Here is a 72089-nt window from a genome sequence, read left to right as displayed (position 1 = left end):
CAGGCCATTCATGATCCCAGCAGAGCTACATAACTGCATCTTTAACATAGCTCCTACTTTTATGTTTTTCCACTCTCATATGGCACTTACCCAAATAAAAATTTGTGCTGGAATCTGAGTTGAAAGGATTACTTTGTACAATAATTCAAGGCCTGGTTGTCAACACATCATCCCAAGAGAGTCCAGGAAAAGTCCATAATTGAGCCAAGGGAGTTTAAATGGTGTGTTCTTCATGTTTGTGTTGTAAGATTTGTGGTAATGAAACATGTAGCTTGTGGTTTATGGCCAACCAGCACACATAGGACTTTTTCTGGTAAACACACCCTTTCACTGATGAGATTCAGGATGTGGCTGGCTCAGAAAAGAAAGACAAACAAAAGTAAAAAAATAAATAAATATTTATAAAACTGCCTTTTGTGAAAATCATATTGCACTGTTTACACCTTGCAATCTGTTTATCAGCTAGTGTAGGAACCGATCTGTTTGACATAAGAGCAATAAAATCCAGAGGCATCTGGCTTCTCACACGGTTTGGTTCTTTGAATTCAATAAAAAAATTTAAACAAAATTTATGGTTGTTCCAACACTGATGTGAGGTTTTCAAACAAGCTTGAAAGTCAGTGTGAGAACAGCACTGCCTCCTTACTGGTTGTTTTGGCTTATTGGTGCCTTATCTATCAAGTTTTTATGTGCAGAATAGTGCAATATAAAACCTTTAGATTTATAAATTACAACAACAACCAAATTTCCTTTATGGACAGCACAAGAATGTAACGAATGAAAAAGCCGAAAATCTTAATGTTCTAATATCACCTTTGCAGTAATGTGTTAATCTTTAATATTTTATTGTTTTAGGGCTGTGAAAGTTGATCAACAAACATATAAATAATAAAAATAAACATGAATTAACTCAAGCAATTCAGCTTTAATAAGAAAAAATAGGTGAGCGATACCAATTTTTTTTGCACTATTAGCAGCTTATATGTAAAAAAAACTCTTGTGGAAAGCTATGAACCCCATTGGTTATCCATTCTGATCTTTATTTTAATTGAAAACAACTTGATAAACAATATGGAATGTGAAGACAGACTGTGGCGTCGTTGTGCTAGTACCAGCTAAGGACTAACACATGACATTAGACAGTGGTGTGCAGTCAGGGTAGCAGTGCCTACGCAGGACAGAAAACAATAAATGCAATCATTCTGTTTTCATAATTAGTGTATATATTTTAAAAATCTTTAATATAATCTTTCACAGGATAATTTCCAATAGCCTGTAGTTGCTATCAATTTGACACTGATGGCATATACAGCGCCTCCTTCTGGCCAGGCAGAGAAGCCACACAGCTCACCCTTACGCTGTACGGTCAAGGCTGTAGGCACGGTCCTGCTCTGCCTTGTCCTCTCATATCACCTCAACGATGTGTTTGTGCATGCACAGTCCATTCCCCCATATAAAATCATTTACGTAAAAAAGCAGAACTTTTACGCTACTGCACTATGCCAGTGGACTGTGTACATTCATAGTAAGTTATTGAAGTGATGCTATGCACTCAACGTTGGTTGACGCTCTCACTGGAGGAATGAGCCTGCAAGAGAGGTCTAAATAATTTCCAATGTCCTTCATTAGAGGAAAACATACGCTACTGGCTGACAAACAGTCTGGGAACTGCTACTGATTAATTTAGCTAGCTTAGCAAGTTTTCAATGGTGTCTTACAATCTTGATTATGTTACATTAAGTAGGAACTTATCTGCCTCCACATTTAAATGAACATTTGTGTGTTTGGCACACAAATGTTAACTGTCTACCTTACCCTAAAGGTCACGCACGTGCCTGACATTAAGTGCTTACCGAAGCAAATGTAGCTTGAACATAAATTTTTTGAGTCGGCAACATATGATATGATTCTTGAATCATACAACTAGCATGTTAAAAAGTTAGTTTGACTTAAATCTTGAAGTGACCAAGAGGAAAACACCACGTCTATCTGAAGACATTTGTCAGCATCAAAAGTTAAACAGCTGGCTGATCTGAAACGCAGAAGCGATACTGCACACAGTGAATTTTCTATTTAGTGAAGTTTTGTACCTTTTTAAAGCAATTTCCTAATGTACACTGTGTTTAATAAGTAAAAAAGAACAAAATTATCCTTTGACAAGTCGACTTTGAACTGATGGCAACGCTGCCAAGTGTTCTTGATGTCTGCATGTGCCTCACAGGGTCAGAAGACCACTGAGCTGGCAACACTGATGGCAAATGTGGAGATGGTAGCCCTGCTGGGATGACGATTTTAATTATCATTTAATGATATTATAATTACATTTTCATGTCAGTGAGTCTCAGTGATTCTCCCACTGACTTATAAAGTACATGGCCAGAGGAGAACCCATTAAGAAGGGAGATGAAAGAAATGGATCTTTGTGAAGACACAGGTCTACATGTTTGTGAAAAAATAAATACTGAACACATGCAAAGTTCTTAAAGAGAGTGATTCAAGTTAGCAACTTTGGCATAGCTTGTACTGGTTAAGTGGGAATTTAAGGTGTCAATATGATGGCTGTTACTGCTGACAGAGATTAATGGGCAGGTTACTTTTCACATGTGGAGAATTATGTGTGAATAGAGAGGTTACTGACCTTTCGACACTAAATCCATGAGTGAGATTACTGCTTTCCATTTTCGGGCCCTGCTGAGCCATAGAGGAAAATTGGACATAAATCTTTTCAAGAAAATAATAAAGGGCTTGTACTTCTCTCCCCATAGCTTTTAATCTCAACCCTAAAAAGCCACCCACACACAGTCACAATTCTGTACTCACATGCATACCCACACATGTAGATTGTTGCAAAACAAAAGAAAAGAAAAGACAATCAAGTAAAATGTAATTACAGACATAAAAGATATCTGATTCTTTAAGTTGCATCAGGAAAATTGTATACTTTTGCTTCTTAAGCCCGCCCGTAGGTGTCATTCTTATGTAGTGCTGAATGAGCACATCACAGATAAGTGGCTCTGAAGATGAGCTAGTTATTAGAGTACATTCTTACAAATGACATTTATCATCCGACTTTGGGAGTAATGTATGAATGGTCTGAGTTGAATGTCATACCAACTGCATTGCCGCATCACAGCTGTGCTCACCGTTGCAAACTTCACAGGAAAATCTACCCAATATATGCCACCTGCACCCACATGAATAGCACAAGATAATAAATACCATTACTAAGACACACTTGCACACATGTGCAACAGTCACACATGTACAAAGTGAACACTTACGTAAGTAGCAGTGGGCTGTTAGGTGGTAGCCAGTGCTCTCGTTGTGTCTCAACAGAGGTTAGTTATTATGCATGACAAGGGTATACAAAGCCTTAAAAGGCTTAGAATCATATCTTGCTGAGGCATATCTTGCGCATATTTTTACATAATACATGTTTCTGTGCATAAATTTTGTGTGTTTGTTTTTCTGGGAGCAGATTACCTGAATTTGATGAACGTTTACTGAATGATACACAAAAACAGCTGCCTATGCATCATTACAAGTCTGATTGCAATCAAATAAGACAGGAATTAAGGAATGGATATATCAGATTTTACATAAACATGTGCAATTCAGAACATAAGCTTAAACATATCTATTGTATTCTGAGTAATTTTGCTTGTTATTTTGACGTATGCAATTCTGCATCTTGAGGTTAGAACACATACAGTCCTGGTTTCTACAGCGCTTGTAGGTCGGAGTCGATCTGCTTCTCTGAAGCTTTGACTCCAATCCTTCTAATATTGGGCCAAGCAATAAAAATGTGACATTGCGCTCCTTCTAAAATTAAAGTAGTCTATTCTGTCAGCTGCTAAAATGTGCATGCAGTCTTAACGCAAGTATGTGCTAATATTTATCTGTTTTCAAAAGTGTGTAGGCTTATGTATATATTTTAAAGCATCAATCACCACCTCGTCTCTACCCTCTGGCCCCCATACAAGTGTACACAGAGTCTGTTGGGATCCCACAGAGTCAACAGAGTCAGACAGACCTCTTTGCTGTGTGTGTGCTGCCTGTTAATCCTCACACTACCCATCCGTCTATCTGAGTTAGATATAAAGCAAATGAAATGAACAGATATCCCCAGTCGATGGGCTTCCATTTGAAAGCAGGAAGCATTAATGCAAGGTTCTTCTGCTCTCCTCCCACTCTCTGAGACTGAGGAGAGAGAAGGGGGGAGAAATGACAAGACGGATTTCCCTTGGGCTCCTGGTGAAATGATAGATTTGTGGGAGAGTACTGCAAGTGCTTCATTCCAGACAGAAGCATAAGGACACATTTTGCACCAAAGAAATGTGTCAGTGTTTTATATCTTAAATATGTTCCCTGATGCTACTTTAATGACAGAAGACCCCCATAAGCCTTGAATCCTGTCTTGATAATGAAGCTTGAATGAACAGTTAAATACAGCTGCGTAAAGAAGAGCATTAAACACACACCTTTTAACATAGTGAGAGACAGCCAAGTTGTATTCAGCTTTTTACCTCGTATGGCTTGTAGTCATGTTGTGTTTAATTTAACTAAAGATTGTATTGTCTGTGTTTACATTATTGAAAGCAAATGTTTTATTTTTTTTAAATCAATCAGTCAGTCAGTCTGTCCGCCAATCAATCAATCAATCAATCAATCAATCAATCAATCAATCAATCATGTCTTATACAAAAGCAGCTCAAACATCATCCATCAAAACAGAGTTCAATACATCTGCTCATGCTCGCTTTGACACACAAACACACACACACACACACACACACACACACACACACATATTAATTCACACATACCTACGTAGTAAAGTAAAATGAGTACTCAAGTGGCCTCAATCCAAGAAAACAATGGTTCCCAACCTGGGCTCCCGGGTCTCCCAAGGTGGTGTTTCAAGGTGCACAGGTGACCAGCTCAATACTTTGACTGTTTGGGACCATTGTCATTTAAGTCAAAGTAATGTCGACACTGTGTATTCATTTAACTTTTGCGTATTTTTTTTTTTATTATCATTTGAATGGTTTGTTCACTCAAACAAGGGTTCACACTGAGCACATGGGACAGACATGACAGAGTCTGGAGATGCCGTGGAGAAAGTTCTGCTGCCTGCAAGCAGAACGAACCAGTATTTGAAGCCCCAAAACACCAGCTTTTGCACCGTTGCACCAACCAAGGAGTCGACCAGAATGCAACATACGTGGTGAGGGGCAGTCTCTTTTCTTAGCTTTTGGCTAGTTGCAGGAAGGGGGTCGTGGTGAAAAATAGGTTGGGAACCACTGAAACAGAGCACCTTTGGGATATGGTGGAATATAAGACTTGCATCATAAATCTGCAGGATCCATCTACAGTAATGCTTTCATTTCAATATGGGCCAAAATCTGGGAGCAATGTCTACGACATTCTCAAAAAAAACAAAGGGAACACTAAAGTAATACGGTGCAGAGCTGACTGAATGAAATATTTTTATTAAATACTTTGTTCTTTCCATGGCTGAATGTGCTGACAACAAATTCACAAAAAAATTATCAATGAAAATCAAATATGTCAACCCATGGAGGTCTGGATTTGGAGTTATACTCAAAATTAAGGTGGAAAAACACACTACAGGCTGATCCAACTTTTATGTAATGTCCTTTAAAAACAAGTCAAAATAAGGTTCAGTAGTGTGTGTGGCCTCTGCATGCCTGTATGACCTCCTTACAATTCCTGGGCATGCTCCTGATGAGGCGGCAGATGTTCTCCTGAGGGATCTCCTCCCAGACCTGGACTAAAGCATCCGCCAACTCGTGAACAGTCTGTGGTGCAACTTGGCGTTGGTGGATGGAGCGAGACATGATGTCCCAGATGTGCTCAATTGGATTCAGGTCTGAGGAACAGGCGGGCCAGTCCATAACATCAATACCTTCGTGTTGCAGGAACTTCTGACACACTCCAGCCACATGAGGTCTAGCATTGTCTTGCATTAGGAGGAACCCAGGGCCAACCGCACCAGCATATGGTCCCACAAAGGATTTGAGGATCTCATCTCGGTACCTAATGGCAGTCAGGCTACCTCTGGCAAATACATGGAGGGCTGTGCGGCCCTACAAAGAAATGCCACCCCACAACATTACTGACCTACTGCTGAACCGGTCATGCTGGAGGATGTTGCAGGCAGCAGAACATTCTCCACGGTGTCTCCAGACTCTGTCACGTCTGTCACATGTGCTCAGTGTGAATCTGTTTTCATCTGTGAAAGTGGCGAATTTGCCAATCTTGGTGTTCTCTGGTAAATGCCAAACGTCCTGCACACATGCACATTTGTGGCCTGCTGGAGCTCATTTTGCAGGGCTCTGGCAGTGCTCCTCCTGTTCCTCCTTGCACAAAGAAGGAGGTAGCGGTCCTGCTGCTGGGTTGTTGCCCTCCCACGGCCTCCTCCACGTCTCCTGATGTACTGGCCTGTCTCCTGGTAGCGCCTCCATACTCTGGACACTATGCTGACAGATGCAGCAAATCTCGCATTGATGTGCCATCCTGGATGAGCTGCACTACCTGAGCCACTTGTGTGGGTTGTAGACTCCGTCTCATGCTACCACTAGAGTGAAAGCACCACCAGCATTCAAAAGGGACCAAACCATCAGCTAGAAAGCATCGGAACTGAGAAGTGATCCGTGGTCAACACCTGCAGAACCACTCCTTTATTGGGTGTGTCTTGCCAATTGCCTATAATTTCCACCTGTTGTCTATTCCATTTGCACAACAGCATGTGGAATTGATTGTCAATCAGTGTTCCTGTTTAATTCCAAATAAAAGTTCATTCCACTTTAAAATGGTGTTCTGGAGCTCTGAGCTCGTAGGGAAACACTAGTAATTGGCTTGTGTTTGTCCTGGCTTTATCAGTGTATTGCTTTCAAGGATAACTCGGAACTAATTAATCAGGGTGTGTGGGGGGAGGGATGGGATTTGGCTTCCCATCTCGCTCGCTTTCATTTTCTTTTCTTTACATTTCAAACAACAACTCTTCTAATAACATCTAGTTAGCCCTATTGCATCATTTGGAATATACTGTAGATACAGACTTGGAAAATACCATGGCGATAAACACCCAGAGTATTTCTAATGTTTAGACGGCTTTGTTTGACCATGTAAACACTTAATTCCTAATTCAAATTTTTATTTGGAATTAATTTTAATTCTGATGTAAGTGGCTGGTTTATTCACATTTTGATTCTAAACTATTTAATTCCTCTGCTGTGTAAACCTTAATTCCACTCAAAGTTAATTCTGGTCGTTCTGCGCTTGCTCGTTACCTTGTACTATCCCGATGATGTGCGTTGTTTTGCCTCTCGTGTTTGGTTGTCTATCTTTCTTCTTCTTCTCAGTTGCTGCAAAAAGTGAGGCATGCTCGTGTTGAGCTGGTACTTCAAAATTATAATAAAAATAGTGGCAAAACTGGTACTTATTAAGTAGTTTTAACAAGTTACAACTGAAAAGATGAGAAGCAGAGAGCCAACTTTGTTTTTTTTCGGTATACGTCATGCTTCACGTGCACCATCTGTCCAATCAGAACGCTTCCCAACCCGCCTCTCTAAAGAGAAATTAAGTGAGAACGTGTTTCATGTAAACCTTCATTCAGATTCTTATCTTCATGTGAACTTGTAGGAGAATACGTTAATTCCAAATGATTTAATTTCAAATTATTAATTCTTAATTAAAAAAACACCATGTAACCGGACCCATTGTGTTGTTTAAGTGTTCCCTTTTTTTTTTTGAGCAGTATATAATGTGAAAAATTAAACAGTTCTAAAGGCAAAAAGGTATCCAACCTGGTATCAACAGGGTGCACCATGTGAAGTGGTGTAATATGCAAGAAAAAGCTACCTTGTCTGACTACATGTTACTCAGAAAGTCACTGGAATAAACCAAGGAGTCATGCTTAGGTTCTGTATGAGCTCTTTATGATGACTGCCCAGTTATTTTATTCACCATAAGTGGGTTCTTGGCTTGCAGGAAGACAGATTAAGGGTGCATTCACATCAGGATGGTCCGCTAGACTCTGTCCGATTGGGGACTCAGATGAGTTAGAAGGGGATGTATTCATACAGGCCAGAATCATGTTAATGTTGCACTTTGGTCAAATGAACCAAACCATTGGAATAATATATCTCCATTCTCACAAAAAGGTGGTGCTACACTAGTATCTAGCAAAAGAGAGGACAAGACCCGCGTGAAGAAGAAAACTCCACTTGCGAGATAAACAAGGAGACAAAACTATCAATTTGGGTATTTTTTATTTTGTCTTATTCAAGTCTACTGCAGAAATACACTGCAACAATGGGGGCAGTATGAACACCAGATGAGGCAGCGGACTCTTCGAACAACGCGATCGTTGTGTTTTTACCCACAATGCAATACTTCTACAAATGCAAGAAGTGTATTTTGTAGTCCGCTTCTTGTATTTGGTCCACTTGAAAGGGACCCAGACCTGTGTTTGTAGGCTGGGTCCACTTCTTTAAAACTGAATCAGAATTACTTCAAGTTTCTTCAAACGAAGCAGAGTTTCCAATCAAACGGACTAGAATTCGAATCAAAAAGGCTGATGTGAATGTGGCCAAAAGGCATAGTTTAAGTTGACATTGAACAAACTGAATCAAAATAGAAATTTATCTTCAGTTTTAGAGCTAAATTCTAAAAACACACCACAGTTAGTTGATAACATCTAGAGGACATTACAGTAGACTGCGGGGTCTCACTGTGAGAACCATCCGTTAGGGATGAATACACATACAGTTACGCCCAGTGCTCAGAGAATGTGCAGCTCATTGCCTCTTTTTTTCCCAACTCATGCTGGAAAATTCATCTCTTGCCTTGTGTATACTGCCATGATATGTGAAGCGTACAGTCTCCCTGAGAGGCTCACACCAGCTCTTCGTCTTTTAAGGTGAGGCAGCTTGTAAGCAAGACACTACACAAACAGCTCACATGCTGGTATTCTGAAGCCTTTATACACCCACAAGGGGAGACATCCTGGCAAGAGTATTGCAACTTTAGAAAATAGTAAACATCTGTGTAGCTGCTGACTTGTCCTGTAAACTGTCTGTTGGAATTTAATATAACTTTCTGAGCTGCAAACATTAAGCTTCATTCAGGTACACTGAGCCTGCAATCACAAGACTAATGTTAAAATCGTCTGGATCAGTGATTCTCAAACTTTCTGAGCTACGACCACTTAGATAACATATGCTGGGGTTTGTGAAGCCCACACCCATGCAACAAGTGATTAATTAATTGTTTTATATAGCTAATGAGTCATCCTGCAGCCATCCTATACAAGACTGGAAAACTGTCAGAATCTTCATAAATAAGAAGAAATACACTGTTTTTGGTGGTTTGTTTCTGTGACATGTCCACACGCTCAACATCAACTTTTCTTGCAGAGATGATGTCAAATTCATATATTTAATGTGGTGTGTGAAGAAACTTTGGTACTTATGTGTCAATGTGGTGGAAAAAAAAAGGTGCTAATTTCACAGATTTGTCTGCATTAATGGTTTAACTTAGATATGACTTGTAGCTTTGAGAGTATGAGATGACTGAGCAAAATCACTCAAATTAATCGCTTTCCATAAATGAATATTCAATTAATTATAAGGAGCGAGATTTACATCTTCTCTGTGAGATTTGTGTGATGATCCAATCCGCCATCTTTTGAGGATCAGCCTTGTAAATCGATGTTTTATTGCAGCTCTTTATTACAGATTTGTAACAAAGGGACTCTGAGAGAACGTATCCAGCACCATTGCTCACCAGCATTCCGTTAAGTAATGTCTGGGGGCATTAATAGATGAAATGCTTGAAAACCGTTTGACTTCTTTAAAATGAAATCTCACTGTTTTGCATTCAAACGGGTGAGAGATGCTGTAGGGCAGCTGTCACAAACAGATTGCAAATATTAAAAGAAACAAAAGTGGCAGCGCCCGACACAAACACAGGATTAAGCGTGTATAAACAAAGCCGTCTAAACATTAGAAATACTCTGGGTGTTTATCGCCACGGTATTTTCCAAGTCTGTATCTACAGTATATTCCAAATGATGCAATAGGGCTAACTAGATGTTATTAGAAGAGTTGTTGTTTGAAATGTAAAGAAAAGAAAATGAAAGCGAGCGAGATGGGAAGCCAAATCCCATCCCTCCCCCCACACACCCTGATTAATTAGTTCCGAGTTATCCTTGAAAGCAATACACTGATAAAGCCAGGACAAACACAAGCCAATTACTAGTGTTTCCCTACGAGCTCAGAGCTCCAGAACACCAGTAGCAATGATGGAAAACATTTAAGGCTTAGACTTGGGGGCTGATTGGACAGGTGTTGCTGGGCTCTTGCAGCCACTTCTTTTGCCCGGAGCACGTCTTTTCATTACTGAGCCAAGCACACACCCTTATCTCACTGCTCCCATCGATCATGGGAAATAAGACCTTCCATAAGAAAAACCATCTACAACAACATCTGTGAAAGAAACCTTGGAAGCTGAATGTGCCTGGGGGACCACGTAAGACCCCATATCACATAGGAAACACACACATTCGCGCACACACACACTTTGACTGTTGCTCAACATTTCCAAGACTCTCTGACATCCACTTGTACTTCTGTGATCGTGCTGCTGCAGAAACGTCAATATATTGATTCGGCTGCCACCACACACAGCCACCCTTTGACCTGGAATAATAGTTTCTCTACCGTAGACCTCACAGCTGGATTCCTTTGCTCAAAGCATAATTAAGCAATTGATTGGCAGTTGATTGGTCTGATGGTTTCAACCAGATCTCTGCGTGTGTGTCTCATCCATCTCAGACTATTGGAAGGCGTGTACACTTCATTTAGAAACCCTACGGCTTTATGCACTTCTACAATATCCTTAATATCCAACGAAGGTTCTCACTTGTCATGTGATCATCATTAACCATTCTCCCAAGACATGATAATCAAATGAAAGCACTTAGCACGCAATCAGCTTCTTTTATTCCTTTGTAAGAGCTCTTTCTTCTCCCCCTGCAGGGTGGGCTTGTCCTTCTCGACAACTCACTCACACAATGGGACTCCTTCCTTCATTCTCGGAGGAGAAAGGAAGGATGTTGACAAGTTTGATTGTTTCGTCACCGCAATCGAGCCATGTAAACTTGGCCATCCCCTCGGGAAGTCAGCGGAGCCTTCACGCAGCTTGGCTCGTCGTTGGATGGGGCTGTCATCCAGAGATAATTGACTGTCAATTAGCAACGAAGACAACAACATGAGAGTCAGCAGGAAGGCAGTAAATCACTACCTGTCTGTCTGGCGGCTTTGGCTGTCCTGGCCTTCATTCTCTCCTTATTCTGGCTCCGTGTCTCTCCTCTACATGGTAAAACAGGACTCCTGTTTTTTCACTTATCTTATATAGCTTAATGCTATTCTCTCTGATGGCATGCAAAATATATACTGCTTTCTCATCTTGAAGCCTCGGTGCAGAATGATTCATTTTGCAGACTCGGGTTGTTTCCTCTCAGGTCTTGCTTTGATTAAAAGCTGGATTATCCCAGCAACGATCTCCACAGCAGAGACGTTCTGCAGAGCTTCTGGCCTTTACGTGTTCTTGCATGCATAAACAAAGGGTTCAATAAGTTTAATTGGCTTTTCAATTGATGAGTTGTGTGTTTGAGCTGTGACAAGCCACTTGCAGGGCTACAGTGGAGTGTGTCTCTCAGAAAGTTTAAGCTTTCTCAAACAATTCAGCAAAATGTTTAATTCCTTGTGTAATCTAAATCTTAATGTGTTTTGAGAAAGAAGGAGGCTGTGGGTGCTGCAGCTGAATCTTAACTAGACTGTTGATTATCCCTCGAAATTAGGTGCAAAGTTAAAGCATCTTGTAAGCAAACTCTTGCTTCTTGAGTGATATAATCCAGGCAACTGACAAGTGCACTTCTATTTTAATAAAAGAGGGAAATCTGAGAGCTGAAACCAGCGGCGAGGTGAGAGCGCTATGACGGAGTTCTGAAACTTGCCAGCAGTGCAAGAAGACTTAAGTTTGAAAGAAGAAACGATGACTTTAATGCTCAGGAATGGGAGAAGTTGCGAATGACAGCTGCGGGGAATGAGCCAGGTGTATTGTTAAAGATAATGACAGTAGCTAGTGTGTGTGGGTGACAGGGGCATTATTCACGGTGTTAGTGTTCTCATTTCATGTTGCTGGCATCCCACTGCAGTTTTCATCCTGTCTGCAGAAAGGCTGCAATAAAAGTCTGACTGAGATGCCGTTAAGTCAGCCAAGCATGGTTCAGATGTCATTTGTCTGTAATGGTGTAGTCTTTTAAGAATCAATAATGTGTCCATTATCCAGCAGGGGTCATAAGTAGTGCATAGATGGATAATATTAAAGTTTTATAAATGATCAGCTTTAAGACTCAGGAAAACTTTATGACTTTGGTTTTGCAGAATGGAGGGGTTCTGTCTTGTCCATTACATTTAAAATGACTTTAAATTTTTTATGTCTTCATTTAAATATGTAGAAGCAGTTCAAAGTAATAATTAAATTACATTAAATGATTTATATATATATATATATATATATATATATATATATGTATATATATATATATATATATAATATATATATATATATATATATATATATATATATATATATATATATATATATATATATATATATATATATATATATATAAACTAAACAAATGCCTTTAAAGCTGTGTATATATATATATATATATATATATATATATATATATATATATATATATATATATATATATATATATATATATAGCTTTAAAGGCATTTGTTTAGGTAACTTGCATATATTAACAACATTTACACATAGTACAAATACTACAATAATGTAACATGGTAATAACATATTATACATGTTAAACTTTGAATCTTGTCGCTCTCCATCATCATCTTACACTATCACAGGCTGATACTAATCCTCTCCATCCTTTTCCTCACTTGAAAACTCCAAATCTAAATTTCCTCTATTATGTGGTCTAGAATCCTCTCTGCTTCAAGTTTTTCTCCTACAACAATGTGCCATCATCAAAGACACGAAAATAGTCCCAGTGTCCACTACAGTTGACATTAAATGGCTTTTATTTTAAAACAGAAATAATTCAATTGTTCTCAGATGTAAAATAAATGTTATTTACATGTTAATGAACAAGAATATTTACAATTATCATCGTAAAATTAGCAATAAATAACAAATATATGACTTACCTCTCCTCCCTCCACAAAATTTGGTTGTGGGTATGGTGGCCATCTTAATAGAAAAAAAAGTAAAGTTCCCAAGATGCAAATGCATCACATGACACATCACTGGAAAGCCCAGGATGTCTTCTTCAGAATGCTATAGGGCTTGATAGGGTAACTGCAAATACTTTAGGAAGATACAAGTAAACATAATGTCTATTATAAAGGACATTAATGAACGGGCCTGGTCCTCTTAAATATATTATAAGAGTGTCTTCCCTCAGTCTACACTATATTGTCCAAAAAAATGTTCAGACTGTATAAAGATTCAAATGAATTAACATGTGCAAAATGGTATTTATTCACTCATAAAAGCAATGGATAGCATATTTCCCCCGCTGCATATCAGTGCTTCCGGAATAGTGCTGGTTTTGATTAGCCTCTACTCTAGCTTACCTCTGCTGCTGTAGCAAGTCAAATCCCATTTAACTTGACTAAAGATCCCTTTTTAATGTTACAGCAGATTAAATCGCTTTTTAATCCTGTTACAAGCCAGGTCTGGTTCCTCTCATACCATGGCATAAAAAGGTTTGGTTTTTGTCAACACAATTAGAAGTCTAAATTAAATTTTTTTCCCCCTGTAATCACTATGCGGAAGTAAACAGGCTTTCGAAGGGAGTTCTTAGGAACTAGCATGTCGCCAGACACCCACAGCAAGTTGCTTTGAGTCATCCATTTTATTACATTTTATCTGCAACCCTTAGCCTTTTGTCCTAAGGATGATGGTGTTTGAATTTCATAGACAGCCATGTCTCTGCCTGCAGCAAAGTGTTTATTAGGCAGACAACCTTGAACACACACAACAGCTGGTACAGAGCGAGAGAGAGATTAGTTTTCACTTCGACTAAAACACGAAGATGTGCTTTTGCCACTGGCAAAAGATTTAAATGGCTTTGTGTGTTTTTTCTCACTTGTGTGTCTGAGAATGTTCATCAGTTTTGTTTGAGACATGAATTACATAACAATGTTTAAGTCTCTATGTCTCCCTTATGGCATCTGTAGAGTCTTACAAAGGAAAACAATGTGTTGAATATAACTGGAAGCAGAGTCCAGAAATCCAGTTCTCATCCCCAGTCCACCCATTTTGGCAACACTTACCTGTTTATAATTATTTCTGTGGTAATTCAAAATTAAGAGCTTAGTAATATAATGACGATCGGATTTAGAAATGGCTGGAAAATACTACAATAAAAAAGCATTGAGGTAGTATTTTGTTCATCATTATCTACAAATTAGATGTACCGTCACTTCTATGAGATAAAATGAAAGTTATTCATCTTATTGCAGTTTTTTTTGTCATTGGTGCACCTTTAATCGTTATATGCTTTGCTAACATATTAACTGGCCATCACTCCATTCCCATAGATTATTTTACAGGTATCAGGGTGTTTATAAATCCATCATTGATAATAACTTCTTAAAAATTTTTGCTCACAAATCCACATTTCCAGCAACTAATGCTCTAGCGAATTTATTACCACTATTATTACAAAACTCTGCATCTTTTTTTAAATCTTTATACGTTTATAGGTTTGCTGCCTCTCCAAACTATATGTTACAAAAAGGCAGAAACTGTAACGACAGCTCATTATTTTGTTTCATCAGTAATTTATTACAAGTATTATTTTCCGATCAGTGTACCCATTTCTCATTTGTCTTTGGATTCCCTGTTGAATGTATATGTGAATAGCTGTTTTTTACTTGTTTGCTTTTCTCTTTTTTTTTTTTTTTTTTATGAGAAAGCAGATTTATCCCTTCTCCCTTCTTCTGCTGCCTCTTTGCTAAGTCGATGCCGCAGAAGAAATTTTCTTAAATTTTCTTAAACCTGTAAATCAGAGGTAATACTCTGTTACTTTAGTAACCAGTTTTTGGTAGTATATTTATTCAAATTTATACTCAGGTCACTCTCTGCAACACAACAGAAGCAGATGTCGTAAGTCTTTCTGCCACAATTTTACAACTGTGTCACAACCCAGGAAAATTAGCATTTTGACTAAAAAGGCTGCAGAGGGGGTCGGGTTCCCGCAGCTAGAAAAGGAAGCTGTTGCAAATGTCAAACAATCTAAAGGTGATACTATTGTACATGCACATATTAAGTGGCTATGCTGTTACCATAAATATCAGTTTTCTGTTTGCAAAATAGGCCAACAATTTAGATGGATCACGCTTACAAAATAGCTTTTAGTAACACTAAAGATGTTATTTTTTCATTAGTTGCAATTATAAATTTTACTTTAAGGGAGTAAAAGGCTAAAAATCCATTTTTAACTGGCTTATGTGAAGAGTGTCTGGTATGTTAAATCTTACCTGGACTCCAGTAAACCTTTATGGCGAAGTTAACAGTTTTTCTGCAGTCATGAATAACCTTTATAAGTCCACGACTCAGTATGATAAAGCTTAACCACAAATGGTGAAGGTAGAAGATGAAAAAAAAAAAAGTTCTCTGTACACTGTAAAGTCAGAGCAATAGAACAATTTAATTAGGTAAAAACTATTTAAACGGTGAAACAAACTACTCAGAGTCTTTCGAGTGCTTTGACACTTTTAGTGTCTGTAATTAAAAATTGTAGAGTAGCCTAAAGAGAAATTAAACACTCTCTGAAGTCATTTCTAAACATGAATGTGGAATTTAATGTGTCCGAAAGTGGATAAAAACATGTATTAAAAAGACAGCAGCGTTCTCAGTATTAGGTCAGTGGGTCAATACAAATGCAGCAAGTAAGGTGGTGTTAATGGCATTTGTGATAACACTTTGCCCTTGAGGTTCAGCATCAATAGACTTTTGAAATATGATTTCTTTCCCCCCACTAAATTAAATCTAGTCTTTCTCTTTAATAATTGTAAGTTAATGAAATGTGCTGTACTTGAATTGTATGAATTCCAATTTCAGACTTTGCTCTTTCCATTTAAACTATCCCACCACGTGTTTGAGAAAGTGAAACCATTTATATCGATTGGATGCTACTTTACTGTAGAATTGCAGATATTGTATGTTAAAACTGGGGTAGGTAATCTTACTCAGAGAATTTTTCTTTTACACAGGTAAAGTGGTTCCTCGTTCTGATAGTAGTCTACATTTTGTAATCATGAACAATAAGAACTATAGACCCCTCAGTTTACTGTAAGTCTGTAAAAACTCTGACCAGTCCAAACATTGCGACCGAAATGGAGTTGATCATATATTTTGTAAGCTTTTTATCCTGGCTCCGCTTCTCCCCTCTTCTGCAGCGCATAGCTGACAGCCACACCCTGCATATAAATAGCATGTTAGGATAAAAATACAAAGTAGTGAAGAAGAAACTCGGAAGGCAAACATGGCTGAGAAAATGCAGGAAGGATTTCCCCGACTTGGCTCGGTTTATTTGCCTCCTCCTGCTAAACAGCCAAGAAAGAGAAAATTGTTGGTGGAAAAAGTCTTCTGCTGCAATATGCGAGTTAGATCGGGTGGGGGGTGGTGTGTGGGGCAGGCGGCTGGGCATGTCTCAAACAGATTATTGATTGGAATAATCTAAATAATTTGAATTTTTTTTTCTATTCGGGTTGTACTTTTGTTGTTCTTCCTGTCATCTTGAGCATTTACAACTGTTATAATGATAAGGAACATTTACTCACATTTCAAGTGAAGCCTTCTATCCACAGTTCTCCTTTATGTCCATAAAGCTCCTTCTTGGAGAAGCAACTTAATTCATCTCAATACACCTGCCACACCATCATTCTTTACAGGACAAGGTTAAAAATAAGTAAATAAAATTAATAGTTTAGAAATTACTCGCAAAATTTTTTTCAGTGTCTGTTTGACAGGTAGCTTGTTAGCCTCTAGGCTACTTCATGCATGCAGCGTGTAGGCAGAGAGCACAGCCTCTTTTTCATCATTTTTCCCTGCAAAACCTAGTTTGTCATAATATCTGGCAAATTCTGGAAAAAGAAAAAAAGAGACAATCAACTCCCCCAAAACCCTGAAAGATAAGTATCACACTCTACTTGAGCTTACTGTGTTGTTATGACGGTAGCGGCACTTCATTTGCATAGAAATACATGTGGAGGCAATCGGCAGGCAACAGCATATGAAGTTGTTTAATTGTTTCATGTGATATCATGTCTGTAATGTTGCTGACTGGCTTTTAGCTGTAATAGATAATCCGCTGTTTGGTTTCAGGCTGAGCTTAGCTGCTGTTGTGTACATGTTCTTTAATCACACATTGGGTAAGGTTACATGATGTTTTTAAATTTGGAATTAACAATTCTGATCTAAATCATTTGGAATGAATGTATTACGACTTTTCTATGACTACGAGTTTACATGAAAATAATAATTCCGAATGAAGGTTTACATGAACGACGTCCTCACTTAATTCCTGTTTCGAGTAGTGGGTTGGGAAGGGTTCTGATTGGACAAAGGGTGGACATGACGTATGAGTATACTGGAAATAAACAAAGTTGGCTCCCTGCTTCTCGTCTTTTCAGTTGTAACTTGAAAAAACTACATAATAAGTACCAGTTTCGCCGCTGATTTCATTATAAATTTGAAGTACCAGCTCAACACGCGCATACGATTTCACTTACTTCATTTACGACCGCCGAACACACACACAAAACAACACGCGTCATCGGGACAGGACAAGGTAACGAGCATGCGCAGAACGACCAGAATTAACTTAGAGCAGAATTAAGGTTTACATGACAAAGGAATTAAATAGATTGGAATTAAAATGTGAATAAACCAGCCACTTAGATTGGAATTAACTTTAATTCCCAATATAAATTTGCATTAGGAATTAAGTGTTTACATGGTCATTTTTCATCATTTTAAAGCAGAAGTAACTTTTAATCTTAATTAAACAGGAATTAAAACTCCCATGTAAAAGTGCTGAATTTTTTCCAACTTATTTAAAGCTGAGAACAAAAGAATCTGCCCAGCAGCACCTCTACGGCACCCTCAACAGCTCATTACATCGATTTGTGTATGTAAAATTAGGTCAGTGTTTAAGCTAAATTTAGCGCCTTGCCCTTTTATATCATAGTACAACGCATGTCTTCATAAGCATGTATTATCCTAAGATAATATATGCTTGTAAAACCACAAAGTTGAGCAAATCAGTCCTGATAAATGATCAACAGTTTCCATAAAATGACTTTTTTTTTCTGTAACTGGTTACATGTATACTTCATCTTAGCAGCTGCTGCTTCAGACTTGGTTCACCATTTCTTCCCTACAATCTAATGTTTTTCAATCTCTGACATTGCTTCCCCCTTGCTTGTGTTTGAGTTCATAAATAAATCTCTTCAGGGGTATCTGACTGTCTCCGGAGGGCTTTAAAATCCGTAAGATTAGTTTCATCTAGCCCCCTTTCTTTCCTTTGCCTGCAGACATACTGACAAGTCCAGTTGCAAGATAAAAGGCAGAGTTATATGGAAACATGAAATCTTTTGCTTTCATTCCATTTTAAAGGACTTTGGAGGAAATGCACCGTCTATATTTGTGGAGAGGTAGGCAAAGTCATGGATTGGTCCCAGCGGTGCGGCAGCATGGCTGCTCCATGGTTTGGAGCTCTTTAAAAAGAAAGATTTGCCTGTATGACAGTGGGATATTATTCTCTCACTGCTCATTCCTCGGCCCGATATCTGCCGGCATAATGAAGCTGCTGCTGCTGCTGTACGGTAAACAATGATCCTGAGGTTTTATTGAGTAGCGCTGTCTAAACGTGAGCAAATAATTACACAACTTAAGACTGTTGTTTGCATTTCCTCTTGGCTGGGTATGCCGTAGGTTTCTCATTTTATTTGCTAGATGTAATGGATTCAATCTAAAAATGCTCTCTAAAAAGACTACTTCCTTCATAATTTGCCCATTTCATTAAAATCTAAGCACAGCAGACATTATTACACCATCACAGGCAAAAGTTGGTGTTTACTAAAGCAAAGTATAGCAGAGTCACTACTTTCCTAGACTGCTAGATACAATCTGATGTCTATTTGGAACCACAGGAGTCCCCCATTCCCCCCCCCCCCCCCCACTGGTCATTATATGTAATGCAGTTTTTGTATTGCTTTATGCTTTTCGGCAACTAACCACAGCCATTTGTTGTAAAGTTTGTGATAAAAGAAACCAGTAGGACGCTACCAGACACAACTGTCACATGACCGCATTCATTTTTGTATTTAATTAAATCAGTTCTTCTACAAAAAGCTGCAAAGAAAGTCGTGCTGTTGTGATTAAAATGCAGGAGTTTTGATGCACATCTTTCCTCCAATAAATATTTCTCAGAAATTACAGGCAAACACAGCGTTGTCTTCTCATCAGTTATTCAGGGGGAGCATGTTTTCTCCTCTGTGGTGAAAGAGATAAGCAAAAGCAAATGTAGTTACAGAAAACCATTCTAAATATAGAGAATGGCAATGGAGACATACAGCTCAATTTGGTAATGTGTTTATGCAGAGATCTCTTTCTTTTCAACCATGAGGCTTTTGTGATCCTGAGCTGTAGACTTGGGGACTTTGATAGATATTAAGCCAAAGCAGAGCCTTGGGCTTTGCACTGATGTCTTCTAAGATGGGAACGTTTACAGCACATAAAATCTGCATGCCCTTTTGTTTCAAACCATTTGAGCATTTTCTTAGTAGAGGAAGCATTTCCTATCTTGGATTATGAATTAATGACATCAAAAAACAAATCTGGACCTGCTATTTTTATATAAAAATGGATTAATTTGTTGAGATTTCAGTCTTGAAACAAACAAACAAAAAAAACTCCTTTATATCCTAGTGGTGGCAATGAGAGCATTAAAAAAAAAAAAAGATTTTTCTCTTCTTTCTTTTTTTTGTTTTTTTATTTTTTTATTTTTTTACGCAGATCACAAACCACTCCAAATAAAATATGTTAATTAAAAGTCTTTTCCAATTTCCAAGCTGTGGGCATGAAATGACCTCAGTGCCAGGTGGCGACTCACATGCTTTTCATTTTATTTCTCCTCAGCTTCTTCACCGCTTCCTTGGAGGCATTTCATAACCCCAAAGCAAACCTCAGAATCATTTGAGAGAACTTGGAAATCCTTTGGTTATTATGTACCACACCCCCAAATCCAATCATTCATTTGGCAGATTGAAAAAACAATTAATTTTTCCATAGAAAAAAAAAAAAGAACTTAAATTAAATTCTGTCTCAGTCTGCTTTCTGGTTTTAGAGGCCTGCCAGTGTGACTTCTGTCAATAAAAATATGTGCATGTTTGCTGCAGTTCACACCAGTTAAACATGCATTATGCTGAACACATCTTAAAAAAAAAAAAAAAGGACTCGGACTCAGTTAGTAAAAGATGTGCTGCATGCTTGTAACCAAAACACAAATGTCACAACAGTATAAAAGTAAAAGGAAATGAGTTTCCAAGTGTTGCACCATCCTTCAGGAAAACACAACCAATTTTAAGAAATACACTTCCAGAAAGACTGTTGTGTTGTATTTTAGCTGCCAGATGGAAACAAAACAAGGAAAAACAAAAATATAACAGTTCTTTTCTCCCCCACACTGATCTTTGGCATGATCCACAAAGCAGACAAGAAATGGTGATGGACTGATGAAAACTGACTCATCCAAAACAGACTGCTGGAGTCAAATGGCCAGCAGGGTTTTCTGAGTTAGGAGAAAGAAGCAAAAATGAAAAAAGAAACAGCAACGACTGGGAGCTGGTAATGATTCCAATTGAAATCTACCAAGTGAACCCTCCCATACCCAAATCAGATACAACATCACCACGTACAAATCATGCACACCAGAGAGAAATGAGCGAAATCTTTCCCTTCTCACTGCCTTGTCTTCTCAGGCATACTTATTACACACTAGAAAAAAAACAAAAAAACAACCACTCTCCTTTGATCCATGCATACTTATTAATTCAACCTGCATGTGTGCTTGCTCTTGAGAAGTGGATGTTTAGCATATCCTGGTAGCAACAACAACAACAACACAAACAGTGAATAAATAAAAAAAAAAATGGAGCGTGCGCTTTGTTTTATTGTATATGAGCATCTCAACATCTCCTCTGGTGCGGCAGCGCGTTCAGAGACAAAGACATCATTTTGTGACTCACTCCTACTCTCCTGTAATGAAGCTCTCTCCCAGCTTGTGTTGTATTTGCAGTCACTGCTGCTGCACACTCTGGCACAGCTGACCTTTATATATGGATTCAGCCATGCAGGAGTTGAGCCCCTGCATGGAATGACTGGCAATTCACAGCTGTACAATGAGGAAGTACAAATTTATATCCAAGTATCATACATACCTCCATGATTTCTCCTTGCAGATGCTGTTGATTGTAATCCATAAACTGCAGGATGCTAAGCAAGATAAGGGCTCTGTCACTGATAAATTTGGAAAGTGGTGTTAAGTGGAGTAATTTCCAAAGAATTATCTATTGATTTTCTGAAGGAAGCTTTTCCTCCTGCCTTGCCACCATGTGGCGATTAAGTGTGAGCCAGCGGTGCTGCAACAAAACTTTTATGAACTATGTCTATGACCAAAAGCTAAATTTTCATGCAAACAGATGCTATCTCGGTGAAAATAACAACTCGGCAGCTGACATGAGACTGATAAAAGTCGCATACTGATCTTCAAGCCTGCTGCTGCCATAAACTAGAAACAAGTATCATAATCTGCTGTGTTTTTGGTAGAATCCTTATAACGGTATGCAGAGAAGATTGTCATATTCCTAACATGATGAAGTTCATCAGGGAAGAAATTTAGTATCTAGAATGAAAAACTAACATGCCAAAATTGTTCCTTATATATTCCGTGTGTCTCCACCATGTACACAACGAAATTGTACTCTAACGAATAAGAGTTGTCATATTTATGGCAAAGAATGTATTAAACTTGAGAGCAAGCAAAATCCAGACCATGCTTTGATGGAAAGGCACATTCATGGGAATATTACACAATAAAAAGTCTTCAATAATATTAAATTTGACTGTTTTATATGATTCAGGTCTTATTATTACAGCTATAATTCAGTACCAGTTATACTGTATTTGCTGGAACTATTTGCCTAAAAATATGTGCATCTCTCAGCTCTCCATGCGGGGATATGAATCAGTATTGGTCTCAGCATCTTAAATTCAAATCATAATACAACTAAACACATTTTTCTTTATTAAAAAAACACAATTAAAGGCAATGTTTTTAAAAAATTACCATCTGTGGCACTGTGATGAATCTCTTTGTGCCACTCAGGCTTGGCCTGAACGGAAAAACAAGAAGTAGCTTCTTTCACTTCTTGTATGCAGATTTTGCATCATCAGTGTCTGGGCTCCTGGGAGGGATACATTTTCCCCAGCATGATGATATGCTGTCATCTAGTTCTTTTCAGTATTCAAGTTGTGAACTTCAGACCATGCTACCTTAAAACTTCTGCTTCAGTCTCCACAATTTTTTTCCGTTTTTGCTTCACTAGCAGGTCAGCGCCGGTCTGGTCACTGGCGAAACTGTTAATCAGTAAAAAACAGAAACTGATTATTGGTTTTCTTATGGCTACACAAATCAAATTCAGCCTATTATTGATAAACACTACAAATATTAATTGGGTGAGAGTGAGTGTGGGGAAGTTAAACAGCAATAAGAAATCGATAACCTGGTTCAATTGGGGGTTGCAGCATTCAACCAGTCCCAGTTTGATTTCACACAGCACTTTGTCAAATGGACCTTTCGAAGATTATCTTCCCGTCTTTATTAATAAAACTTGTTTGTTGATTGATTATAGATGAATAAAAAATGATAATTTTCACTGTGGGAAAATAAAGAAGTTTTCCACTTTAAGAATCACATTTTTTAATGTAAAATGAGGAAGAATTTGGTTATTTTAACATGTCATCACATCTACTCCTCATTTGATTATTTTATTAAACCTACTTCCTGACTTGTAATTGGTAAGGTAAAATCCAGGAGAGAAGAAGGGAAGTAGTCTTAATTTTTGGTCTTTTAAACAGGTGCCACTGAGCACTGACAGATTTTCATGACAGTGCAAGCTAACACAGGCTAATTTAGCATCCATCTTGCATTCTGTCTCTTCTCTGGGGTCTCTCCAGCCAGTAAAAGTCAATGTAATGCTGATTCTTGCCTAATCTCTTGCTTTCTCTATCTTTTCCTTTTTTCATTCAAAATTGTCCTCTTGAGTTTATGTGCAAAATTAGCCATGGTGTGTGCCAAAAACGGCCCGTGTGTTGAAATCCAGTTTTTGGGGTGTGAAGCAAACCACAGCTCTCAGGTAATGTGATGGAATGGAGCAAGAAGTTGTAAAGCGTGACGTTTGGGTCCAGGTTGCAACAGGACAATGAGGGTCCATGTGTATAGCTAATGTAAGTGTGTCTTCGAAATGAGTCAGAAGCACAGAAATTTGAGAGTTATGTAGTGTTTCTTTAAAATCACACTTAGTTGTCAAAAATAACAATTTAGTTCCTCAAGTTTAAAGCCTCCTTATTATAGTTTTAACAAATATTTTAACACCTGATGGCCATTTGTAGACTACCAGAGTCTACCCAGAGTGATGCATAACCTCTGTCGTCATGTTTAAGAATATGACAATGACGGTGGATGTTTACGGATCCCAACCTCATGACATCATAGATGCTCATTTGTAAATAGTATATATAAACGTGTGTGATAATTTTGTTTTTGGCAAACTTCATAATTAACCAAAGAATTTAGATTTTTTTAGACCACAAGATAGTTTTCCAGTTTGTTCCATCCATCCATCCATCCATCCATGTGTTGCCTTGTGCAACTTTAAGCTAAAATGAATGAGAGGTAAAAACATTATCAACTGTCATGACACAATGATCACGCTCAGTGTTTAACCAGTTGAGTCTCTGCTGTCTTGTTTTATAGCAACTGTGGTTCTTCCTGCATGAAACAAAGATACAAATTCCCATCTACTCGTCATGACTCAGTCAAGCCTTGGTATTGCTTTGATTACAACTCAGTCCCTCAGCCAATTCTTTCAGGCTGTGAGGGACTTTCAGAAAACTATTTACCTTTATGGTATGTAACTCCCAGACACAAACATTTCACTTCTCAAAAGGGCCACCCTCCCTTTCAACTTTATTTGTCATTACATTTGAACATGTCCGTATTTGCACTATGTACATGTTGCCTTCACACAAAATGGGAAAAAAGATCCCCAAACATATACAAAAAAAAAGAATACAAAAAGAAAAACAAACAAACAAAAGCAGAAATAAAACACAAAAAACATCACTGTCACCCTTGTGCTGAGATCTGACTTTAACAAACGCCTTTGTGAATGGATGTGTAGCTCATCACAATGAGAAGAGAAAAACAGCAGCATCATAATTCACATAGTGTTCAGAATACACTGCACAATACCAGGTTGCTGAAAAGGCCGAATAAAAACACATCGTTTGAATGACACGCTACATAACTCAAAGCATGTTCATCATTAGCTGCAATAACACTTTCTCCAAGGTATGAAAGTGCCTTCCACTATACTTACAATGATGGTCATGATGTGTGCATTCATTGAAACCAATGGATCATGAGTCGCTGAAGTACATGAACGATGGACTGTAATCAGAGGCTATGAGTGCTTAAATACCCAATATAGATCCAGCTAATCAGATGAGAGAAAGTCCAACACACGCCCAGACTTAGTTTGCATTTAGCTCCAAAGGGTTTGTTTCTGACTGCCTTCATTCCAAACATGACTGGATGTTTATGTCGGCAGTCAAAACTAACATTCAAAGTAAAGCTGCAGGTTTAGTTTAAGCTAAGCAAACTCAAAACTTCTTCTTGGAGAATGTTCCTTCTTCATTAGCATAACAGAGCTGCATTTAAACTTCCCCAAACAGCGTTGTGTAAATGGAATGTTTTCTTCCAGGGTTTGACAGCAAGCAGCAACACCAAAAGTGGCTTATTAGTGAAATTAATGTGGTTGTGCTATTTTAGGGTTATGCTCCAGAGAATAAACAATCCCTCAGAAAAAGTCATTGCGTGGGAGCTAATTTTGCACCATAACTGTCAGGAATGAAGAATGCAGGACTTGTGCAGGGAAGTGTGCAGTGTCACCTCTCGAGGCTTTGTCATTTCCGTGATCTCCCTGGCTTGTAATCCGCAACACAGCCACGCAAACTGAAATACCAATGATTTCCACACCCTTTATAGAAAATTCTTTGAAGTCAAAAGTGTCTGCATGAGTTCTTCAAAGCAGGAGGGAACAAATTGAGATCTCTCAGTCCTTTGTCTTTTATTTGCAAGCTGGAATGAGGGGTGCGGGATAAAGCATTGTGCAAAAATACGAGCCCCTTCAAAGTCTGATCAATTTTAATTTAAGCTGTTTTATGATCTGATGAAAACAAGGTTTAAATCCAATCAATCATGCATCACTGCTGGTATAGCTAGACTCATGCACACGAATAACTGATTAGAGCAAAATTCAAAGCTGTCAGACAGCAACACTTTTGTTTATTTGTGCAGCCCTGGAGGATATGGAAGGCCTGCTTTTTAATGATGCCATCAGCCTGATTTATTACCTCCTGATTCATTGAGAATAGTTGATACTTCATTTCCTTTCATGGATGCAGAATTTTGCATCTGTCTTTTAACGAAACTGGACACCATTTGCACTGACTTTCTGACCATCTCGCCAACTCACATCTGTGCTTTTACATTCCTTAAATTGAAGTTAGTGAAGATTTTCAGACAGCAAGGATCACATGAAAACATTTGGATTAAAAAGGCATTTACACATTTGTATGCAAACCCTGTGTGATGAGCAGTTTTTCTTTTTTTTTTTTTTTTCGGTTTCCCGGCATTCATCAGGCATGTTTTGTTGGATGGACACCTGTGAAAAGAACACAGGTCTATGGCTCCATTGAAATTCTTGCAATTCATGCCAGTGCAATATTTTTTTTTTTTTCATAGAGAACATCACATCCTATATTCTTAATAACATTTGAGCTTTTTCCACCTTGCAGTAATTTAGTACGAAAAGTTCTTTATGTTTCAAACCCTATGTTTCTCCGGATTTAAATCACGACTGATCCCTCCTTCATCACAATTCAGCATTGAATGTTAATGAAAACTTTTTTAACCTCCACTGTGAAGGAGCCAGTCTGAGACATACAGTTCTGGTGTTCTGAGTTGATGAAGGCAGATCCTGATGGCAAATTAAGATGACAGGAAGCAAGACACAGTAGAGATGCTCCCTTTTTAACAGCAGCTCAAAATACAACAAAGTGACTTTAAGTTGATTTTAAACCTTTCTTAACCTCATTACTAATAATCAGATTTGTTTAGTACATTACAAAGTCTCTTTAAAGTTACTGTAGGGGTCTTGGAAGCTACAATCCCCCCCAAAAAATGACAAAGCCAACATGGTTTAAGTCAATGGAATGCAAATCCAACGTGGAATCCTTTCATTACTCACATCCTCTGTGTCAAACAAACAAAAATAAAAAAAGAAGAAAAAGAAAAATAATACTCCAAAGTCCCCCTTTTCATGCCCTGTAGCTTGACCCCTCTCCAGTTACTGTGGCTAAACGTGGCTGACAGATGGTCTGTAGAGAGAGAGAACGAACGCAGGAAACAAAAGAGGGTGGAGGGAAAAAAAAAAAAAAACTGTACATCCCCATAAAACTTTCCTCAGAGTCTGCAGGTGCAGTGATGCCCAGAGGGGCTTGTTCTCCTCCCGGACTCCCTGGAGATGAATGGAAGGAGGGTGCTTCTGCTATATGTGTCCTGGTTTTGAAAGGTAGGCAATGAGAGCTACCACCACCCCTACATACACACCGGTGCCTATAGTGATGGAGAGGGCAGCAAGGAACAAAGCCCTCCGGGAGGCGATGTTGGCCAGTGGGAAGTCACCTTTGTTCACTGCCTTGGTGGTCTGTGAAAGGGGAAAAAATGTAAGAAAAGAGAAAGTCAGGAACCAAATACTGCTTTCAGCAATTTCTAGAGAAAGAGGGAGCAATTTAGAAAAAAAGAGAGAAATCAAAACAAAAGCCTAATTGCTATTTATTATTTCTGTGGCAGTGCAGAAAAAAAAAAAGGAAAAAGCAAATGGATTTGAAAGATGGGCTATTTACTGAAGCAAAGAGAGCTCATCATGCATGGCAGGACAAAAATGTCAATTAGTGTGAAAATGTCAAGGACGGGGGGTCATGGGCATCTCAGCCTCTAGCGTGAATGATAAATGACATATGAGAAAAGTAGATTCATTATCATCTGTCATCGAATAAAAAAGATATATGGATGTATATCCTAATGCAATTATGCTTCTAATAAACATTTAAAAACAAAAGCTTCCTTTTTGTACATCCATATATATATATATATATATATATATATATATATATATATATATATATATATATATATATATATATATATATATATATATATATATATACTGGCATATATATATATATGCATGTGTTAACATGAGTGTATATGTGTGCATGATTGTGGAAGAAGGAGCCGTCCTATTTGCACCATACTTCCCGACTGTGGTGTACACTGCCACCAGTTTGCATTCATGCTACACTATATTTAAATGTGTGCTAAATTCAGATAATAACAAATATATCCATGTGCAAAGGCGTGTACAGATGCTGAACATTTTAGGACTTAATGACTTGTATTCTAAAACAGTTTTTTGGCTCACTGCCTCGGGGCAACACTGTGCAGTTTGGACAGTTTTGTTCAGATATCATTCTACGGTGTGCATATCCACACAGCTGCAAACTGAAAACCAAAGTTGATTTTTTTATCTTTACTATTTACAAACAAGTCCAGGAGATGGACTCAACGACGTTTTATGAGCAGAAGGTTCATGATCGAGGAGTTGGGTAGAGAATATGCTTGCTTTTAATTATGTGTCCACATGTCTATAATGACTGTTTCGTGTATTTTGCCTTTTTTCCCCTTTGTGTTTGTTCCTATAAATAACACTAATTTTACAAGCTGCAATATGTGAGTAATCAATAGAGGCAGCATGAGGACCAGTTTGAGCAGATATAAGGCCACACAATGGATTGATCAAGATAATTTTGAAGATAAGATACAACATACTTGGCTTAGGAGCCATGCACGTAATCTTCCAAACTGCTGTAATAGTTTTCTTTTATCTGTTGTTATCGCAAAATCCACCAAACGCTAACTTCCTCTACTGTCATTATGTTTATCATTTAGTTTACATGCAAAATATTCAGCCACTATCTGTTCTGACTTTTTGCATTTGCTCCCTGGTGGAATCCACTGGTAACAGACGAAGCTCTCCACAGCAAGTATGAAAACAATACGCTCAGAATGGGGTCAGTTCCCTACATGGACAAGAGGTTAAAAAGCAGAAAAACAAACCTTGGCATAAGAGATATTCCCTCAAACAGTGAGAACAAGTCATGCAAAGTATTTTCACTGGAATTGTACACGCAGAAGTACTGCTATTGTACTAGTATTGAACCTCGAGGGGCATCTTGGACCCTGATTTAGTTATACTGGTGTTTATAAAGTACAAATATGCAAAGGCACAAAAAAATGATCAACTGTTAAGGGTACAACAGTCGTACCTTTGAGGGTATGACCCCAGTGACAATCCTTTGTTCCTCTGAAGGTAGAATTAGGTGCTTTACTGTCTCAGTGTGGCAGTAGAGAAAGTAAGGAGTTGATTTTTCCATTAGGTTTGAGACACAGTTAAGAGACAGAGAATCAGCCAAGCGTTAGCACAATAATGTGTGTGCAGTGTGTGTTTATGCACATAACGAAACTGCTTTCTCTTCTCTTTTTTTTTAAAGGCAAATGTCCATTTGATGATAAGGAAACTACTTTTCCTTATTTTGGACAGGTTAGAACCACAGGCTTTCTAATGAACATATATGGGATTGACACATGAACCACTTGTAATAATTCCTGTAGAAATTAGAATGACTATACCAAGGACCACCAAAAGGTTGCAAAAATAGGGTCAAATGTGTGTTTGTCTCTAAAAAATTAAATTCATGCCACACATTTATGTTGATTTATAAACTACACTGATATGGAATAATGATGAGGTCATTGATCATTACTTTTGAGATTGGTAAAAAATAGTGAAAATCCTTTATTTTCCCCCTTGATACAATCCTTTGCTAATTCATTCTCTAATACGATTGTTTTATGCTGATAACAGTCAAGAAAATCAGTGAAACAGTGTATGGATGGAGCTCTAATGCAGACACAGTCACAACACACACTGTTGTGTAGCACCGAGCTGTTACGCTCCTCTGTGCTTTTCTGTCTTTCAGCTGAACCACGTACCACATAAACTGTCAACCAGCAAGGGAAAGGCCTGGTTAATATCAAACTTCTTGTACATCTGAGATTACAGTGAACAATAATAGCACAGATGAGCTTAAAAATGAAAAATAAAATCCTTGCTATTATTTTCAGCATTAATATAGGTGTTTACAGCAACCCTGCAGGTCTCTGCTGAAGAGAAACGAGGGTAAGTTGAGTTATATTAGCAAACAGCAGACAGGAATATAACTGAGGCTGAAAGCATGTCTTTGGTTTTGAATAATTCCATACCATTTTGACAATTGCTATGAATTTTAAAACTGCAACAAAGAATGGAGTTTAAATAGTGCTTCCAGTTTGGGTACTGCTGGATGAGCCCTTTTTTTTTTTTTTTTTTTTTAAATTTTCATTCACATTGTTAAATTGGAATTCAGTACTAAAGCAGGAATTACTCAGTAAAACGCTTTTCAGTGACAGTTTGGGTTTTATTATCTTCAACTACATGAATTCTGATCTTTTTTATGATACAGTCACATATTTATATGTTTATTGGTTTTAGTTAATGAGATTTAGGAGTGTGTGTAGCTGCAGCATGTCGCTAGAACATACATAATTTATTGTCACGTTCAGACTATCATGATGAATAAAACCAGTTATAACTTTTATGTTAAAGTGTGAAATTACCTTTTTATGACATTTTTTTGCTTCCACTTTAACAACAATGTGCAGATGTACAAGGTTGGACTCCGGTTTAGTCCTAGTCTGTTATATTCAAGTCTTTGCTCATGTAAAAGTGTATACGTTTCTTATTTCAGACTGATGTTTCCAGGGATGGGGCATGCTAGCTGTGTGCAGCTTCCACAGCTCTGTGAATTTTACACCTGACACTGGCAGTGAGCAGAAAACTAAACACCAAAGCAAGTTTCCTTGCTTCTATACAGCCTCCATATGAGATCTGACCTTCAACTTTACTCTGAAACTCTAAGACTGAGGATTAAAGTCTTCCAGGGTTCCATTTGCCGAATTCATAGCATTGTTCATAACGATAGAAATCTGGGAGAACCAAGGAGTCAACCCACATTTTCTTGTTGAGAAAAGGTGTTTTAAGATTTCTCACCCTGTGGCCTCTTTGGAGTGCTCTGAATGGCTAACTAAAGTCAGAGCCTACACCAGAACAACATCAGTTTACTTTTAAGGGTCTTCAAGTTAGTTTTTTATGACTGTTGCGTCTTATAATTTCTAATGGAAAGAATTCTAATCAAAAGAATTTCTACTTGCGATTAATAATGTGTTTGTTATATTTGTTTCTACTCATCACATTATTTTTTGTTTCCACTATGTGAGAATTATTTTATTTCATCTCAAGAAGGTTCTTTGAAAATAATTTCCCATTGATCCAAGCTAAGACAGTAAGACTAGAATGAGAGGGAAGCACTCTTTAAACACATGCCTTCAAAGGTCATGAAGCAAAGACACACAAAGGAGGTGTATTCAAAGAAGGATCTTTGGCCTCCAAGTCAAAACAGTAATTACTGAAACGAAAGCCCTGTTATTAAGGCTTTCTCTGTGAAAGGGTCAAAACAGATGCAGTTTTCGCCACATGGCAAGGTTAAAGAGAACTTTCTTGTTCAATTTTTCCTCCATTTTTTTTTAAAAGAAATGTTTTAAAACTATTTCATTCTTAAATAAAACCATGATGGATGTCGAGTTTTTTCCTAGGCGACAGCCAGGTGATCTGACTGTGAAAGACTTTGGATGCATTCACATCAGGATAGTCCGGTGGGCTCGGTCCGATTGGTGACTCGGCTCAGTTGTAGGTGGTGTGTTCATGCGGGCTGAGATTGCATTCGTGATGCACTTTGGTCAAATAAGCCAAACCATTAGAATAATATATCCCCATTCTCAGTGGTGGCGCGGCACGAGCATTTAGCAAAAGAGAGGTCAACATCCGCGTAAAGAAGAAAACTGTTTCCTCCACTTGCTAGTAAAACATGGAGCACGAAATCATCGCTGTTTCAGTGTTTTTATTTTATCTCATGCAAATATACTGCAGAAATCCACTGCAACAATGGGTGGAGTATGAACAGACGAGGCAGAGGACTCTTAGCGTGATTGTTGTGTATTTACATGCGGGAAGTGACTTTTCGTTTGCAGCCCGCTTTCTGTATTTGGTCTGCTTGAAGCGCATGAGACCAGCATTTGTAGACCGAGTCCGCTTCTTTGATCTAAATTAGAATTTGTTTGGTGCATTCCAAAACAAAGCAGATTGTCCAAGCAAATGGATTCGGATTTTAATAAAAGAGGCTGATGTGAATGTACCCTTAGTGTCCAGTACCTGCCAGTGTGAATGTGAGGATACCCTTGAGAGGAAAATGGTTGGAAGCATTTATGGCTTTATCTGAACAACCTTGACAAAGTGACTGAAATAATGTGTCATGAAAAAATGCAGATAACATCTCAGACTTTGCTGCGTGGAGACTCATATTGCTTTTCGTTCTTGAAAGTCATTTCGGTTCATTTAACAGTTTTAACAGTTAATTTAACATTTTTCTACCAGATAACACAGAAAGTCTAATGTCTCCGTCTGTCTTCCCCCCTGGGTCTGTCTCCCAACCCCCATCTCTCACAGTCACACAAATACATTAATGGTTTATCAATAATTACCTCATTCATTTTCATTTATTATGATGACTTGTATGCCATTATATTGCTTCGGAGGGTCATATTTGCATAATCATGAAAAGGAATCAGTGCTGCTCCTCAGCTCTGCCTTTCCAGCAAAGATATGTCAAAGCTGGGAGTAAAATTATCTGCCTTACCAAAGCAAAACACAGACCTTATTAGTGGCAATAATTCAAACTCGATACCACCTCCTATTCAAAAGTTCAGAACAATTTACGTCAGACATGTGTGGTATTTCAGTCATCATTAGTTGGGAAAGTTGCTGAACATAAATCCTGAAACCACTTTTCACTACGCCATGAAGACATCTCTAAAAAAGATGCTATCAGGTAGCAAAGTAAATGTTAATCACATCTGTTTCTATGCCGGTATGTTCCCCAATGCATGGACTAGACTTCCCTCCTGCAGCGATGCAGGACTAGGCCTGACCTTCCAGTGGAACAACACTATTGATCTGCCATCCACAGGCTCTTACACTCGCTAACCGGTTTGCTTGGAAATGTCCTCCAAGTAAATGTTGAGGTTAATGTGCTATCATTCCTAAACTTTCTTCTGTCCTTGGCAAAACTCATAGTTCATCTCCTCATACTGGCCAACAAAGGCAGAGGGCTGGAAAATGTGATAATGGGGGAAATAAAAACATGTTTAGAGTTGAGATTTTTGTAAAACTGCATGACGAAAATGCTTTAAGATAATATTATCTTGTTTTGATTTTGCCCATAGTTGTAAGAGACTATGGGTGATCTTTTGCGTAGGAAAATATGAATGTGTTAAATACAGAATGGCATAGACTTTCATAAAAAAAAAAAAAAACCTAAAACAAACTAACAACAGCAAAAAAAAAAACAAAAACAAAACATGATTAATAAACAACTGCCTTAAGTGGTCCATGGTTGCAAAAATATGCTAGTTGGCATGCAAATCCTTTGAATAATTATGCTGCTTGTCACTTAATTTATTACCTTAGTAATTGTTTTTAATGAGTTAGTTTAATGTCTCATGTAATAGAGTGGAATGTCCATTCTAAATTATGATCTCATTTATAGTTATTAGAGAGTACAGCAGGGAGGACATCAGGGCAGTGCTGTGTTGTGATTGACAGATTGCTGTTGAGGCCTAAGGCAATGTGTAGTTTTAATAGTTTCCACCCAATATGCTGACAGCCACACTAAACTGAGGGATTCATTACCTGAGTCTGCAAACCAGTGGGTGGCATCATGGCTGCTGTCTCTATCTTTAAATTCCATCTCTAAAAATACAATTCTAAGGTAAATTTAATATCTTCATTTGTGTCTGACTGGTCTGGGGTGCTTGAGCAGTCGTGAAATAAAGTTTCTAGCAACACCTTCCTCACATGGAGCTTGGTGACCGTGGGCACTGATTTGTCATGTTTGTATTCCCTGAGATAGCAAGCTAGCATGTACCAAGTCTGAATATAAGGAAGTGTAAAACTGTCATCCTATTAGATGAAAGAAAAAAAAAGACTTCATCACATTATAACGTCATAGATTTGTTGGAAAAAGGGAGAACATAAACCACATTGTTTTGCTCTTTTGAGAACATGTAAGCTCCACCTAGAAAGGCATCAGCTGAGAACAACCAAACATCACTGTCTTGTTGCATCCTCCAGTAATTTATTTAGAAATCTCCAGTTGTTCTGTTGTTTAAATGTACATCTTTTTGCTTATATAAAATTAGGAATAACAAGGAACTGGGAATAGATGCATCCATATCCTTACATCAGAGAAGCTTCTTTCAATAATCCTCCCAACATTGTGTTTTTCTGTTAAATCTAAACTTAGCTGCTTGTGTGTGGCTCCTTTTTCTCCTGTTTCTGTAAACAGCACTAGTTTGGCTTTTTCTTTCTTTGTTTTATACATTTCTGACCACGTTTTGCACGATTGCCTGTGCTCTTGATGCGTTATCTGCAATAGATTAATTCTAACCATCAATATACTATAATCACCTCAGCACCTCAGAGAAGCTATTAACTCAGATGTTCACATACTTTTTCAAGCCCCTGTTCAATACAGACATAAAAAGGCAGCACTGTTTTTCTATTATTAGTTAAGTCATTTTGTGTTTGTCTATAATTGTGATTTAAATTGAGATCAGACTGCATTTTATGTGAAATCAATACCAAAGTTGTCACTATTTTCCTCGCACCAACAAGTAATTCTACACTGTATTCACCTAAAAGCATTCAATGCTGTAGTGTTAAATCCTGCAGAATAAAAATTTTTAGTCTGGTGGACTTCCTGAAATGAAGACCATTGAAGTGGGTTATTGGGCTATAAAATGAAGCAATTCATACTCCCTCAATATCTCTTCCTGCCAGCTCTTCTTGGTGCACCTTATACTGGAGGAAGATTGACATAAAAAAAAGCATCCTTCCCTAAACACAGCCATCACTTCCACATAATTACCTAGGAAGAATCAAATTAGCTCCTGACAAGATAATTCACTGACTGGCTTGGACTCTTTACGCCCACAGATAAGACAGCTAAATACTCCAGCTTTTGATAAGAATTTATGGTCAAATGCCGAGCAATTTACTCAAAAGCCTGTCTGTCAATTGTATATATGTGAGTAGAGTATGGGTGTGTTTAAATGTGCTTTTGTGTGCAAGTATGTGTGCTACTGATGTCTGTAAAATGTGTCATGTCTTTGTTCTACTGATGATGCACAGGATAAAAAGACATAGCAGCAGGAACTTTGTGCTATAGACGAAGGAAGTTCAACTGGAAAACATTGAACACCTACTATATCACTATATGAAGTTTAAAATAAGAAAAAAATACTGCAAAAAAACAGTACTGAAAGCCTGATCATATCTCTACATCCTTTATGATCCAACACCAGAGCATTGGAAGTAGAACATTATAAAGGCATGCTCAAAATTTAAGATCATAATGGCTTTCATTTATGAAAAATACAATAAGTGAAAAAAAATCTTTAAATATCTGCAGATAAAACATACAATGTTTTAGTTTTAATGTCCCCCCCCCTTAAAAAAAACCAAAAAAAAAAAAAGAACAAGTATAAAATGACAGCTCAAACATGTCTGTTTAATGTTTCTGAGAGCCTCTCCTCTTTAACACTTTGACGCTCCTCCATTTGGGATCCATCTTTAATCGTTTAGAAAAAGCCCAGTTCAAAGGCCCAGCCCCATCTAAGCATTCTGAATACCCCTTTTCTTGGCACTTACAGATAGAGCCTTGAAAGTGATTTATATACTCTTCCTCACAGAGATTCTAGTCCTGTTTACAGAGCATCACATTTACAGATTAGCCTTGAGTTATTGATGGGCTACTCAGTAAAAATTGCCCTTGCATTAAGACAGTCAGCTGTAAGTCTTTTATTATGTGTGATGATCCTTAATCTTCAAATAATGAGACACAGAAAAAGCAGGGAGAGTGAATGTGTGAGTGTTCATGGAAATATATATGTGGTGGTGGGGGGCTGGGTGGTGTTGGACCTTGACGAACAGATGCTGTGCTATTCGTGTGCAACGGTTCGCTGCTTAGAAGGCGTGTAAATTCTATATCTTTGTGTGTGTGTGTGTGTGTGTGTGTGTGTGTAGTTACCCCTTGTGAGAAGTAAAAAGCTGCAATACCCAATGGCCAGAAACAGCAGAGCATGGAGAATATGGCCAAGCCAAGGTGGTCTCGTGGAGGGACAACGATGAAGTTATCTTCACTCTCGCTGTCGCTGGAGCAGTCTGTCTGCACAGAGGAAAAAAAAACAACAGTGAAAATCTGCACGTTATGCCTTAAACATTAATAAACTCCGTATTTTGTGGTGTAGCTTAGGACACTGTGTAGAGCTGACAATGTAAAAAAAACAATGCTAACAAATCTGAAAATATACATTCATCCATCCATGGGAATGGGTTGTCAGGGCAACAGTGAAACACAGTCCTCCAGACCTTTCCTTTCCCCCAGCTTACAATGGAGCAGCTTAAGGAGGTGATTGGGGGGTGGCCACTCAGAGCCAGCTGAGAGATATGATCACTCTGGTATGTCATGGAGCCGTCTCTATAAATTGCCAACTCATCATGATGGAGGGGATAGAATGCTCCAAGGATACTAGAAGCTATGCTGTTGACTGCAGTTTGACCCTAGTATGTCTCTGAAGGCTAATTGCTCTTGGGTGAAGTGCCATACAAAGTGAGATTTGTAAATCTCACGACAAGTTGACCTGGGTAATGAGATTTTTGTATAAGTTGAAGTCAGTCCTAGAGTTGAAGCTCATCAGCAAGAGCCTGGTGGTAGAATATTTCCCAATGTAGTCTGGCAAATTGTAGGCATGTGGTACATTGGATCACCATAAGTTAGACCTAATACTTGCAAGATCACTTAATGCTGGGGTAGGTGATGTTGGGGAGCTAGCAAGATTTGAAAGTGGCATCCTGTCTTGGCTTCCCCTCTGGTGTAGCTCCTTGCGTGATCCAAGGTCTTTTTATTCGCAGCTTTTTCCTTCTGAGTTTCTTCTTCACTACTTTGTATTTTCATCCTAACACACTATTTATATGCAGGGTGTGGCTATAAGGTATGTGCTGTGGGAGGGGGATGAGGGGAGCCAGGAGAAGAAGCTACGAAATACATGATCAACTCCATTTTGGTCCGAATGTTTGGATTGGTCAGAGTTTTTACAGATTCACAGTAAACTCAGGGGTCTAACCATATTTCTTATTGTTCATGATTAAAAAATGTATCGACTACTATCTGGATGAGGAACCTCTTCACCCAGAGTAAAAGAAATGTCTCTGAGCAAGATAACCAACTATAGCTTTAAGGGGTCAGTGTTATATGGATTAGGGATTCCAGTCTAAAGCAGAAGCCTTGAGGCTTTGGCAGTCAAGTAACCCACCCATTGAAAGTACCTGTAGGGGTTAGCTTAAGACAAAAAATGAAAACAACGGGACGCAGCTAGGCTACAGGTAGCTTTGAACAACAGTAGCTCGTTTAATTCACTACAATATTTTATTTATTCAGTACACTTTTAGATGTAGAACATAAAAGTTTAAATATGACCATAACAAGAAACTACTGAGGGGCATCATAGAGCAGCATCAAACAAACAGAACTAAAACTCAAGGCTAAACCTATCTTGGAGACCTTGTAGCTTGTAGGGCTCTCCATCAATCCAGTGTTGTCTGAAGTCACTATGTGGGAGGGTTTTTTTTTGCCTGAGAGCATGGTTTACATAAACTGCATTGCAGTGAGTTAAATGAACTTATATTTATGCATGGTAGGGCAGGCAGCTACAGCACTCAGTGAGGATGATTGGATTACAGCAAACACAGAAGTAAACCAACTTCCTTCTCTGTTAAGGGCCTCACATACTATTACAACTAACACGTAATGTTAGCACTTGTGCCCTATTTACAGCAGTTTGGACGAATCAGAATAATCATGGGCTTCAGGTAGCAGCTTGGGTCAAGACTGTGTCTTGTATTCAGCTTGGAAAGATGGGGAGCACCGCCCAACATACCTATCAAGTTACATAGGTCTGCCAGTGCCTAAACATTTGTCAGTGCACACACTCTACACCGTTGCAAAAAGTTAGCATTTAAGCGCTAGATTTAGCCATTTTTCAGACCCACCTAGCAAGCCTACTTAAAGAAAAAGTGACTATCAACAAGTCTAGCAAGTTTCTCTGGTGTTATTGGAGACTTTTGGTAAGTAATGTCAAAGCACGTATCATCTATTCTTCTCTGTTAGCTGAAATGGTTGCTAGATAGATAGCTAGATAGTTAGGTGGATGGATGAATGGATGGATAGATAGACAGATAGATACATAGATAGATAGATACATAGATAGAGTATATTTTGACATAAATGATTAAAAGATGGACGCATTGCTGATCTTTGGTTGAGCAGATAGACAAACAAACTCAAATTAACTTAGATTTCGCTGTAACGGATAAAATATAGTTTCAGTCTGTGCTGTACAATAGTATGAGCAGGTAGAAGTGATTTTCTGGCTGAATTCCTCTGAAAGGAAAAAAATGCATTTGTATAATAGGAAACAAAACATGTCACCACACAAAGGATCATTTGCTGCCACAAAATATCACAGCTCATATTCATAAATCTTTGGTGATGGCCCATTAGTTTTTCATTAGTTTTGATGTATGCAAATTCCAATATTTTGGCATCTGAACAACAGATGGCATCAAAAAAAGCTACGGTTGGAAGTAACCTCCATTTCAGATGTGAAATAGTTATGAATCAAACACACCTCCGCCCTAAAGCTTTATGAAACTATTTCACGCTCCATGCAATATTCCTCACACTGAGCCTTCAGCAAATGAGAACGGTCACACAGACATTTGCATTCTGTTTTGTGTTTTGAGGGTTCTTTGTTTCTCAGCCCTGATACAGAGCTGAAAATATCAGCATGTGTCACAATCATTTAATGCACACATATATAAGCACAATGATACAGGCAAGAGCAAAAACAGATTTGTTTTCAATGGTTCCGGTAATGAAAAGAAAATTGCAGATTGAGGTCACTGTTTCTATAAGAGACATTAAGCGGCATCCTTCCCACATTATCCTGTTTGAAGGATGATCCTGCAGGAAGATGGAGCACAGAAAATAAAAGAAAAACATCAAGGCTATTGAGTCAAAGAAATGGAGTTCACTATTATGTTGGAATATTTCAATCAGAAAGAAGCAAAGGCAGCAGGAGATTCTGCGAGCAAATAACTCTAATGATGGCAAGCTAATGCCGCAAATTACGTCAAATTCTTACTTGTAAATATTGTCAGTAGGTCAGTCATTCTTAATAAATTAATGTAATTAATCAATATACTGTATATTTATTTCATAATCTGACTACATTAGCTGAACTATATATTACAACATGTTCTTCGCCGTAGTGCATCAACTTTATGTGGCATTTTAAGTGTCTGTATTAGTTTCAGTGTGCAGTAATCTTCTACAAATGCAATACAACATTAAAATCACACGAAGTTACATACAACTCTACACTCCTGACTTGTGTAATGACACACTCACATCTGCTATGGACATTTCTGGAGTTATCAATGTCCAGCAGCATTCTGATGCTGAGAAATCACACTTCACAATATTTGCTTTCAGGACGTTGTTTAAAGATCAGTTTTGCTTTATGTACTGCATCACATGCTAGGAAGTGGATATCAACACAAGGCCTTGTTGAACGTGGATCGTGGCAAACTCAACGATGAAGTGCAACAAGAAATTATCAAAAGAAGAAAAGGAAGAGAGGGAAACAGAACAAGAGATAAGAGTCAACATTAGAATGACTTTTACTGGTTGCAGAGAACTCACAGTAAGGGTAGGATGCAAGCCAGATGCTAAATTAGCTATTGTTAGGGTGCGCATGAGTGAGGAAATCTGCAGAAGTTCCATATTAGCTGTGTTTCCATTACAAATTTTTGCAGAATAAAAGTGATATTTGTAAGTTTAGACAAACAACAACTGCGATTTGCAGGTGTTTCCATGGTGTTTATCCCATAAGTCTCAGTTCTCAAAAAATTGCATCAGCTGGATGAGATTTCACAAGAGTTGTGGCTTATTCAAGGTAGCTACATTTTAGGGTTTTTAGGGTTTTCTACTTGCCAGAGAACTTGCCACGGTTGTTTGAAACCTTTCTCTCTCGCCTCCTTTTATAATTGATTGTGAAACTGAAATTTGCTGTTTTTTTATTTACTAGAAATGAACTGTTCACAAAGACCAACTACCTCACGTCCGGGGACACATAAATGCAAATTGTTTCCATTACTCTTTTGCAATATTCTCCTAAATCGAAACATCTTAAAAAAACACCTTATGAGAGCATAAAATCTTTATTGCGATATTTTAGTTTTTTTCAAACCTCCTTTTGTTGCATTAGAGTTGTTTTATTGAAATATATGTTTTCTTGATAAAATGGAAACACAATTATTGTTTCTTTAATGGTTGATTGTTATGCGATATTACCTAATATTGTTAAATCAAGGGCCACTGTCTTTAGGGACTGTTGAAATTTCTCCTACATACCCAGTAAAGGAGGAATGATTAGTAATAGATCCAATCACAGCAATCACTTAATCACACATTGCTTCTTTAAATGAGAAAACCCCAAGGCATGACACATGTGTCATACATTCATGTGTGTTGAAAGTATACCAGTGGTAGGTGATGAAACAAGATGCACCACTAACGCGCCTCTAAGCACGTAAAAGAGCAGCGATGTGTGTGGAACAATGAGCAGGCATGTTAGAACACACTGCTCTTACCAACACACTGGTCTTTCAGCTAAGCAAGCCGTGCGTTAGCACAAGCTGATGTAGCGCTGAGCTGCCTCTATGTAGTTTGTTATATTACTAAATGTAGTTAGAGCCTGCGATAATCAGGATAACTCTTCTGAGCAAATGTGACTGTAGCACAAGAATTGCTTTATATAACTTAATAAGAATCTAAAATATTTGTATTTTCTATGCAATATAGAAAAAACTTACCAGACCAGAAACAGCTGCTGTTCTGACAATTTGTACACGCCCCCTTTTAGGCAGACATATAATCCTGAGATGGCTCAATCTGATATATTTTATTTGCCTAACCAAAATTGACTGAATGTGTGAAAGCAATGGAAACACGTCTTTCAATGAGTAAAACTGTTGTCATTTAATTTAAAAAACACACACACCATTTCTAGCCATTTTGTGTGACTGATTATAGGAATTAGACACTGGGTGGTTCAACAGTTTGCAGACGGACCAGTGAATGGTGGATGCAAGCTTTCACAAAAAACCCAAACTAAATCTAACATTTAAAACACTGACCATGGAAGTGCAAGCAAAACCTTTCAAAGTCATGAGTGCTTTTAGAAAATATCACAATGTGTTGACAAGCTGTGCTCCCAAACCAGTTAAAAGCTGTAAAAGCACACCCCTGCTGTGGTGATCAATAGACTCTCATTCTCTCTACAATTAAAAGCTCCAGCAAAAAATGGCCATCCCGCTTGAGCATAATAGAGCTTACAATGTGCATAATGTCACTCTGCCTTTATAGCCTTGAGCATGCACTACAGTACAATCTCTGTAGAAGCATGCTGGCCTGGTGCTGTGCCTCAGAGCTCAATAACAGTATCTGTGGAGAGTGAAAGACTTTTTCCAGGGTTACCGCTGGTTTATATTACAAAGGACGGAGAGGTGCGAGAAGCAGAGGAAGTTAGTAAGGTCCAGTACATGAGTTGGCTGACAGTACAAGGTAGTCATTAATCATAAACTTTTCAAAAGAACACAGGCCAACGGAAATCTGACGAAGCAATTAGCACCCTGCAATGACACGATTATCTTTTCTTTTCCTTGAATCAATGTCGGCCGTGAAATGAAATCGATCTCTCTCAGGAAACTGTTGGAAAATAAAGTTATGGGTCACAAACCTTTACTGGATTTGCAGCCAATCACAATTGGATGGAATGTAAAAAGTATTTCCAATTTCCCTTCTAACTTATAATAAGTATTTAAGAGTGCTGGTGCCCTGGCAACCACTCACCTTCACTTGTTTTAGATAACCGTAGTGACTAGATGCTTGTATCTGTTCTTACATATGCCTTGTGGAGTAAAATTCAAGAACATTAGACCACTGGCTGAAAAATGTCAAATAGCTAACTGCAGGATTTGCATATGTATGACAGGATATGAGCTATTGCCTATGTGCATCCAGAGGATAAGTACTTACATGCAGATGAGATGTTATCACATGAATTTTAATGAATCACTTGTGTTTACACATTGTTAGGATTTTTTGTAGACGCTCTCAATGTAAATATTGCTAATGTGCAACAAAGCATGGCTACAAATTCACAAAAGTTCATCTAAATTGGGATTACATTCACATTTGGACACTTATAATTTTAAAATTGGTTGCTTTTAGCGCCCTGTGACTCTCCCCATGTCACAGCTCAATTTCTAAGTTAATGTTGTTTTCCCTTTCTGTTGCTGAGGATTTATAAAAATCAAAAAGCCACATTCTCCTTAGATGTTTCTTTGAGGTTTCTGAGGGCAGCCTCATAATATGAAAGCTGACTTCTTACTGTAAATAATATGCTGCTCACCGTTTTATCCAGCGAGTCTGTAAAAACAATAAAAGGTTCCATGTTTGGGTGGGAAAAAAAACAGATATTTCTGATCTAAGCAAATGCTGCTGTTTGCTTTAATGTCTAAAAGAGAAAGAAGAGACACCACAAAAAAAAACACACTCTTAAAAAAAAAAAAAACTCCACAGAGTCTAATTAATACAATAAAATAGATGTTGCCTTCCCAACCTTTTTATGACGCAGAAACCCTGCGGTTGAGATTACTACCAAATTAATTGTTTTACTGCGCGACCACACTAAGGTACAGCATGCAGGGAGGCTTGGATGCAGAGAGAAACTTTACAACCAAAGGGGATGCAATTACTTGGCTGGATGCATAAGCAAAGCTAATGAGCAAATTCCATTAGAAATGCAATGCAACACAAAATTACATTTTCAGCACATTTACAAGCTTGAGAAAGAGCATAGATTTGTGGGATTTGACAGCAATTTTGCATATTAACTTACATTATGTTATGTTTACAGCCACTTGCGCTGTCCTGCATTCATTAACATGCTATTTGAACAGAAAACCGGCTGACACCGTTAGGCTGTGTTCCCTGTTAATAGTCCCCTTTTTATTTATTACTGCATTGCCACAACAGATGACCTTTCAGTTAACATGGAAGTTATCTTCTGGTAATCTGATCTACCTATCTGCCCGTTGTAACATCAATTAACACCGTCTGCATTCAAATGCAACAAAAACTCAGCCTATATCCATGGTTCGTGGTTATTCTAACATGAGCCACTGTCTACGATGTGAACATATATTAAGCTCTAAATGATTAGTCATTTTTTTTAAACTGCATGATAGAACACTAATCATGGCGACAACTGGTAAAAAAACCAAACAAAGCGTGTTACCACACAGTTGATAAGACCTCATGCTCAGCAGACCTGTGGAGTCTGCCACTCTCAGCTACCCCAGAGAGACACTCAGCCACAAAGTGTGTGATCACAATAATAAAAGTGTTGTCATGATGCAGTCCTCTCAAACGTGTACCGCGGTCTTTGGGGGGCACGCTACCCACTGTGCATTAATGACCAAAATACTTGCTAGTTTTCTTTCCATCGCCTTGTTGTCTGTTGCTGACAGGTGTGCAATTTAGATTCGAGTGATGAGGCTACAGCAGGGAAGCACTGCTAATAACACTTAGTATTCACACTGTGCTATGTAAACAGGTTGAAATGCATGAGTGAAATTGGGTCGTGGAGCAAAGAAATCAGTGATTAAATCTGACAAACATCACAACCGCTTCTTGTCTTATAAAACCTGAATCCGTCTTTTATACTTCATTTATTTTTATTTTTTTTTGGAAAGGCACTTTTTTAGGATGCTCTTGTAACCTGAATCACAATGTTCTGGCTCCATTAGGGACCTTCACTGCTTGGCGTGTCCTGTCCTTCTCTTCTCCCATCACTTCTCCATTATCAAATGAAGGCATGAAATGTACCACAAATGCCTTCCAGGTGAGTACACAAAACAAAAGCAAACACTTCTAACATCTTTCCAGCTAAGAGATCGAGTAGAGGCTATAAAATGAAAAGGGAAGTTAACTTGGACATAATTGTATGATTAGTATGTGACTCTATTGCACCTCCTGCATGTCCATATAAATGAAATGTACCTATGACCATAATTATTCCTGCATTAAAAGTGAAGTAGCTTGCCTTTATGAAATAGCAGATTGATTAGGTGGTTACATTAGTAGCTTTATAAGAGATATGATAACACAGTCCTCACTAGGTGTCAAATCAGCCTCGCTGGGCTAACTGAGACAGTCAATATGAAGAGGAAAATTTGCACTGTCTTAACCACCCATGCCATAAATGTTATCACAAGGAGCCCATTTTTTTCTGTTTATGTTAAGGGAAAACTAACAAACGTATCTAAATCCATCTGAGGCAAACACCATGATCCACATGAGTCTGTCTCTAAGAGAAGAACTGCTCAACGTGTAATCATCCCTCCAAGGGCTGATATCACTCAAAGCTCATTGCATTACAGACACATATTTCTTATTATTCACTTTTTTTAATACTCCGAGCTGCCATTCAGGGAAGGATTAAAGAAGCACCAGTGAGATTTGGCACAGAAACGTTTCTATTCTACTTTATTAAACATGGAAGAAATTTATCCCTGCAGAATCCTTTATTTCTTCTTCGCAAATTAAGAGGTAAAAGCACGTCCTGTGTCATCATTACACAATTTCGGATAACCACCTGAGCAAATATTTGTTGATTTTAAAAAAATGCATGATAGTAGAAAATGTTTTTTTTTTTGGAACATCATTAGTGGTTAAAACAGTTTTGTGTTGCTGTTATATCATCTGAACCACATCAGCTGTCCAGGATGTATGAAAGGAACGGAAGGTCACAGATATCCTTGGTCCTTGAGATCCGGTCTGATTTTGATGCTTTATCATCGTGTTTTGAATTTTGTGGGAGAAAGTATAAAACTACAAGTGGAAGTATGAAGTTATAAGCAGAACCTGTTAGCAAGCAGCATGAATGAGTTCCTCAGTTTTATTCTCAGTGTCAAGAAAAGGGCTGCATGGGGATTGGAACCCTGATGTTTACATCTTGGAGAAGCAGACAGTTTTAGTGTTGTTGTGGGAAGGAGTGGCCTGTCATAACATAATCTGCATGAACTTCAGCAACAGTAGCTCAGAGTTTAGTTTGCTTTAAGCAGTGTCAGATTCAACACGTCAAGTAGAAAGGAGAATCAAAGCAGGACACTGCAAGCAGAAAGCTAGGTGAGTCTGTTTAAAAAACAGGAAAACTAAGGGTGGAACAAAAGTTAATTGTTACACACTCCAATTTTATTTATAGCAGTGGTGGACAAATGATTTATTGATGTATTAATATGTAATACATCCGAATGTAATTTACTCATCTCTTCTAAGGTGTGTGCTTTCATTTCCACAACATATGACATGTTCCACTTACTGGAATCCCTCACCTGCTCCCAGCAGGGAACATTGTCAGCTGTGGTTTATGGTTAAAGAAATGCCATCTGTGTAGAGTAGCAGATAAACAAAGATTGACTGTTGTGGCATTATAATGCAAAATGCATAGTTATCTTTAATCATTCGCTTTGCTTCTAATCAGCTACAGTCAGTAAAAAAAATATTATAATTTCTCATTTAGGTTTAAAGTTTTAATCAATGATCAGATCTCAGATTTTCATGGAAATGTGAAAGACAGACGATGTTTAAATCGTAGCAGAAGGCTGAAAATTGTGTGGAGAGTTTTGTTTTTCACTATGGCCAGCCCAAAATCACAAATCCATGATGCAGTGGAACTGACAGTACATCAGAACCATCTAAACATACATACAGTTGCTACGTTTACATGGGAGTTTTATTTCCTGTAAACTCCGAATAAAAGATAATTCTGTTTTGAACTGATTAAAAATGAACATGTAAACACTTAATTCCTAATGCAAATTTCTATTTGGAATTAAACTTAATTCTGATCTAAGGGGCTGGTTTATTCACATTTTAACTCGGATCTCTTTAAATCCTCTGTCATGTAAACCTTCCAGTTGCTGCAAAAAGTGAAGTATGCTCATGTTGAGCTGGTAATTCAAAATCAAAATAGCAGCGAAACAGGTACTTATTATGTAGTTTTTACAAGTTACAACTGAAAAGACGAGAAACAGGGAGCAAATTTGTTTATCTCCAGTAGCTTTAAAGAGGAATTAAGTAAGGACATGTTTCATGTAAACCTCCATTCGGAATTATTTTATTAATCTAAACTCGTAGGAGAATATGTTAATTCGGAATGATTTTATTCCAAATTATTAATTCCGAATTAAAATAACATCATGTAACTGTACCCAGTGTGGAGGTCGTGTGTATCTATAATGCAGTTCATTTCCAATGAGAGAATATTTATAACCTATCCACCGGTCGAAGGTGAGCAGAATAGTTTATAATTGTAGCATGCAAGCTACGTCTGGCCTTTTTATGTACATTTTATCTAATTCTATTAATCTATATAAAGATAATTCACCATTTATTTTGATCTTTATCATCAATATTAATTCATTCATTCAATATATTATTGTATTTTATTTCATTTTGGTTGTTTTTCTTTTTCTAGATTTCCGTCCTGAATTCTTTTAATTTTTTTTGGATTTTAAATAAACTTAGGCCTTGATCATGAAAGGTTTTTTTAAAAAAAAGCAGCTTGCTTTGGATCTTTGAACACTGTTTGCCCCGTTTGTTTCATCTGAGCTAATCTGAGATCTGTCAGTTAGTATTTCATGGACACACCTCCAGCATTTTGAGAGACGTTATCAGGTTTAAGCTGCACCTTCATGTGGAAATTAAAGCCAAACCTTTATTTTTCATCTTTTTTTCATTGAGGACCAGAGTTGCTGAAACATCTTTGCTTGTTAAAGTCTTAAAAAATAACATTAATTTGTCTGACTTAATGATGATTACCCCCTTGTTTATTTTCACTGGCTTCATCCTAATCATCTCATGTGAACCAAAGATTGAAGCATTTTATAATTGACTTGACAAGGGCAAGGCAAGAAAGAAAAAAAAGAAAAAGAAAAAAAAAACATTACAGTATGAAAAATGCAGTTGTAGCTGTGATTAATTATCAGCTTTTGTCCCTGGTTAAATTTCATACACATTCAATCCAAAAACTGATGGAATAAAATGAATAAAATACTCATAAAATAAAGACAAACATGCAGATATTCTAATATGCAAATAGAAAATGTTGACTTCTGTCATCTGGATGCATGGAACATGAGGAAACAGGATTTCTCAGAAAGCCAAACTGTGAATAAATATCTTTAACTAAAGCTTTAAAAACCACTGCAAAATTGATATAACCCAGGGAAACATTTAGTCATTTTCTGTTGAATGAGTAATGTCTGAATCTGAATCTGTGACAGACAGACAGACAAACTGAGCATTCGGTTGAAACTGGATGAACCTTTCAGCTGAGGAACACTTGGAGCTCAGTGAACTGTAGAGTGATTGCATTTTAGATTTAATAAAAGCATAAGCACTGACATTCTTGCTAATTTAGTGTGAATGAATAACCCTCCCAATAAATCCTGATCCAATCTAAAAAATTGCCAAATGGAGGGGAAGGACGGCACTGACACATACACACATATGTGTACATCTATATATACATATATATATATACATACACATATATATATATACACATATATATATATACATACACATATATATATATACACATATATATATATATATACATATATATATATATATATATATATATATATATATATATATATATATATATATATATATATATATACATACGCATATATATATATATATATATATATATATATATATATATATATATATATATATATATATATATATATATATATATATATATATATGTATGTATGTATGTATAAAACGAAGCCCTCTGTTGATCTCACACCAATGCTGACAGATTTTAACATTTCAATGCTGGGTTGTTGAAAGGTTCCACAGAGGTGCCGCATGTTCAAATTACCGTGTGAATATAAAATGTTCTGATAAATGCAAATTCCACGCACTGAGACGGAGCAACAGATGGCAGACAAATAGATACAGCTTGGCTTCAGTGTTATTTTTGTATGCAGGTAAAAAAAAAAAAAAAAAAAAAAAACATGAAAATTCTAATGGACCGAATCCATGACTGTAAGATCAAAGACATCCAGGGTCACTGGCGAAGGCAGTATTATGCTTGAGGCGATAAAATTTTCATCCTATCAAACCCATTTTTGCAACATTTTCTGCACAGCCAATAAATGTACTTCCACCCATTATCTGCCACTCCACACAGCAGTTCCCCCACGTTCCACTTATTTTTGGAAAAGGAGGATATTTGGGCCACTGTAGCACTTTCCAGCATAATTAGATGCACAAGTCATTTTTCTTTCTTTTCCTCCAGTCTCATTTTTGACAGAGCAGCCACTCAAAGTACACTCTCTGAAGAGAGCGATCAATTACTGTGTCGTTGGGAAACACAATGTGCAATATTAACACAGTCTTAGTATTTTTGGGGACGGAAGTGTCCTAAAATCTACTTTAAGTCAAAGCAACCAGAATTAAACAAATTGAAAAAAAAAAGATTTAAATAAATATAAAAGTTGCCATGTTATGGTTTCTTATTATAAACTTTTACAAACTCCAACATCTTATTTGACCTCAGTTCCTCTCATTAGATAAACTCATTAAAATTCAAAGTTATCTGCTTGGTTTGAGTTTTCGCACAAACTGTTTCCTCTGTAGATGGTGGCGTTTTCTTTTCATTACCACCTTGGATGAAGCTCTTCTAACTGCTCTGAACTGATAACAAATTATGATGTGGAAACGCTGGAGGTCCCTGACAGTATGGAGAGCGAGCGCGCACCTGCATTACTACTTATTTTCTAAAGGAAGACGTTATTTGCAAATTTATGTAAATCGCGTTCCACACATGTCAGTGTGGGTTAAAAGTCCGACAGCATGATGCATAAACCAAGAATTAAAAGTCACACTTTTTTTTTCTCTGCTTACCCAGGTGACTTCTGTAGAATCCACTTCCAGAAGAGATGAAAAGCCATTCAACAGTCAGAGATCTAAAATGTCCACAGTGCAATACCAACACATATGCAGACGTTTTAGAGATATCCAGCTGGTGTGAAAAGTAAACAGGCTACATAATGCAATGACCAAACAACAGTCGGAAAACACAATTTACACCGACAGGTTCAGCGTTACAGCTTTAACTTGGTGTTCAGGACAGTGTGGCCCCATAATTGTCTGCGGTGAAGCGGTTGCCTCTAACGCTGTTCTGATTATACTCTCAGGCAGCTAAATCAATATTCAGTATCAGTATGTTTCATAATTGGTGCTAACTATCAGTAATCTGAGCAGAGTACTAACAATCCTACTGACACTACTGCAGGCTTGTGAAGTCCTCCAACAGAATAAAAATATGCTTCTTGCATGTGATTTAGCCGTTCGAGTATTTAAAATTACTCACTTCTCATTGCTTTGAAAATATAAGCGAGTGAACCCAGTTTCAGCTCCAGTAAAGTGTTTTTTTTTTTTTTTGGTGTAGCTGGCTGAATGTCTACATGGTCCAACCTGCCAGTGAGTGCTGAGACTAAAGCAGGATGGAGACAGATTGAGGTTCATTTAGCAGACCTCTTCTACCTACTGTACACCTGTCAAAGCTGAAGCTGATAAGAAGAGACAGGTGTGATTATCTCGGTCGTATAGAATAGAAACCACAAAGTCTTTTGCTTTTTTACCTTTAAGAGTAAAATTCACACTTTTAGTTTTCTAAAGTGCAGAGTGGCAACATTGCAGCAAGGATGGAGTCTGCACTTTGCTTAAAGGTCCACCCATATGCGGCGCGTGCCTTCAGGGACCTGCCAACAGCTTATCACACTAAAGTACATTGAAAGTGTTATATAAAAAGGTAAAAAAAAAAAAAAAAGACAAAGCACAGAAGAAAACATTTAATAATAATAAAACTTCTGCACATTACATTTGTTTTATCATCTATTTGTCTTTAACTGCATATTTTTTCTGATATTTTTGCAGATTGATTCAGTTTAGCAGCACTTCTGGGACTCCAAACGATAATATTACAAAGACAGAACAAGAGCAACTTCATATGAAAGATGAAATGTGTAAGAATGACGCAACATGAAGTCTCAAGAAGATACTGAGACATAAAATACAAGAAATAAAGAAGAACGAAGGAAGGCAACTTGTTTTGTAAAGATGTGAAGCATCTAAAGTCTCCTGATTGTTCTCTCCAGTTTTAAAAGCTTTTGGAAGAGATGTGAAATCCACATACGTTACGCTAAAAACATCATGAAGTTCCACCTTTAAAATAATTAACAGCTACTTTTCATCTTCCATTGATTCTCTTTAGAGGCTATATGTCATTTATTTGGAAAATGTGTACTTTATTTAATAACCCATCTTCTCTTAAAACGTCTTTTTGAAAATAAGTTGCAGAACAATTCAACCCACAGCAGGACTGCTTTTGTTTTTTTGTCTTTTGCTTGTTTTTGGATTGTAGACGTAACGGGTACCAACAACTTAAATAGAATGTAAAACAACAGCACAGCCTTCAGCATACTGGGCAGATGCATAAATGATTTGTGTATTAAAGCCCCAAGGCAACTATAATTGATAGATTTATTGATTTTTTAGATTAGTTTTCCTTGAATAAACATCTAAATATATCTCCACATTATTATTATTTAATGCCTATGTATATCTACAACTGTCTTAATGTTAAGTCTATTTTAGTTCATCAGTAGATTATTTGATCTCTTTATTGATATTTTTACAATGATAACTAATTCTAGTAGTTTACTAAATAATAGTGCATGCACTATAAATTGCCAGCGAGGTACATGCACACCACAGCATGAATGCAGCTTGGTGGAAAAGCTCACCAATGTGATACAAGTGGCCGAAGCACACCTCCTCTCACTGGAACGTTTAATGAGAAGTGAAATGGGCGAAAGACTTGATTGAATGTTTAAGTGCATTTCTGATTCCATGAACGTCTAACTGTTGGAGTGTGAATGAGGATTGTGCACCCAGGTTCACAGTGATTAGGATTTTTAAATTACAACTAAAAGGGATTTTATAAATCTGAGCCAAAGGGAGTGAATGCATGCTAACCACCACTGTTCACTGAAACACTGCTTTCACATTTACTGCTGTGAAATCCAGGAGGAGAATCATAATAAGCAACTTTAGCCTAAGGTATGACAATAGTTAGATCTGCATCAGTTTTTAAACTGATATAAATTAATAATTTAAATGAATAGTGTTTAAACTGAAGCAGCATCATGTCATTGATGCTGCAATAGATAGTTTATTACACATGATTATGAAACATACTGGGAATTCTGAAGCCAATACGCACTCAACAGTCTAGCAACATAAAGGATAAAGAGCAACATAAAGGGCTATTTCTCAGCTATTTTGATCCATTTTCTTTGTTTGTGTGTGTCCACGATCTTATTTTGACAATTTTAACTTGATTTTATGCCATCCAAATTCACCAAAGATTAATATCAGTTTTGACTGAGATCATTCAAATGATGGTTCATCTCTAGTTATATGTAGCCATTTTAACATATCCTTGGTTTCTTTGCTTGCTTGATGCAGACCAGTGAGAAGATGACTTATCTGATATGTCATACCCACTGGATGTTCCTGAAACATGGTTGTTTAAGGAAAGAAAACCTCGTCAGTCTTTCTGTTAACAACTTGTTGCCAGATGCAATACATTAGGTATTAAAGTTTTAAGTTTCAACTTATTGAAATCCATTTGTTTGAGGTTTTTTTTTTTTTTTTTTTTTTTTTTTTTTTTTTTTAAATTAAACAGTAAATAATAACTGAAAGATGCCTTTATTTCTATCTAAATAGTTTTATTTTAAAAAATATAATTTTTCCCCATGGCATCCTTATTTGTTCATGTGCAGTGGATTTATTTACCAGTAATGTTTCAGCAGGATGATAATTTGATGGTTTTCCGTTTCTAGTTTTTGCTCCCCATCATGCTTCTCTTTGCACAATAAGAATAAAGACTGAAGGTATCAAAGCCTGTTTACCTTAAAAAAATAATGACATTTTTATAACTACAGATTTGCCCAAAGCCTTCATGCTGAAAACAAGCTTCATAGAAAACTTCTCCTAGGTGAGGGTTTTTACTGATTCTAAAAAAGAATGCACATAATCATCATCATCATCATCATCATCATCATCATCATCATCATAACCATCCCCACACACAGAACTGTGGGATTGATCGGCCATTGTGAGGGAATCCAGACTCGGTTTACAGCAGTTAAGCAGTGGCCACCTTCATTCTCACCTCATTTTATTCTATTTCAACTGTAATTCTGCATGTTTTTGTATGTATTTGTTTTTTCTTCGTCTTATATGATACATTAAAAAGAGATTGTAGTATGGTGACTGTCTGAGAAACACAGAGCCTTATAATCATACCTGACCCAATTCACCATCCACCATTCCACCATTGTGGCAGAACAGGGAAAAAGAGTCTAGCTCGTGATTTAGTCCCACATACTGGTGGTAACACAAGGCGTCTTTCACTGGTGGTACGTAGCTGTTGAAGTGGAGTGTAGGTCTGGATTAAGGAGTGAAGGTAGACAGGAGCTGTTTGAGTTATTGTTTTGTAAGCCAGAAGCAAAGCTTTAAATTTGATGTGTGCTGCGACCGAAAGCCAGTGAAGTTTGATTAGCAGCGGAGTGACATGAGCTCTTTTGGGTTGGTTGAAAACCAGCTGCGGCATTCTGGATCATCTGCAGAGGTTTAACAGAGCATGCAGGCAAACCTGCCCGAGGAGAATTGGAGTAATCGATCCGTGAAATGGCCAGAGCCTGAACCAAAACTTGAGTCATGTGTTCTGTCAGGTATGGTCTGATTCTCTTGATGTTGTAGAGAGCAAATCAGCAAGTAGCAACTGAGGCAACATGGACCCTAAAGGTCAACTGGTCATCTACCATGAGACCAAGATTCCGGGCAGCAGGCGCAGGAAAAAGTGTGATAGAATCAAATGTCACATTTGATTGCGGAGGTAAGAAAGGATTGGCTGGACAGAAAATAGCTCTGTCTTGGACAGATTGACTGAAGGTGGTGAAACTTCATCCATGCAGAGATATCAGCAAGACAAGTTGATATTCTCATTGAGATGGTTGTGACATCTGGAGGGAAGGAGAGGAAAAGCTGAGTGTCATCAGCATAACAGTGGTAGGAGAAGCTGTGAAAGCTTACGACTGCTCCAAATGAGGAGGTGTATAGTGAGAAGAGAAGTGGGCCGAGGACTGACCCTTGAGGCACCTCAACTCATGTGAGCTGGACGCTTCTCCTCGCCAGGATAGACTAAAGGATCTTCCTGAGAGATAGGACATGAACCACAAGAGGAGACAATGCCGAGCTCAGAGTGTGGAGAGGAGAATCTGATGGTTGCCTGTGTCAAAAGCCTGCAGACAGATTCAGCAGTATCAGGACTGAGGATGGACCAGTGGATCTGGCAAGCTGGAAGGAATCAGTAACAAACAGGAGAGCAGTTTCAGAAGAATGGCCTTGCCCAAAGCCAGACTGATATGGATCAAAAAGGTTTTCTTCATGGAGGAACTGCAAGACTTGGCTGAAGACTGCACGCTCTAGCATTTTTGATAAGAGTAGCATGGGCTGGGTTGAGGGTAGGTTTTAGCAGCTGGGTGACCTGAGCTTGCTTGAAGACAGAGGGAATGACTCCAGATTCAAGAGAGGAGTTGATAATATCGGTCACTGCAGCTTTGATTATAGGAGAAATGCTCAGCAGGATATCGGTAGGGACTGGATCAAGTGCACAGGTAGTGGGTTTACAGTTTTTCAGAAGTTTTAGGACTTCATTCCCATTCAGAGTGCGGAAGGAGCAAAGTGAAGCACCACTAGCTGGATGCAGTGGGATGAGTTGATCAGTCTCAGAGAATTGATTACTGATGGTAGCAACGTTTTCGGTAAAAAAAAGATGCAGATTTTTCCACAGTCAGCATGGTGGGTGGCTGAGCAGGTGGTGGAGAGAAATTTAAGTAACATATAAATTTTCATGGTGCAATTGCAGCCGACAGTTTGATGACTTGCATGTCTTTATCCATCCATTTGAAAAAAGCTGAATTTTAAATTCATGACTGATGTAGCGACTCATACCAAACCCAAGGCAAGCACTGATATCTGAAATGGAAAGAAGCGTTAACGCATCTGAACCGGAACTCTGCTCATTGTTCAGCTGCTCATAATGATACAAGTTATTGATTAGGGCTGCTTTGCATTGTAACGACTCTTTGCTTCTCCAGTGAGCTTATTGCAGTAAAGAAAATTTCTCTCCGGCTGGTTTTTAGACGTGCTTTTCACATGGTTTACTAGTGAGAAACTTGAAAGTCTATCTGTAACCAATAGCTGGGTTCCCCCAAAATGGTGGACAAAGTCTTAGTGAAGTTATGTGCTAATTTTTTCTCATGACGTCTTGTACTCATTCAGTTTCTTGGAATTAACTCACCTTTTTTTAATGGTCTCCTTGGTTTAAAGCAGGGGTCCTCAATGCTGGTCCTCGAGGGCCGTTGACCTACAGGTTTTCCAAGTGATCCTGATGCAACACGCCTGATTTGAATAAGTGTGTATTTTGCAAACTTGTGCAGAGCTTGAGTCAGGCGTGTTGCAGCAGGGACATTTGGAAAACCTGCAAAAGGACCAGGTTTGAGCATCCCTGATACAAAGTCACAAATATGCACCAATCTCCACTTTGTTTAACAGTGGACAGTTAAGCTGAACATTTACACATAAATATGCAGCTACTCACAGTCCATACTTATAAGTTGTGACATCCTTTATTGTCAGTCTATTGACAACATTAAGGAAGTGGTTGAAATGTCACTGGTTTTGAACCAAATCCAGTTGTACCCTGAGCTTGTACAAAACGCCTTTAACAACAGAACAGATCAGTTGTCTGCGTTGTGGCCTGGAAGAGGAGGAGGCAAGGAAAAACCCTGCTTTTAAAAATACCTTTGTTTGAATGCTCCTGGCCGGAATGAATGTGCTCCTGAGCCAGCAGTGGAGGTGGTCACAGAGCAGAACTGACACGTGTTTGTAAGGGAAAGTCAGCACATTATAACACACTGCTCAACACCGATACCACTGTCTCTGTTTCTGCGACTCTAACTTGCTTGAAAGCACTCTGTGGCACGGACCTACGCCTACTCTGCTTGGTATGAACAAGCAAAGGCCAGAAACATCAAAATCATGACAGTGTCTTTCCGAAGTAACAGCACATTACCAGTGACTCACCCAAATTCTGATGTAATCTAATACAAGCACTCTGCTATAGTTCTTCCACCTTTTTGTAGATTTTGCTGATGTTAAAATGTTACAAATCCACTTAATACTCATGACTGAAGTCATAAAGGGGGTGTTAGGGGGTGCATTAGGCTGCATCACATTTTAATTTGTTTAGTAATATTTTACTTCCCTAGTGTTTGCTAATGGATAAAACCTTATTAATCAACATGGTGTAGAATCCTTCCCCTTTACACATACATTTTAAGTTTCAGGTTGTGTGTTTTTTCTTTTATACACAAAAATAATTTGCCGTGCTGAACATGTTGGATGTAAGGATGAATATTTTATACTATCTGAGATTTTCTTGATGAAAACTTTTGGAACATCACCAACAATATTCACTGTTGTTCCACATGACCATGGATTAGGCTTTGCCCATGAGCTTTGAAGCATGCCATGAAAAAGCTTAAATACCGATATGGAGACAAAAACTTTCTTCTTTGCTGCATACGGCTGTGCTGAATCAGCCAAAAGCCATTACATCTTACCGATTTCTACATTACATCAATGCAGCTCACTGAAGAGGAGCTGCATGTTAATGGAAAGAGGCAAGATGGATGGATTCAAATCTTCAAAAATCCTTTGAGATGTGAACTAAGAAAAACTGAAATCACTAAAACATGCCTTTAATGACTGATATTCGGCAAATGTTGCTACCAGTTAGCAACCTAATTAGCCTCTTTCAGAAGGTATTTTGAGCACACTCTCCTTGCTCCCTGTGAATCTCCATTTTGTGATTCAGGTTATACAGTAAAGCGCTGCAGCCACTAATTATATATGATAGCTTCTTCAGTTTTGGACCCCCGAGGGCCCCGATCCAAGCACTGTCAACATAGCTTGCTATGGTAAATGGTGCAAAAAATGTAGGAAAATACATCCACCAAAGTTGAACTCAGTCTTGATTTTGTTTATTGGAGCGCTGCAGCGCAAAATCCTGACTGGGTTTTTATAGTCGGCAAACATTTCTGTTACAGTACATTTAGTGACATCGCACCATTTTACACAGTCTCGCTAGGATTGACTGCTCACAAGCTGACGATGCCTTGAAAACCATCAACACAACTCTGTCAGACTGAACTCTGAATCTGAGTGAAAAACAGCAGCTGTCATCATCTTCTTAAAATCTCTCCCACCAAGCAGTGTGCACAGATAACCAGTAAAAAGTAAGAAGAATCTGATTTATATATTATTCTTCAGTTGTACTTCAGCATTTTAGCTGCTGTTCTGTAAACATCCTGCTCACCTAAAGCCCAGTAGACACTGTGTTGATGTAAAGGTTTCATACTGTCTGTTCCAATGAGAAAAGCTTGCATTATCTACTATTACTCTGGACATATAAATAAATATTTGTCACATTCACACTCAAACAGAATAACATAATGATTAATCTCTGGCTTTGGGTACATTCCTGTGCAGATAGTGACACATTTCATGACAAACTGCAATGACGGGTTTGTCAGAGTTGCAGACAGAAACTAGGATTCATGGTAAACTACAGAAGCCAGCAAATTCCCAGACAGAAAAACCAAAAAAGCATCCTGGAAAAGTTGCTGGCAGTTGCTGGTGAAAGAGAAACTCATTCCTGATTCAGTGTAATTAATGTTATGACCACTAAAACTGTGCAATGTATTCAGAAAATGTGCAAATAAATGCAAGATGAGTAACGGGATGGTGAAGATGACTGGGTTATAGCTGCATATTATTTGCTTATATGCACTTTTGTATGGTTATGTTTCCTCAGTGCTAAAAACTAACTAGCCTCTGCATGTCACAAGCAGGGTTTTTTAGTTGGAGATCTGTGCATTGTGTCAGCCTGTGGCCAGGAGAGCTAGAGATACCACAAACTTAGTGGTGTCAGTTATCTCCAGTCGGGAGGCTACATAATAAGTCCCACTGTGCATTTTTCTCTGTATATCTCAAAATTAGCTTTGCAGCCTGATGGTGCTCTTTTTATGTGCTTTGGCGTTTCTGAAAAGGAAGTGTGTGAAAAAAATACAAGCGATATGGTAATGCACTCACTTAACCTTCGAACGGGTTGAGGGAGCCGCCAGTTATCTGTGCAGACTTTTTTCTTGTTTTGTTTTTAGAGTACACACTCAATGGTGAATAAATAAGATGGAGGAAATCATTAAAGTTTTTTTAAAAAAAAAAATCTAATTCCAAGAGGACAAGAGTGATTGAGGAAGTTAGTTAGCTAAGAATTGGGAGTTTTCCCCCAGTGAATATTTTCTTTCTTATAAATAAAGGTGTCCTGTAGCTATACACACATGTCACATTGCATTTCCACCACTACATATTTATTTCCAATATCCTGCCTAATTCTAACAGACTGATGTGGCAGTCAGTCCATTAAGTGTTACAGGACACTGATAGACTCTTAACTCCCTATTCTGCCTGTCCGGTCCTTTAAATCCTTTGGAGTGCTCTATGCTATTGGTTGTGCCATTTTAGAGTGAAAATACTGTAACTAATGCTGTGGTATTGTAGCACTTCATATCCCTGCGTGAGGCTGGCATAATTGATTTATTATGATCTAACAATTAATTTCAGCCAGGTTGGGAATTGTGGGCAAGGTCAGTGGTTCAAATGGAATTTGCACTGCAGTGAAATGTCAGTCCGACAGAGGAGTTTAGCCTGATCCTTGGATGTGAAGATATAAATGTACACACAATACAGTAATGCAAGCGAGCCCTCACTTAATGCAAAAAACATGACAAGCATGCAAAGCTTTTTTTTTTTTTTTTTTACCAGATTATGAGTCTGATATTGGTTTTTCAGTGAAAGCACCTCAGTCACACAGCGATGGTATGTTCCGTAGGAACTCTGTAGCGAGTCTCCAAGTTTCCAAGAAAAGTGTGTCTTGTGTCTCTATTTAATCTTAATTTAATCTGTCAGTTTGTGTCTCATTAAATCAGCAACACACATAATTAGCATCCCTAGGGTGTTTTGTAATTGCAAAACAAAGCAAGATGTCATGTTATTAGCTTCTGTTGCTAGCATTAGCTAGCAAAACAATGAGCAAATTCTATTTGTTTTTTTTCCAAACTCCTAACTAGAATATGGTCATCTTGGGTTTGGCATTATTCCTAATTGCAATTTATGACTTGTAAAATAAATAAACTCAACATTAATAAATGACTACACTAAAATAACTGATGTGAAGAGCCTATACTGTAAAGGTTTCAGTGTTCTTGATGGTCTTAAGTCTGCAGAGCTAATGTCATAAAAACTCAAGATTAAGTGCTGCACAATGGAATTTGACACTGAATATGATAAATGTACTTCAGTGCAACTCATGCCATTTGCTCTCCAAAGTCTGATCAGTGCAGGATCACGCTGTCTTACCTCATATTCCACATATTCTTCCTCCTCCACCTCGTAAGAGACCGTTTGGATCTTGACGTGCTCCCCATCCTCCAGCAGCTTGGTCTGAGGATCCTCAGTGCTGGTTGTCTCTGCTCCCTCTGTGCTGGGCACCTCCTTTGCCTTTTTCTCTGTAAAGGTGGTCTCACAGCATTCACTTTTGTATTCCTTAGCCTTGATGCTGCCACTGTCCTCCTTGTACAGGATGAAGTTGGGCCTGTAGAAGGCTTCTACAGCCAGATGCAGTGAGGTGGCATCCAGAAACTGCTGAGATTTCATCTTCCCGTTGGTATTGTAACCTCCTCCACTCACTACATTGCTGCTATTGACTTTTCCTCCTCCACCACCCTCACCTACTCCACCACCTCCTCCAGCGAAGTAATTAATAATGTTTTCCTGGTACTGGTTGTTTGGAAATTCTCCCCCATAACCGTTGACCATGTGCTTCGTGTTTTTGTCCAGCAGAGGGTTCTGGAGCTCGCTCAAGTTCTCCATTGCAACAAGGGTTAAAAGGTGAGAGGAAGGAGCTTCTCAGTGGCAGCAGAGCGATGAAAGAGTGTCGAGTGAAACAGGCTCCTCAGTGGCGGATGATTATGTCAGTGAAGGAGTAAATGGTATCAAGCACTTGGAGATCTACAGAGGAAACACAGCAACAGAAAGAGGGAGAATATTTAGCTTCGACAGAGAACTTGGAAGGTTTCTGTACAACATTTACCAGCAGGTAACAGTTAACCAAACATCAGATCAAAGTTAAGTTGTCGCTCCCTCTGCAGCAACAACATTTAAAGCTTCCAGCTTGTCGAGAATTGCACCCAGCTGATGAATCCTTGAGTTTAATTTGCATCCCTGCTGTTGACACATTTGGAGATATACCAAAATGGGAATTTTTATCTGCTTAAACTATCTTGGCTGACTGAAGTGGGAATATCGGTTTTTGGTGTAATATGATTGTTATTATCTTATTAGGTGTAATCAGCCTTACTTTCTGATATGTATTAGGCCTCCTACCATTATAGACCACTCATGTCTGTAATCTTCCACACTTGAGTGAATCATGCCTGATATTCAGGATGAAATAGGTTCTCTTCCCCATTTTTATTGATAATGGGATTTCAGACAAGAGTTAAAGAAGGTGAAAGACAGCCATAAATCAGTCTCCACCTATCTTTTGTTACTTATCCAAGACTGTGTCAGGTAAGAGTCTGAGCTGAGACTGCCAGATCTGCATCTCCCAAACCATATCCTCCTCTTCTTCTTGAGGGACTCTTGAACCATGCAAAAGATATAATATCTCCAGCAGATACTTGGCCTTGTCTGAGGCTTCCCCCAGATGGTCCTTCCTGAATCCCTTGGAGATATCTGGAAGGCATCAAGACTAGATGACTGAACTGCCTCAAAGAAGCAACAACTTTGAGCCCTTCCCAATGACTCATCTCCTCATCCCATCCCTTAGGCTGTAGCAAGACACCTTTTAGAAGAAGCTTATTTTGACCATTTGTATTCACAACCTTACTCTTGCAGTCACTACCACAGCTCAGGTGAGACTGCCTGGTAAATTGACAAATTCCCCCTGAGGGGTCAGTGTCTCCACCTCTTCAGAGCGACACAGCACACACATCACTGCACACACTGAATAGCAATATGCTTTTATTGGTCTCTAATGTTTTATAATAATTAGCAATGGCTTTAGTTTAGATTTAAACTAAATTTATTGCTCAAAAGCAGCTTGTGGACAGGTGGATCACAGGCAGATTGTTAGATCTTTTTATAACCTGGACTTGTAAGCTTCACACACGCAAAATAAAACTTCTAAAATTGGATAAAATAACACAATCAGGCCCTGCGATGGACTGTCAAACTGTCCAGGGTGTACCCTGCCTGTCGCCCAGTGCCAGCTCGGATAGGCTCCAGCTTCCCCGCGACCCTGAATTGGACTGGTTCAGAAAATGAATAAATGAATGAATAACATAATCATATCATAACAAATGTACATCCTACTCATACTGAAATGTATACAACAGGGAAAGAACCCTTGAAATAAATTGCTGGTAGCTTAGATGAGTATTAGCACTACAGTTACTATTCATACAGATAAAGAGGCATATGCAAAAATATTCCCAACTTTTTACTATCTGTATCTATGGCTGCAAAAATATGCTTAAATTTTCTTCTTCATATCCACCTTTAGCCTTTCTCTGATTCATCTGTGGTTTATATAGAAATGCCAAAAGGAGATTATTTCTTTAGGTCCTGATCCCAACTGTGTACTGCTCTATTTTCAAATGCTTGAAGGTTATATGCTTCTGGTTGCAGACAACAAGATTTGACATTATCCAAAATGGCATTGTGGTGATTGGATAAAGATAAACGGTTGGCTCAGGAGTTAATAATTTGCACACCAATAATTTTATTCAAGCTGCCTGCATTTGTTTGTCTCTTTGATTACGTCATGTCCACAACACCTGCTGAATTGAATAAACATATTTTTTCCTCTTTTATATTGTGAGCCATATGTTGATTTAATCTCCAAGAGCCCAGCATCTAACTTTACCAGAGTTTCTCAAGAGTAGCGTAGCAATTAATTTGACCGTATTTTTTCTCATATCTGCCAAACTGTCCAGCTTCAAACTTTATTTTTGGAATAATGGAATAAACTCAGAGACAATAATCTCATTAGAAAAGACTTGTACAATGGTAATCATAAATATCATCCCTGTGAATAGCCATGAGAATGAAATTAACAATATATGTGACTTATTTCCATCATATTTTAAACTACTTTTCTATCTTTAACTGTATAAGAAAATAAGGCCAAATGCTTGTCACCCATGGACACACTCATTTCAAAGGCATCAGCCTTTTCACTCTTATTGTAAGTCTATCAGTTCTTGTTTGGAGAATTTTTTTTTTCTTTCTGAAAAAGGCTTTTTGTTGTGTAGAACTATATTGGCTGTCTGATTTTTTTTTCCATTGTGAAGACTTTGAAAGCTCTGGCAAAACCTACACATTACACCTCTTGAGGCTTTTACAGACTTCGTTACATTTACTTTCAGAATTTCCTGAAATACAACTGAATGTATTTGTCCCGTCACAGTGCCAACACTGAGCTGTGCCATGTTGTTCTTGCCAAAGTTGACTTTAACCTGAGCGGCTCTGCTCCGTGTTCTGGCAGCCAGTTTACCGAATGCATGTACTTGACTTGAAGTGTTTTCTTCCAATGAATACAACACATACATTGCATTAAAAAAAGCTCTTGCATAAAGAGAGAAAAAACAAGCCAACCTTGCTTTGGTTTACCTGACATAGAGATATATAAAAACAAGCCTCCTAAAGGACCCAAATTTCAATTTTATTTTCAGCTTTGGTTCTGATTTTCATGAATTGGCAAGTGGTTTTTCTAAGGTTTTATACAACAAGTTATCAGTCTGAGACCACAGTAATTGTTAAGCCACAGATGAAATCTTTTGGAGTACTGTAGATCTTACATTATACTCTTTTCCTACCTCTTAGAACTACACACAGGGTATCCGGGCACCATCCATCCATCCATCCACTTTCTGAACCGCTTGTTCCAACTAAGGGTTGAAGGAACCCAGAGCCTATCCCAGTAATCACTGGGCAAGAGGCAGGGTACACCCTGGACAGGTCACTAGTCCATCACAGTCAGGGCCCTATGAAATCTGTTATATTTTTACCCAAATTCACTGTTCTATGTTGTTTTTTTTCACTGAATGCTTTCTTTCACTATGTAACCTCATTTTTTTTTCCAGAGTGGATGTGTCTAATCATGTGTTGGATGTATAAAATTTCAACAGTTCAACAGGAAAATCTAATTTCCTTAAAGATATGATCATTTTTAGCTCGCTAGGCCTTTGTGACACAGTGGCTAGACAGGAAAGGGATCAGAGACAGAGGAGGTGACATGCAGAAGAGGCTTCCAGGCTGTGATTCGAACCTGCACCAACTCGATAGCAGAGCTGCATCTGTTTAATGAGCTGCCTTTTTCCTGTGAATCTTCTTCAGAACAGCCTCCAGCTGCAGCTCAAACACTCAGGGTGAGTTTAATAGAGGTTGCTCTCGTTTTTCTACCAAGGCTTCTTGTCCTTGTAACACATCACCAAAAACAGAGGGTACTTTCTCATTTTTTCACAACCTACAAGAGTTTTGTTTTTGGACTGATTTTATGTGTTTGTTGGCCTCTTAGCGATTGCTCACTTTCTGGGGGACACTTGAGTCCTTCAAGCCCAGTTGACGTCACACAAACAGGAAGATGTGGTTGGACTCTTATTCAGATCTTCTTGTTCATTTGATTCAGATACCATGAAAACCTGATATAAGCAAATGCCACAATATTTCGTAATAGCACAGGTTCCCTTTTTTATTGTCAAATCCCACAATTCCCCCTTTTTCTTTTTAACATTATGGACATCATAGGGGCTCCTCATAATATCCCTCTGATACATGACAACAAAGCCACATTTTTTCACAGATGATATTTTACTTCTACAAACATGTATAGACGCTTTTGTTTGTCTTTGATATTGTTTGACTTTTTATTTTGTTTATTTACCTTATTCTATAGAAATATTTATAAAATAAAATCCTGTCATATTTACATAACAGAAATATTCTATAAGAATGACTAGTAGCATTTTCTTATCTTATTTGCAGAAATCTTAGTAATTCATGTATATATGAAATTCATATGACATTTGTTTATTCTTCAGTGAGTGGCAGTGTATTCGGAGACTCTCTAGTGTCCACTGAAGCGACCAAATTGCGAATATACCATCATCAACCATGAATATACTAGAAAACAGCATTTAACCTGTAAGAGCCCTGTGTGGCAAATATACACAGTTTTAGAGACACTTGGCATCATTTTATGGGGCCAATATTGCTTAAAATTCTGTGAAACAAAATGGGATTTTTGTCTTTTGTCCTTTCAGGGACACCGAAAATCATAAAACTACACTATAAAAAAATTGACATGCAATAAGTGGTAAATATTCCAGAAGAAAATGCTGATACATTTTTTTTAACTTCTTGTTAAAGGGAGAAAAAAAAGACCTCATATAAAACAAAATTGACTTATCTGATAATTTATTCATGGGATGGGTCTTTATGGGTCTAATGGGTGTCCACAGTAGTGGACATGATGCATCAAAGGGATATAGTGATCAAAAAGTTTGAGCTTTGACTTCATGTCCTTGGGATCAAGTTATTTAACCGTCCACAGGTGGTTTAGCTTCAGCACAATCCAGGTGGGAACACCAATCAACAATCAACTCATCCATAATTTAGTTTGTTGCCATTTCCCATTCCTATTCACCAACCCACTTTACAGTTCAATCTCTGCCTCCTTCCTAAATCCCCTCCCTAACCTCTGTAAGGAAGCTCTTATACTGCATTTTTCTTTCTTTTGCTTCCTCATTTTCCTCCATTGCAGGATTTTTGCTAGCTATACTTTTCAAGTTTTCTACTCCATGAATAAAATACAAGCCCCAGACTCCCAGATTTCCTGAAGCTCTGTAAGCGCTGGACAACCAGCATAGTTTTCATGGTTCCTCCCTGCTGAACCTTTGGTTGTCTGAAAGTGCTGACACTGTTGTTCCACACCAGCGCTCCTGATAGTCCGTGTATTGCTCCGGGGTTCGCACACTCATGCAGTTCTTATATTGGTTGAATGAAAGAATGAGTACCAAGTGCAAAAGGAAGAGTTGGTGCGGTGGTCGCCGTCTGATGCTGATGCTGCTATAGAGGCAGGATATTGTCTGACCCCAGTTTAAACCCTGCAGTGACATGTGCCTCACTAAAAGTAAAAACATACTGCACCCCCCTTCCAACTGCAGGGGTGATTGTTTGTTGCTGAAAATAAGCTGCAACTTCCCTGGTGGGGATGATTCATTCTTTCGTACTTGTCTTGCTCTCTATTAACAGGATCCAAGAGTGTCAAAGGCAAGTGTTACATAACACGCAATGTATCCCTGCGTTTCTAAAATGTCACAGGAAATCAAAGGACAGACCCTTAACTTGAAAGGGCCAGGAATAGAATTTTAGCATCAATAAATCAACACTGCATTAAGTAAATCTTTAATTACCAAAATCACATGACTGGATCTTTGCAAAGACAGGCAACTTCTGCAGGCTTCACTGTTTAGACCAGTTAGAAGTTAACAGTTTCACCCGTTTCTCCTGGCAGAAAGTAGAGGCATGACCAGTAAAGAGACAGCTTTAATGGGTCAAATGGGATCTATAGACCACTCAAATCCTGTTTTCTCGATGATATGTTCCAAATGGCATCCTTATTTTTCTGCATCCTTTTTTATTTTTTGTCCTCCCTCTCCTCTCTGTCCCTCCCCAAAGAATGATGCTTCCACTGCCATGTTTGATTTGAAGGATGACGTTGATTTACTTACTGCTTAGTGCCTGGTTTCCTCCACACACACTGCTGGGAAATGTAGGTACATATTTAATCACTGTTTCGTCTGGTTCATTTTGGAGCCATTTGGCAAAAATCTGATGATTTAAAAGAAAATCCTGCACTGATGTTTATTCCCCTGTAAGTCTCTCTTCTCCACAAAGACACCTTGTACTGAATCTGGCTGGTCAGCTGGACCCGAGAGGTCTTCATATGGCCATTTTAGTGCTTTGTCTTATGACTTGGTTGGTATTCTGATATAAACCTATAGCTGTCAGACCTTAGCAGCTGCATCCTTTGATCATGCCCTATAAATTCAGTTAGCACAGAGAGGCTCTGACATGTCGAAAGAGCATCTCAAGATCAACTGATAGGTGTAAAATACTTCGCAGCTCATTTGCAAGTGTCATAAAATCTCTAAACATTGAACACATTCACAAGAAACTCCAAAACCTCATTTTTTGCTTCGTCATTGTGAAGAGCTGAGACAGATGAAAGTAAAAAAGAAATCAGTTCATTCTAATGCTCTAAAAGCTTTCTGCCAGTCTTGGAAATGCTAATAAACTAAGTCACTCTGACATGGTTGGAGGAACCAGATACAATAGCTCTCATGAAAGCAGCCAGAAGAAGTATTCCTCTAAGTACTTCCCTGCTCCTGTCCTACTGCTATGCTACAAGCCGACAGCAGATTACCTTTCATGTCATTAGAGACGTTCTGAGAAATCTTTATGGTGTTTTCATGCTTCCAAAGTTGTTGCTGCTGTTTTGTTGCTGCAGAGGGGCTTCCCCCCCCACCTCAGCAAATGGTAATTATAGTGTGAATAAGCTATTTCAATGCAAGCTGAGCAATGTAGGACACCTCAGAATCAGTCAGGATGAACGTCATAGAAATAAATAAGCATAGTTTGTATGGGAATGCATGGTTACTTTGAAGCGTTTGCATGTTTGGCATGTGTGGCTGCAAATAAATGTATGTGAGTAAGAGTGGGTGGATGTGTTTTGGAAAGAAAGAGCTAGAGTAAGAGGAGGGGATAGAAAGAGAGGTCACACTTATATGAGATTCTCTGGTAAAATGCATTCGGGCACGTTGGCAGAAAGAAGAGGCTGGGAGGTATAAAGAGCTGGGAGGTACGTCTGAAAGCGAATGAGGCAGTCAACGCTGCAAGGAAAACTATTCAGCATGACAGACGTGGCATGAGCAGAGGCCTGCATGCTGCAGTGCTGCTGCTTAGGAGGGGCCCAGAGGTGTCTGATGAAGAGTTCAAAGATTAGTGAACAACCTGTAAGCATCAAAGAGTGAAAGGGTGAGACTGAGACTGTGGCGGTACAGCTAACATGCCAGCCTGCTGCCATGCTGATGCATCTGCACGTTTCAACCCCATTAGACTCCAGTCAGCAAAGTCCATTTCCCTGTGTCAGCTCGTTGCCAATCCTTCTCAGACCTCTGACCCCCGAAGCAGAAAACGGGTATTATCAACAAGGCCTCGAGGCCACCATAGCAAGATGCAACAGAATACCAATGTGTCTTATCTGTCTGACATGTTTACCAGCATATTTCACCCCATGGTCTCTCGCAGCTTTTTCTGGAAGCCGCCTGTGGAGATTTGCTCTCTGCCCTCAACAAAAACAGCTCAGTCTCTGTGTAATTTAATTCTAAAAGCAGCATATGACAACTCATAAGCATAATAAGGCAACATCAGGCAGATGTTGAGGACCACAACTCAGGAAACGCACATGAGCTCATCGTTTAAAATGCTAATACACCCCAGACCATGTCTGTCAGTAACCCCACTCCTGGCCTCGGTACATGAAAGTCTGCGGACAGATTAAGCTTCAGAAAACGATTAACTGAGTAATGGGCTTAACACAGTGTTGACTGATCCTTTTAAAAACTATTATCATCAAAGGAGAGTCTATAAAATCCAATGTCATAATCCACTTGAAATGAATCTGAATCCTATTCCTGTCAGCGGCCGGTGCCGATAGTCTGTCTCCTTCTGTCTGCATGACTATCGGTGGAGCTGATAAAACCCTGAACACCCCTTCCACCGAGGAGTCTGGAGCCCTCTGGAGCCTTGTCCAGCTGCAATCTTACCACTTCACTTACACTTTTTCCCACCTTTGAGAAATGATTTCAAGTGCTCCCTTGTGTGCAAATCAACCATCTCTGTCACATGCATTTGAATTATTCAATGGGTGGGTGTTGTCAACAGCAGGCGTGTACACTTTTGCTGGAGTGGTTTGTTGTCCACGAGAGCCAGGCTCTGACTTCTCTTCATTGTGTATTGATCACACATTCCAGGAGCAGATGGCAAAAGAATTTAGATTGATTTTTATAGATAGAGTGATAGATATCTCGATAGATATTAGAAATGCGGTTTAGAGAGGGATTAGACTATCTATATTATTACAGTCAGGGAGGATGGGAGATAATGTGGGGACATATGTTACAGACAATCTGGAGACTTGCTCCCCATTTGGAGAGGAAAAAACAACTTATTCATCATATAAATTAGTAATTAAGTGTTTGGAACAGGCTTTAGACAGACTCATGTATGTTTGTCATGCATGCCTCTTTGTTTTGTTCAACTCACTAAACATTTATGAAAGAATGAATATATAACACGTTAAACAAAGACTTAATGGGGAAAAAAGGGACATAAACAGATAAGTATATCCTACCTCCACACATAGCACCCGTTCTTGTTCATTGGTCTTTCTTTTTCTTATGTTTGATTGGTATGTGAAAAACAATCTCGCACTCTGTCCATGCACTCTGACTAGTACGATAATATTAGAAGAGTAAAGAGCTCACTGACTGATTGGATTACGTGCGCGAAAACCTTCCCCAGAGAAAGACATGAGAACATGGTTTTTAGCTCTGGCGGTCGCAGGTGCAAAGTGTGTGCAGAGTTCTTTTTTCTCATCAGCATCCTCTACCTCCTCCATCTCTGAAGACACATTGCAATGCGACACATGTGTCAGTTAATTCTAGGCAGCCGCGCATTGTTGTGCGTAAAGACAGCGCACTTTCTAGTAATTGCACTACTCTCACTAGGTTTTCCCAGCTCTGGAATAAAACAACAGGGGAAATATGCGATGTTAAAGGTGAACTGAAAGGGGAGAAAAGAGCGATCATGAAGGATTACTTCCCTACCTTTGAGTTCTTGTCAATCCAGTTGCTGTCAGAAGGATGCGAAGACTCGCTTGTGTTTGCCTGTGCATTATGGCAGAGATGCTGACGCTGTCGTCCGCGGGTACAGACATTTCCCACACTTTTTCTCATTTGACATGACCAATCATTCCAGACGAACAGGTCCACGTTCCGCAAAAAAGAAATGAAAAGAAAAGAAAAAGAAGACGCGCGCCTCGTTATCACTCTCCTCTACGAATATGAAGGACTGAGTCTCTAGCAGGACCATTAACTGACTGAAATCCTGTCGCCTTCTTAAACTTAAAACAGCCCACAGAAGAGAGAAAAAGAGAGGGAGAGATGAGTGGTGGTGCGTGGAGCTGTGGATACGTGAATGGAGAGACGAGGAGTCCAAGTGCGCGTAAGGAGAGGGAGAACAGAGGCAGCGTCCACCCTGCCTGACTGCAATACTTTGACTGAGCGCTTCGTTTTAATGCTGTTCATCAGCAGCTACACAACAGCTGCATATCTGAGAATCTTTAGACACTCCCTGGTTTAAATGCATTCCCAACAGCAGTGATGAAGTTGGCTTTATAAGCCTGTAAAATACAGGAAGTTGAGAAGAAATCTCGTTTTATTTAAGGTAAGTTGAGCTAGCCACCCATTTCTCAGAAAAAAAGAAGTGCTTCAGAACCAATGACTTCCCCCTTGGCAGGCAGTGTAATGAAAGAGACTGGACAGTGCCTGTCGTTTGGATTTTGTTGTTTCCAGTGGACACAATGACCTCGGTGAATACCATCAGTGGAGAACTGCTGTCATGTAGTATAAAAAATCCTGTGACGCAAAAAATAACATATATATATATATATATATATATATATATATATATATATATATATATATATATATATATATATATATATATATATACATATATATATATATATATATGCCTCTGTATATGTGTATATGTGTATGTATATATACATATATATATATATATATATATATATATATATATATATATATATATATATATATATATATATATATATGTTATTTTTTGCGTCACAGGATTTTATATACTACATACAAGGGAACAATCTATACTAACATACAAGGGAACAATCTATATGTTCGAAAAGGAGTAGGAAGAAGTGTAAAACTTATTAAATCCTACCCCTTTATTTCATAAGATTATTCTCATTTTAAAACAGTGTTTCAAAACTAGAAGGATTTCCCTGAAGATGGTAGAAGCACAATTTCAGTGAATCTGTGTCCAAATAAACATGCTTGACCACAACACGACCATAAACAGAAAACACTGCTAGGTGTTGGGATAGTTGCTGTCACGACCCGCGCGGTGGGCCGTGACAAAAATGAGGGAAGGACACGCTGTCTACTAGAAAAAAATGATTTATTAAAGAAAATAGAACTTGAAAACAGAAAAAAAAAAGTGTGTGGAGTGTGTAAAAGTGGAAGTCAGGGGTGTCAAGTGGCTGTAAGTCAGTTCATGAAGAAACAAGCCAAACTGCAGGAGAGAGAGAAACCGAGATGCAGGAAGCCCAAAGCTTTTATAATGCAGGTGTACCAAGGCCAGGTGATGCACAGGAGCCGCCCATCGCACACCCACCTGTAGACAAAAAAACCCAAAAAACTATTAAGGCAAGACTGTCGCCCCCACAAATAAATCACGTCGTCTAATGGCGTACCTTCTGCGTGGATTTACATTCTAATAAGTCCAATTTAAATGTTCAGGAAACATACAGAAACCTGTATTTTCTGAAAGTTATTTAAAAATAAACTTTTCCTCAGCCACAGAGTATTTATCTTGGTGTCTTGGGAGACAAAGAAGCTCAGAGTTGAATTATTTATGACCTCTACTCATATCTTTACTTTGGAAACAGCTTAGAGTGAGCTAATAATGCTCTAACAGTAATCATGTTTTATAGCCATACTGGAAAATCTGACTTCTTCATACGTTGCATTCTGCTCTGCAGGGTCAAAGCATAGCTTTGTGCAGAAACTATCTCAATATTCAGCACCATATGCTCCATTTGTTTGGATGTGGGAAAAAAAAAAAAACACTGTAGGTTGCATGTCCATCTTGAAAATGAGGAGATTTGATAGATTCTGTGCTGCTGGGTTGGAGACATGCATGAAGCATCCTTGTCTTTGGATTCTTACATCCTGTACAAACATCCCTATTTGAAATATGCTCGACTGTCATGGATGTACTTTTGCACACCGCCAGTGTCGGATTTGTTTTCTGAACACATACAAGTGCGAGAAATTTAGATGTTTTTTCATTTCTTTTTTCTCATTAGTTTAATAATTCTGTCAATGTGCAGCAAAATAACAACAGCAAGTCATCAAAATCAAGTGAAATCAGGTTTCTTCCTCTGTTGTGCAAAAGTCTTAAAATTTAAATTCAGAGCATGCTTTAAAAGGTTAATGTGACCTTTCTTGTAAGTGAATCTACAACAAAGTAAATCTGTATTATTATCTGTAATCTGAATCTGTAAGTGGAGTCCTGGCCATAATCTTGTCATTTTGATCTTTGAAGTAAAGACTCAAGCATGAACTGCAAGAGAATTTCTGTGCTGACATTTCCTTCCTTTTCATGTACAGTAGCCTGTTTTGTACATTTGACATTTGGACCTGTGCACTCTCAAACAGACCAAGAAATAGGTCAAGAAATAACTAGAAAGTAAGTGGATGAAAAAAAAAATAGTTGAGATTATGTCTGCGGCAGACTAGAGGATGGACAACATGGGTGAAAAAAAGAGGGCAAGCACAAAGGGAGGTGGTTCTGACAGGCTGTGTAATAGCCTCAGTGTTCTGAAGCATTGATCATACATCCATGTCAGCCTTTTTTTCCCCCCAAACCACCTACTGTTCTCACCCTGCATTCTTACTTTTTCCCATTTTGTATTTTGTCATCGACCATGTTCTTTTTTCCTCTTTGCAAAGTGGAACCGTAATCATATCTGACACACAGATTCAGATCCACTGTCCATTTGCACGCAGCACGTCATCAGAAGCCTATCAATCACTGATCAAATCTGCGGCTTTTCTTTCTCCCGTCATTCTTCTTATTTGAAACCACTCAAAAGCAGTGTGTAACTGTAAAACTTACTAAAACCTGGCTTTGTCCTTATTTGCTTTTCCAAGATGTTTCCATATCTGCAGGAATGTCTTGCAAAAACAAGGAGCTGTAAAATCCAATTTATGTGTTTTCAGATTACTTAGATTTTGCCACAGAACATAAGGACTGCAAAATGAATATCCCAGAGCTCAGTGGCTCCCAGGTTTGTTTGGAAGCAGGAAGCTGGCATTCCAGGATGATGTAAGCTGCATGGGGAGAATACATGAAGACCCAAGGTGCATTGTCTTTGGAGACACTTGTTCTCCCTTCCCACTTTCTTCTTCCTTTCCTCTCATGATGTCATTTGTCACCTTTTATGGACCTTTTTTTCCACAAATGAGTGTAGAAGGCAGAGGGCTCATTGAAAGTGTCATGCTCAGATCCAACCTCTTCCTCTCTGTCACTCTCAGCAGACTGTCTGGGAGGAAAAGAAAGGAATACTAATGAGGAGCAGATTTTTAAGACACAAACCTTTGCAGCTGGACAAGATGTCAATGCTTCCAGTTTCACCAGCTCATTCACCATAGGCTGTATATACACTGTTGTGTTGTTTGTGTATTTTAATATTTATCTTTATCTTTTTATAATACATTTTATTTAATGAATGAGGCATCAACTGAAAATCACTTTAAATTTCGTTGTACTTGTTGCAATGACAATAAAGTTTATTCTATTCTATATAAAAGATGTGACGTTACCCATAGGTTTCTGAAGAGCTG

The 72089-nt window shown here is 38.3% G+C and overlaps 1 protein-coding gene across 1 annotated transcript; it reads right to left on the bottom strand.

Annotated features, from left to right (window-relative positions):
- Window positions 1-27038: 27038 nt before the first annotated feature.
- syndig1l (synapse differentiation inducing 1-like) lies at window positions 27039-59169 on the bottom strand (the record flags this gene model as incomplete). The annotated part of the gene is made up of 3 exons (XM_079255036.1): window positions 58651-59169; window positions 35854-35991; window positions 27039-27197 (listed from the first exon to the last, which is right to left on the bottom strand). Exons 1-3 carry the CDS (start codon window positions 59161-59163, stop codon window positions 27039-27041), a joined length of 810 nt encoding a protein of 269 aa, XP_079111162.1. The 5' UTR covers window positions 59164-59169.
- Window positions 59170-72089: the final 12920 nt, after the last annotated feature.

This window comes from Telmatherina bonti (genome assembly GCF_933228915.1).
Source record: "Telmatherina bonti genome assembly, chromosome: 16".
Classification (NCBI taxonomy): domain Eukaryota; kingdom Metazoa; phylum Chordata; class Actinopteri; order Atheriniformes; family Telmatherinidae; genus Telmatherina; species Telmatherina bonti.
This window is presented reverse-complemented; position numbering and strand designations above follow the sequence as displayed.